At 38.4% G+C, this 52,231-nt stretch overlaps 1 protein-coding gene across 1 annotated transcript; it reads right to left on the minus strand.

Moving 5' to 3' along the window:
- Nucleotides 1-13,528: 13,528 nt before the first annotated feature.
- ERICH2 (glutamate rich 2) lies at nucleotides 13,529-39,839 on the minus strand. Its single transcript, XM_023528460.1, has 11 exons — nucleotides 39,379-39,839; nucleotides 33,045-33,080; nucleotides 32,057-32,087; nucleotides 31,802-31,850; nucleotides 31,545-31,581; nucleotides 29,379-29,474; nucleotides 27,218-27,366; nucleotides 24,183-24,367; nucleotides 21,194-21,251; nucleotides 14,375-14,446; nucleotides 13,529-13,734 (listed from the first exon to the last, which is right to left on the minus strand). The coding sequence occupies exons 1-11, from the start codon at nucleotides 39,837-39,839 to the stop codon at nucleotides 13,616-13,618; spliced, it is 1,293 nt and encodes a 430-aa protein (XP_023384228.1). The 3' UTR covers nucleotides 13,529-13,615.
- Nucleotides 39,840-52,231: the final 12,392 nt, after the last annotated feature.

A 52,231-nucleotide genomic window follows, 5' to 3' on the forward strand; every position in this document is an offset into this window, starting at 1 on the left:
GGGGGGAGGGCGCACTGGGCGGGCACGTCTGGTTCGGTGTCTGGTTCCCGTTGTTGTGTCTGGCTAATTCCTTGGAAAGAAGGAGGCTAACTGCTCTGGAGACCGAGGACTTTGGTGAGACAAGGTGAGAGGAATAAAGAATCCAGGTCTTTACAATCTCCATCGGACTTGGCTGGGGAAGAACTAGTCACCTTGCACTCCAGACAGCCATGAAGCAGCGGGTCGCAACCTCGCTTGCTCCCTCTTGTCCCACCCCGCTTTGAGCCATCTCGAAGCCTAGGACGAGGCTCGGTCCAGGTTTCTGTTTTCCCTCCACCCAACTCTCTGAGGTCCCCGGATTTCTCACCGCACAGACGCGGAAAGGGTGAGGGAGGCGAGGAAGGGGAACGTCACCGGGGAAACGAACTTGCGCCCAGCGCGCGGGAGGCGACAGACTGGAATTGGTGCGCGGCGCCTTTGATCAGCGCTCGGCGTTGGCGCGATGGCGTCCGAAGGCCCGGGGACGGAGAGAGTGCGGGCGAATCTGGGTAGATCTCAGAATCCGCAGAGTAGCGCGCGCCGTCCACCACTTCCCCACCCTCCCTTGAACCCCACACTTAGCCCGGTGCGCGCACTCGCACAGCAACGCAGACAGCGAGTAGACCGCGTCTTCTGGGGGAAGTAACAGGTTACCACTCCGAGTAGCGCTTTCGGCTGCTGCTGTCCTGGAGCCCTCAGGTGGGACGGACGCTCGCAGCTGGGAAGCACAGGGGGAAAATCCCTCTCTATCCACTTCTGCACGAGCCTCAGCCTCTGTGCATCCCTGGGGCGTGAATATCGCTGGTGGGGATAGGATGAGTGCAGAGGGCGGGGGTCTCTGCGCCGCGCACCAGCGGAGGGCCAGGACTGGCGGGCGGGAAGCACTGGGCTGCAGAGGGTAGATGGAGGACGCCCAGGGTGGGGGTTGGCGGAGAAACCGCGGGTGAAGAACCAGCTGAACAGCCGAGGCTGGGCACTGGGAAGTCCGTGAGGCCGCGCGCTTACCCACCTTGGCTGAGCGAAAGCAAGCCGAGCGCTCCTGCCGCTCCTCTGCGCAGCGCCCAGCTATCTGGGTGGGCCGGCCCTACAGGCTTAATTTGCCCGGCGTCACCTCCAGCTGTCGCCTCACTCTCACTAGCCGTCCCGTACGCGAGCGCCGGGAGGAGAAGAGACCGGGAGAGGTGGCTGCTTGGCTTTGGGGGAGGCGGAGGCGGAGTGGGGAGGCGGGCCTCGCTGGGAGGGGGAATCACGAGGCCGCTGCTCGCGGGGGCAGCTTGTCGGCAGAGCGACGGGGCTCCTTTGCAGGTGTCTGACCGCCTCTGGAGCTTTATACGGAGATTATAAATCCAGATCACGGTTTTGCACCCGGAAAAAAAAAAGAAAAAGAAAAAAAAAGAGGCCCTATGAGTAATCCAGAACGTACTCAACACGCTCTATTTTTTGAAATAGGCAGTGTCGGGTAAGACTAGGGAAAAGATAATTCCTATGAAGAATTCTGCTTCGTTGAGCACTTTTCCATCCCTTTCCTCTCCCCACCCCCATATCTTCGAGATGACGAGAACAGTGACTTTGCCTCAATTTCTTTCCCCTCTCTTCCCCCAGGTCTGCGACCCTGCCATGCTTCCTTGAGCGAAAGCTCGCTCTGTGTCCTCGCTGGCTCCCCACTGAGCCAGGATTGTTGTAAAAGCTCCGAGACAGAAATGAGGGGGGACACTCAAACCCTTGGAGGAATCTCCATCTCCTTTTCACTTCAGTTTGCTCTTCCAGCTTGAGGCCTCCCCAAGGTACCTCACTTGAGCGCAGCTACCAATTACCACAGCAGAGAAAAGGGTCTCGTTTTCCACCCACTTTGAGCTTCCTTCTAGAGTCCACCTAATGTAAGTAAATCAGGAGGCTTTGGTTAGAAATAAATAATATTCATTCAAGGGTCTTAGAGTTTACAAACTGGAAACACAACTAGGCAAAACCCAAAGTGTTCCCAAGAAGAAAGATAAGCTGAAGGTTCTTACAGTATAAAATCTTGAAGAGAATTAGTCCTTGCATTCTTAGCCTCTAGATTGGTCCCCGAAGGTAATCCTCTAGATGAAGGATGGTCTGCATAATGGATGTCCGGTGGTCTGGATACCTGAACATTCTTTCTTTAGTCCTTCGAGAGATAACCAGAGGTTATCTGCAGATTTGATGTGTATCCAGGCATTGAGGCAAGACTGAAAAGTTAAAAAGTTTAAGTTCCCAGGCTAGTTAAAACAAGAAAAGAATTGTTTCCTCATTCCTCAACCTGCTTGATTTTAGTAAATTAGCAGCTTGACTTTAGTGACTCTATTTTATTTCTTCACTCTATTCCTCACTGTCTTTGGTCCTCTTAATGATGGGGAAAGAAGTAATCCTGATTGATCACATCTGAAGGTTAATAACGTACACGAGCTCTGCTTTACACACGTGGGGAACCCAGGCACAGAAGTGGCCACGGTGGGGTGTGTGTGTGTGTGTGTGTGTGTATGGAGGGGCCCTTACTTTTTAAGGATTCTCCTTATGCAGTATTTAAGCATATTTAATGAACTGCCGCATTCAGAAAGCCCCTTACCACCAAAAGACGTTACGGAAAAATTTCCACCAGAGGGCGCCAGGCGCTCAGAGACCAGAGGCATTGTGTTAGTCGGGTCTTTCCTGGTGCGCCAGAACCTACACCTGGAGCGGCGGGGTCTGTAACTCTTCAGCCTGTTCAAGCTACCTCTCAGCCACCCCCGTGGCTAAATTTTGTTCTCCTCTTTCTTCTACCTCAGCTTCTTTTACTTTAAGGCAAAACAAAGTTGATTTTTGTGTGTGTCTGGACGACACCGTGTAACAGTGATTCCTTTACTCATTTTTCATTTTTTCCCCTGTTGGGTGCAGCAGGCAAGGGTTATTTATGGACTTGTCTGCGGCCTTGTTAGTCCACCCAAGGCCCGCCCCTTCTCTCTCAATGTCTTATCGCCTTTCACCACGACACAGTGGAAATGCTGAAAATCTTACAAATCATTGGAAATTCCATAAGGGAGATTCAAGATTCGCCCTGAGAAGATATAGTCCGACAGTTAAGCGGGATCTCGCTGTGAGGTTTGAAATAACCGCGTTGCCCTTGATACTAAAGAAAATACTGTCGCCCTCTCCCCACCTTACAATAAAAATTCGCGTACTTTTTAAGGACACAAAAGCATCCTGAACGGCGGGCCTGGGGTAATCGCAGCTCCAGGCCAGAGTTTGAGGCTGGACACGGTGGGCGAGACCACTCCGCGCGTGAACGTCCCTTGGAACCGCACACTTCGAAGCTTCTACGCCACGCTTGAAATGCGCTGTTTACTACGAGGTGAAGCTCAGAATTCTGTTCACTCCCCCTCCTCGAGCCTCCCTAGAAGAGACGATTGCACCAATCAGGGAGCCCGGTGCCAGTGCTAAATCATTCACGACGCGAGGGGCAAGGAGGCAGGCTGGAGGAAGCAACAAATCCCAGTGCCCCTCTGGGTCCGCTGTCCCGGGAAGATAACCGCTCACCCTCTGTATCCTCGACCTTCTTCCAAGACCCAAGATTTTCGAGAAAGGAAGATTCGTTTACCTTCACCTGTGGCATCAGATTGAGAAATTTACAACCACTCCCTCTTCTGACAGCAGTTTCCAAACCACTCACCCCTAACGTTTTAGCCAAGAAATTATCTCTTTGGAGAGAACTCTCCTACAAAACTACAAGATTAGGTATCACAAATGAAAACTGAGTAGGTCCAGCTGTGAGGACATTTCTCCCTTTCTCCTTTATGGAGAGGGAGGGGAGAAATGAAGGCTTGTCCTTAACTTAAACATGTGTAATATCCGTAATTAGTTAATTAAACGAATATTTATTAATCACCTACTATGTGACAGGCATTGTTCTCATGGAACTTACACTGTCCCAGCACTTATTTATCCCTGCACTCATGGAGTTGACATTTCAGTTAGGCGGGGGGAGCAACAGACTTGGGGACTTAATAACTTTGATTTATTTTGCAATTCTCTCTCGTTCCACCCAGAATCTTGGTTTCAGCGGAGATGGTAAGGAAGTGAAATAAAAGTCTGGAATTCCATCCAGGTGCAGCACATCAAGTTCAGAGGGAGGGCCCAGCTTTCAGCACCAAGGACAGCGCCCACGACAAGGATCCGCAAGCCTCCCTTTCTTCCGCTTGTCTTCAGCACTTGGTCAACCCACCCTGCTCGATCCCGCCCGCTTCTCTCCAGGCAGTAACTGCTGTGTGTTTTCCCTTGTTGGTGACAGTGGAAGTGGTGGTGAGGTATTTCACTCCACTTTGCTCTTCGCCGATTCGAGATCGCACGGAGGGTGGTTGTGGTCGTCTTTTGGCTTTTCAGAACATTTGGAATATCTATTTTTGTTTGTGTTTTCCACTCTTCTTTTTATCTTTTATTAGTATGGTGGGAAGATGTTTTGGACAATGGGGGTGGAAAAAGATATCCTCTCTAGGGACTCGAACCGGTGGTGAGGGATGGCCCGGAAGGGAGTGGTATCCGCCCAGCTGTTTCGTTTTCATTTGATCTAAGGTTTAGAGCTTTGAAGAAATGGGAACGCGACTCCCAGAGGCAGGAGTGGGCGAGTGCGACCCCTCCAGACTCTCTTATGGGTTTGCGAGCCTGCAGCCTTGGCTACGCGATCTTGTCCTCCAGAACAACCTTCGTTTAGGTCAACGTTGGCTGGAACTTGGGAACACGACCCTCCGCCCACAATGCCCTTTCCCTGGGAGGTTTAAAGAGATTTCAACCGGATTTGGAGCCCAACCTTTCTGCAAAAGAAAAAGGAAGTGGGTGGGAGGAGAGTAAGGCGTAGAAGGGGCGCCCACACGGGGTGCGGTGGAGATTTTTATGCGTAAAATATGGTCCACGTCAAGGTGAGTAAATACGAAACGTCAATCTTTTATTTATTTATTTTTTTGACGTATTTAGCACGTTTAGCTTCCAGGAAAGGCAATTTAGAGGCACAGTGTTGGTTCATTTCAGCTGGCTCTTTTAAGGTCTATTTTAAGTATCTAATTTATGACCAAAAAAGAGCGGGGGGAGAGGGAGGGCAATGGCAGTGCTACCGTTTTAAACGTCTGTCTACCGAGACCAGGACTATGGGAAGCGTTTTTATCCTTACACCGGTTTTTCCGAGGTCAGAGCTAAGGTCTATTCGGTGTGTTTATGTACTTTAAAGGTAGTTCTCTAAATTATTTTGGACTTTGAGGACCATAGCTAAATCGACACTCCTACCCTAACAGACCACACTACACTCTCCTGGGAGACAGGAAAGGGTTAAAAGGGTGGCGAGAGAGGCAGAATTCCAGCCTGAACACTGGAGAAGACTCCGGAAATTATAACCTTTTCTCCCAAAGAGCGTTGAATTGCTCAGATAATAGTTAACTGGTCCCTTCCCTCTTGATAGTCAGAAGATGAAAACATTCCAATATTAAAGAAATTAATCAAGGAGGACAGAATGATTTGTTTTTGGGCAAATCCTTGTACAAATCTTAAGACACGCAATTCTTGCTATTCCAAACGTGAAGACAAGGGGACCACCAGGTGGCGATAGATTACAATTTCTGAGGAGAAACAACGCGCCCCACAGGCAGCAGTTCTTCAAGGAAAACTGCAGACTCTTTCCAGTTCACTCTCATCCCCAGCCGTATTTTACAAAGCAGGGCCCCTTTTAATGCTTCAAGCTGCTGGGAGAAGTGGCCTGAAAATTCAGAGTCCCTGTCCCTTTGGTGAAAGAGAAGGGGATGAAGAGTATCCGTTTCCCACAGAGCTGGTCCTCAAAAGCAGCCTTAGGAAGTTAACTCTGATATTAGGCAAGGTGTTTCACTGCAAAATTGGATACTAAGGCAATAACAGATCTGGTTTGCAATTCTGACAGAGAGCTCTGAGGATATATCTGTTTTCAGGTCTTCTTCAATAAAAACCAAAATCAAAATCAGTCCTCAATAAAAACCAAATCTTCCTCAATAAAAACCAAAAGCAAAATCAGTCTTTTCTCAAAAGTGGAATGCAAAATGATTTCCCATGAGATGCTTTTAAGCGATACAGTATGAAATGGCATAACTAGGTGTAGTAATATTTTATCCATTTCTTTCAGTGTAAAAGCTCTTAACTACTTTTAAATAACAGGCATTTAGCCCTTGTTTCAGACTTAGATATCTGAGACTGTGATTTGAGGAAGTTCTCAGTTGTGGAGAATCTGATAAACTTCTATTTCATATTGGGTTCATTCTTTAATCTTGGCCAGTTACCGAAGGGAGAAACTGGAACCGTAAAGGGAGGGAATTCATCATTGCTGCTCTAGCTCAGTCTCCTTCATGTTAAGGATTTACATATAAGAGCACACTGGAATTTATTTACGCCTAGTTCTCACTTGAATCATCTGCAAATCTGTGCCATGGGTTTTCCCAGTCACCTGGAGTTCATTCTCTTTATCTTACTCCCAGCTGCAAGGCTGAGGTCCTTCTTTCTTTGTCTTTGGGTGAGTGAGGGATCCTTTCGATCTGCACAACCTGAAATCTCAAGCAACCCTTAAATGTAAGGGTTAGTCAATATCTTGAGGCTATAGGCACCTTGTCTCAACTTCATAGCCAGGGGCAAGCCACAAACAAGCATGGGAGCATGGGGAGACTTGGAAGGGTAAAACTTCTTTTCCTCTTCTCTAGGACTGTATACTCCACTTCTCCCAACCCCGACCCCTTGATGTGGGGCTTGGCCATGTGATTTGCTCTGGCTACTGGAATGGAGCTGAACTGCAAACCCACGAGTTTTGAGTTGATGTGCTTTGCATCACTTTTGTGGCAGAGAAATGTTTTGGCATAGGCTGCCCAGAATTGCCCAGTTTGGCCTAATGGTGGTGATGATGTTGGTGAGTGGGGTACATTAGAGACAGATCTTTCTCTGTCTCTCTCATTTTAGAAACATGACATGGAAATTATTTGGTTTACAGTATGAATTCTAAATTTAACTATCACCTCTATTTTGCTGATGAAGCAACTGAAGTCCAGAGAAGTTTCAGGACTTCCCAGACCACAGTGAGAAGTGAGCTGAAAACTCCTCTTCCTTCAGTCCCAGTTCCCTGTACACTGCTCTGTGAGGTCTCCTAGCTCTGCCACATAATAACCATTTGACCTTGGAAAATCACTTAATCTCTCTGGACTCCCCTAATGAGAGGGGTAGGGTATCAGATGAGACCACGTAAGGCTTCATTCATCTAAAATAATTATTTTGTAATAGTGTTTGTGACTTTTCTCACTGGGGAATTTTCTCTATTGTGAATGCCAAGGACTCCTTTCGAAGGTCTCTTGAGGTCTTCCAGCAGCTTGTTACAGGAGTAAAGGCAAAAATTTTAAAGTTACTCAGACAAATTCAAATCTCAATTCTACTTATCACCTATTATTTAACTGTTCTCAGTCTAAATTTTCACATCAGTAAAATGAGGGCTAATATCAGCTCTGTGGGCTATCTTATTTGATGCCCATAAAACTCAGCAAGTTCGACTGTGCCTGGTTTATGATGTTTAATAAATGTTAATTCTTGCTCCTGTTCCTCCTCCTTAGTCAATCATGATTTCGATCCACTTAAATGTTTTCTCCTTGGATGTATAAGCTAAGTCTAATGTGTTTTTGTTGCCCATTTGTTCCAGTAGAGCTTGATCATCCCCCGACATGGACTTGAGGCCCCTCCCTTTAGTGATTTAGAGGTTTTTTAACCCAGAGAAGTTTTGATTCTGATGGGATATTCAGACTCACCTGAGAAGTAAAAGGGAGCCAGTTTTGTGACAAAGTCTTCATTCTGCCCCAGGGACGCTGGCCTTCTTGCTGTTTCTTGAACATTCTAGGCATGCTCCCACTGTGGAGACTTTGCAATTACTGTTCCTTTGCTTGGAGAGAAAAGCTCTTCCCCCAAGTACTCATAGGATTTGTTCCTCCTTATTCTGGTCTTTGCTCAAATGTTCAATGTTATTTTCTCAGTAAGACCTTGCTTTAGACTTCTATTTAAAATTGCAGTTCTCTCCCGCCCATCCCCGCCATAGTCCTCCCTGTCCCTCCCGTTTTTTCTTCCTATAATACTTTTTATATCAGTTGACATACTGTATATTTTATTTATTGCTTCTTTCTTCTCATTAAAATGTAAGCTCCATGAGGGCAGGAATTTTTTTTTTTTAAACTGACCCGGCACAGAATGATTCCTGGAACACTATAACCAGCCAATGCATATTTTGCTGGTTTTTATTTTGTGCAGCTAAACAGATAAAATATTCCTAAACTCTTTAGCTGACCATCTAGAAGGCACCTAGCAACTGCAAGATAAGTGTAGGCAGTCATTTTGCATCAGTTTCTTTTCCACATCTGGATTCAGATGAGAAAATGTAGAGAAGGAAGAAATAAGTCCCCAAAAGTTGGAGCCCTAGGAGACCTCAATTAGCCTAAAAGAGAGTAGCCAGTTACATTATTCAAACCACTGCTTTCACAAGTTGTAAAAGTTTTAGTTTGAGACAAGTTTCTTAAAATAGTCTTTTAATTCCATTTAGTACATATGGTTTTCAATATTTTTTCTTATTTTCTTTCATTGGTGGGTTGCAAGTTAAGAGAACATAGCTTTAGGATGGTGATGTTGGTAGCTGATTTAAGTATTCTGCCCCACCTGTGGTTGAGTTCCTCTGATACCAACAGGAAGAAACTGAATTTGATGCCTGTTATGATGGGGAAGAGATTTTCCTTCTAATACACTGTCCAGTGGTAGACAGAGAACTGAAATTCGTCATCTTTACAAAGTGATCATTTTCAAATAATCCTTTCTATAGAAAGATTTTTAGAATAATTTTTATTAGAGATGAAGATACACTTAGGGAACCTGAGGGCGTAAAACACCAAAAGCTTGTTACAGAGTAGAAGAGGAAGCATGCTAAAGTATTTAAAAAGCACAAAAGGAACTCATGAAGGTTAATCAACTATGAAAAATATATAGGTAATGTCCCCATGTGCAGTTGTCCAAAAAAGGTACTAAGAATGAAGATTCGCCAAATAAGCTCTATACATTGGTTACCTATATACCTGTCACCACTTTCAAAAATTTACAGGAGGAAACTCTCCTCCCCATCATGAAATAAAGTCCTTGATCTGATTGGGCCAATGTAGGTCACATGTCCATCTGTGGAACACAATAAGTCACCAGAGAAATGCCATGTACTGGTTGGCTGAGTGTCTTTCCTGAGTCCCCCGGCTGTATGTGTGGGGAGTGAATGTCTGAACAAAATCAGGGCTCTTTTGGCAAAGAAGCTGGGAGGGGTGGATGCTGAGTAGACAGCTAGTGGTATTCACTATATTCACTTTCCTGATTTTCTTCTTGGCTGTTCTTCTCAGTCTCCTTTGTGCATTTTTCTTTCTTGGACCACCACTTAAATATTGTTCATCATTTCAGATAATTCTATTTTCAGTCCTCTTCTATCCAGACTATACTTTCTCTGTGGGCCACCACTGCCATATCTTAGATTACTATCTCTAAACAAAGAGATATCTGTTACGTGTTGAGTCTAAAACTGATGACTCCTAATTATGGTATCTATCTCTAGCCAAAGTGTCTCTTCTAAGCTCCATTCTATGAATTCCAAAAAAACTAACATCCAATACTTCCTGTGGTAGGTAGAATAATACTCCCTCCCCCAAAGATGTCTATGTCTTAACCCCCAGATGCCATAAATATGTTAGGTTACATAGCAAAGGGCAATTAAGGTTACAGATAGAATTAAAGTTGCTAATCAGCAGACTTTAAGGTAGGGAAGATTATCCTAGATTATCCAGATGGGCCCAAAGTAATTACAAATGTCTTTAAAAGTGGAAGAGGGAGTAAGTTTCTGATATGACTTGACAATGTCCTTGGTGATAAACAGTCTCTCGCGTTTCCCAACTATTTCCCTTGTGTACTTCCTCTTAGAAAAGACCCTCATGGGACTTATCAAAACTCTGATCTTTTGTATTTGAGTTGACCTATCTGGCCCTAGCCTGGGAATTCCAAAAGTTCTACTTGCGGACCTAATCAAGACATGTACCTCAGGTCCTGCCGCTCACTCTCTGCCTGCACCTGACCTCCCCAGGCATAAGGTATACCTCCTCCAGGACTTATGAGTAATAAACTTCTCCATTCACTTTTCCTTGGGGTCTCTGTTGAACCATGGCTCACCATCCAATACCCCACAGTTCTACTTAACAAATGTTAATTTAACAAAAATCAGGACACAGGGGAGAGAGAACGAGAGAGACTGCAATGTGAGAAAGTCTCAGACATTGCTGGTTTTGAAGATGGAGGAATAGGGCAGGCATGCAGGCAGGAATGCAGGCAGGCTCTATAAGTTGAAAAAGACAAGGAAACAGATTCCCCTAGAACCCTCAGAAAGAATGCAGTCTTGTTGACACCTTGATTTTGGCTGAGTGAGACCTATTTTGGATTTCTGACCTCCAGAACTGTAAGATAATAAATTCGTGTTGTTTTAAGCCACTAAATTTGTTGCAATTTGTTACAACAGTCATAGAAAACTAATATACTTCCCGTACTTGTGTAAGTTAACCGCCCACATTTTCAGCAAATCTTCATGTTCCTGTTCTTAGCAGATGGTACCACCATATACCCAGTTATCCAACTGGGAGTTATGCTTGACCTCTACCTCTTCCCCACATTTAATTCATCACCAATTCCTGTCAGTTCTTTTTACCTCTAAAATAACTCCTCCATTTCATTGCATCCCTCTGCTACTGCCTTTTTCTAGGCTATAATTTTGAACTGCTAGAATTATGTAATAGTGGAGTTCTATATTTTACTCTGTTCTCTACATTTTCAGATATATGTGTGTGTGTGTGTATATAGATAGATAGATAGATAGATAGATAGATATAAATTTTTTAAAATTGAGATCCATAGGCAGAAATACATCTCACGTTATGATCTAGGACACACACACACACTCTCTCTCTCACACACACACACACACACACAAACCAAATGTTTCACAAAACCATAAATCCCGTACTCTTTTGCAATGTGTGCTATTTTCTATTCTATGTAATTTAATTTTAAAACCCCACAAATTTGTGACTTACTATAATGATTTCATTACTGACCAGTGGATCATGACCTGTAGTTGGCGAAAACATTTTTCTACCTGGCTACTAGAATTCTATTTATAAAATACAGCCATTATTTTCCTTAAAATCCTTCAGTGGCCTCCTACTACTCTAAGGATAAAGTTCAAACTTTAACGTGGCTTATATGATCCTTCATTATACAGCCCTTTTATGACTGTAGCTTCATCTGTTTCTAACTGGTTCATTTTCATTTTGCAACCTAACCTTACTTACTTTCTGGACTCAGGATGTAGCTACTGATAGAACACTCTTCCCCACATCCTCTTCTTGTAGCTAATTTCCACTCATTCTACCTTCTCAGATTAGACTTCACTTCCTTCTGAATGCTTTCCCTGGATGCCTGGCCTGGGTTAGGTGTCCCTCTGTGTGCTCCCTTAGCACCCTGGACTTCCTCTATGGCAGTGTTTATCACCCTGTATTTCAACTACAACAGTGCTATTTAAGAGCAGGAACTGGGTTTTGTAGACCTAGTAGGCCTTCAGTAAACATTTAGTCAATAAATAAATGGAACTATTTCAATGGGTTCTCATCTTAAGTCCATTAAGTGGAATTCTCACACATTCCCATGTTGGTTCTTTCACACTACTGTAACATGTTATTGAGTTTCAAAGAAGGCAAAGGTCTGAAACTCAACTGACTACATAGATACAACTTGTTTGCTGAGTCATTAAACAGTTTCTAGAGTTTAACTCTGTGTGAAGCAGCCTGCAAAGCTGTGTTCAAGATTCACTAGATCTCTCATGCTGGGACATAAACTAGCATCTCTAATTCTTAATTTCTTTATCTGAATTCCAGTACCTCAGTTAATTTATTCTTGGATATCCTCAAGCATCCCAAATTCAATTTGTGTAACTTACAAGTATAGTAATAGCATGCTCTTAGAACTATTGTGAGAAGCCAGTGAGTTAAATAAAATAATATTTTGAAGATTATTTTTTAGCTATTATTACTACATACTGACACACATGCCTATGTCAGGTTATGCCAACACCCTGTTACACTGATTAAGGACAGCAAGTAGGATGAAGACTAGGAAGAGAGGGGTACCTGCATGAGCAAAGCTCAAAAATTCTTAGGGTTAGCTATAGCAGCCCCGAAAAGATCATGGCTTTTTATTAAAAGAGTTTCTTCCTTAGAACTTTCCTGTTCCTTTAAAAGAAAACTAAGACCTCATTAGTGTAACTAATTTGGTCTGTGATATCAGTTTAGGCTATTTTATGAACTTCTTGGTTGGAGGGAGCTCCATACTCAGGTAAGCTTCATCGGATTGCTGCACGGTGGTTTTCCTGCGGTGGGAGGAATAACGAATTCCCCACAGATGAAAAGAACAAGCCCCTCGTGAGGTCTGTGTCAGCCATCTGACTACTTCCTCCACTGCTGTCTGACTATTTATGTACCTAGAAGATTACACATACCCATTTTCATTTCTTTTAGCCACTCCTATGCAATGGTGCAGAATTTCTTCCTCTGAATGTTAGCAAGCTACAAATACCCAAATAATAAATTTTGCTGCAAACATTTTGGATATATAATGTGATACTGTGCTGATATAAGAATAAAAATTCAAAATGGCTACCCCAAAATCAGATCGGCACATTCAAAAACAAATTACTTAGAAATACTTTCCTCATTTTTACCTCAGTTACCTTACAACCTAATTTGAAGGTGGCAGAAGTTCATCGAGGAATACAGAATCAGCAAAATAATGTAGATTGATATATCAAAAGCATAATAAAGTTGGGTAAATATTTCATAAAAGAATGTAAACATTTTCATTATTTTCACTTCATTTGTTCAGTTTATATATCCCATTATTTGCCAGGCACTTGTCCAGTTCCTTGGGAAATAATGGTGAAAAAGACAAAATCCTGCTTCATGAAGGTTACATTTTCTGACAAGAAGGGAGAAGATAAAAAAGAGCAAGTAATTAAATAAGAATTTCAGGTACTGATATATGCTATAAAAAACATAAATGATATAAAAGTACCTAAATAGGTGGTCATGGGAGGGGCTAAAAGTACATATTCTGGAGCCATAACATCCATGTACAAATCCAGGCTCTATCAATCAACAAGTATATGAAGTTGGGCAAATTATCCACACTCTCTGTCTCAGTTTTCTCATCTGTCTAATGGGGACAACAATAGTACGTACCTCATGGGTTTGTTGGATTAAATAAATTACTGTGTAGAACAATACCTGACACATAGTTAGTGCTATGTGAGTGTCTTCAATTACTATTTTCCTCTCTGAGTAACTCACATTAAGCTAAGACTTAAATATTAAGGAGTTTAAACTAATATGCATAAATTAAAGAACTCTACCAAATAAAGAAGTAGACTAAAATGCAGCTCTTTCCTTTATATTTCAATGGTTTACAGTAATAAAGTTACATGAAGACAAAACCCTAGTAGCACCTTTCATCACTCGTCTTCACATTCATCCGAGCTTTCTTCACTCAGCTCCTCGCTTTCTCCTTCACTCTCACCGCTACTCTCTTCTTCACTATCTTGATCATCTTCCTCAAGATTTTGAGCTTTCTCTGCCATAGAAAGGAAGAGAATTGCTTAAAATGTTTCGTAACATTTCTACTCTATTAAAAATCATAATTCTCCTTGCTTCTGCCTCCACAAAGAAATACATATTTTTGGAACATGAGAACTGAGCCGAACTGAACTTTGCTAACTGTATATGAAGTTAAAGTAGTAACGCGAAGAATATATTCTTACTGGCATAAAGATATTTGTGGATTTAAAGTAAATTTAAAACTAGGTCGATAAAATGTTTACTATTGTCAACATAATTCTTACTTAAATAGAATAAGAGTAAGTGAGATTTAGGGTAATTTAGAGGGTGCTGGCTTTCCTTGGAATTGTGGGGTAGTCCCTTTAATACATGAAGCAATTAACATATTCTATTCTCTCTGAAGACCTTGTCAGTGTGTGATGCCTGTGCCCAGGAAACCTGCTTTATTTGGGCAGTTCCACCCCACAGAGAAAGGAGTCCTCGTGACCATCCACAGAGGACAAGCTGGTTTCATCAAACCATCCAAGACAACCATTTAGCCCCTTTTTAACTGCTTCCTTAAGATGTACTTTACCAATCTCCTGGGATAATGGGATTTTAAATAGTGACTGCTCATAGTTCTATGAGAAAGAAGGAATTTAAAATTTTAAATTTACCCATCAGCAACATTTCTTCAATAAGTGAGAAAAACTCCTTGGCCTCAGGATTTTCTGGTTCATAGATTAGGACTGAAAATGAACAACAGAACATATGTTATTAATGTTCAAACTGTTTCAGCAAACAGGCTCCTCAGAATGAGATTGAAACTGTCAGTCAGAGTAAGTGCAAAAGCACAAAGCGATAAACACCAACAATTATACCATCGGTATATTAAGTGCAAATAGAGAGAATTCTCTACTTATGCTAGGTGCTTTGTAAGACAAATAATCCTCATTTTATTGTCTACGTCCTGTCCAAAGAATGCAATGTCTATTACTGTGAGGCATCCCTCATAATCCTGAAACCAAGGTATTTTTGACTATAATCATTCTGCAAATAAGGTACAAATCCTGCAAAAAAGACTCTGCTAAAAAGAATGTGTGCCTAGAGGTCTGTTAATCCCTCACTTCATCTCACTGCCCCTCTCCCCATGTCTACATGACATCCTTTACTAAAGACCTCATCTGAACAGAAGGAACAGAGTTTCCACCCTCCCTTATTTTTCTTTAGTGCAAACTCTTCCATGGTAGAGATGCTAGTTTTAAAAACTCATCTTTCAAATAGGGAAATTGATATTTCTTATTGTTCTTCATCCTTAAAACTTTTACCCTAGTTTACAACCCAGTCAGCATCTACCTAACAGTGTTCTCCCTCTTCATCAGACCCTTTGTTTTTAGCACTATTTACTCCTTTTTGTTAATCCTTTATATGAATGTGTCATCTTTCCTTTGGACCATACCAATAGAATTTTTTTTAGGTTTATTGGTATGGTACCAAAGTCCTAGAGGCCAGAAAAATTTACACCTTTTGTTCGAGAGTTTTCTAGACTATTTATTTTTTCAGATCTTGCTCTACAGACCTCTCTCTACCTTCTTCCTACCAGCCTTGAGGAGTATTCATAATTTGGCATTGTCCATTTAATGTTGTGACACTCGCGTGATATCTTGATGGCCCCCAGAGGGCACTGAAACATCAAGTGTGCTATTGGCCTGGCTAAGATATGAGTGAACTGCATGCAGATGGTTCAACTAGGCCCCATTGGCTCATAGGACCTCACCCCATATGGCTTTCATCCCAACACATCAAACCAGTGTCTTCATTTCCTAATCCACTAACATAACAATCTACCATCAATCTGGTTTAGCATGACTGTATACTCACTCAGAAGCTGCTTTTAAGGATCCTATAGGTATTTAAATATCTTTTACGGTTTCTAATAAAAGTAATTTTTTATACATTTTTAACTTGGACCAAAATACACTTATCATTAGCAGTCTAAATCTTTCTCTGAGGCTAAGCCTCTTTCTGGAGCAGGGTTTCTCCAACTTGCTTCCTGAGATATGAGTTTAAGATTTTAATATGTATTTGGGAAACTAGGTTAAATGAAGTAGCTCAGGTAAAGCTTACACTAAGAAGCAACTGTAAGATTTTACAGAGCCATTAATATTCTCATACTATTATAAATCTTATAAGGAAAACATGGTTTCCCCAAATAATTATTTCCATGGAATCTTTTTGGTAGAACATTTATTAAGAAATCTTGAATATTCCTTAGAATACAGTTTAGAGAATTCCACATTGGAATTAGGGCTATTCCATGGGACTGGAGGATGACATCAGCTGCTCTCGTGGTTTAACAAAACCTGCTGGCAATTGTCAATTTTCAGAGTGAGAGTAAGATATCCACTTTGAAACTTAGCCTAGCAGTATCCATTCTACATGATGAATCAAAAATTCTTCTTACTCTCTGGCAGGCTAGTAGGGTTTGTAAATAAGTAAGAGAAGCCTGTAGCACGTGCAGTAGGTGTCCTGGGGGTTATTTCCCAACCTGGGCCCATAAGCAGAATCCAGCCTTGAAGACTGTCAAATGAGAATCCTGGTTCCGCCACTGTCTAGCTGGGTTACCTTGGGGAGAGTATTTACTATTTCTGTACTTCAGTTCCTTTATCAGCAATAATGCTATCAACCATATTGGGCTATTTTAATAAATCAACGAGATAATAAAAGTAAAGTACTTAGTTCAGTCCTCGGTGCACGTTAAGTTCTGAATAAACATTGATTGTTATTCGTTTTCCCAGAATGGTTCTGGGCCTAGAGAAAGGGTTAGTTCCTTCTTAGGCATTCAGTGGATGCTTTCTTCTGTTCTTCTGGCTTAAAGGCTGGGGCAGGGAGCCCGGGGTGGGGAGTGGGGTGGGGGGGTCGTTCTTCTGCTTATGGGGCTCTGAGTCCTTCAGATTGAAGTTTATTCTATGGTAGACTGAACGTTATTCTTGTTCACTGTTTACATCCCTAGTGTGCCTGGTATAGCTGGAGTCCTCAAAACATTAAAAAATAGAATAAATGATCATAAACTACTGAGTAGGAAGCAGTCCTTTTTTTGCCTAGATAAAATTAATTACTCTAGGCTAATACGAAAGGGTGATTATTTTACTCAAAAAGAAATAAACATTACAGGAACTATGTTTTCTCAAGATACATCTGAATTTGTGTTAGACTTATAATGATAAGAACCATTTTGGTTTTTAAACCATTATTCTTATGGTTTTAAACCATTATTCTTATGGTTATTTTATCAATTATTATAATTGATAAAATAGGTCTTCCAGGCCTAAATGTTTTTTGGTGTTGGACCTAGGGCTGCCTGTGAAGAGTGGTGCCTTAAGAAGACTAAGCTGCAAGTTCCCTTCTTACAGGTGAAGAGACCAAGAAATAAGAAGATTGATTGGCACAAAATCTCACAGTCATTCATGAGATGAATTAAGATAAGTAACTGGGACTCTTAACTTTCAGTCTCACTTAAAAATCACTTTTCTAGGCTGCCTCCAATGCCTGGCAGGAAATGGCACGGAGCAGAGATATCAGTTCTGCATGAGACAGCAGAAAAATGGCTGAGGAAATATTAGGACCATATAAAAACAGGGTGTGGAAGAAAGATAAAATTTAAGTCTTCACCAACAGAGAAAATATCTTGGGGGAACCTAATACAAATTTTTAAAAGGTGGGACAAAGAGAAAGGAACCCATGAGTACCTGGGACACCAGGTTGGCAGCCCTGCAGCCAAACAAAGATATAAATAATTATACTGTGATTGGACAGCAAGAAAACAAAACAGGAACCTAAAGCCTGTTAACGAAAATGAATCTGTAAAACATTTCTGAGGGACAAAGATGGATTATTTAATAGAAATAGAAGCCATTTCAAATCTGATTAATCCATAAAGTATATCTTTTCCAAGTCTCTGCCTGCTTGACCAGAAGTGTATGCTTATTAATCAAACGACGAAACAGAAATAGAAAATTAGTAGACAATCTTAGGCTTTCAAGCCAGACCTGGGATCTAATCCTAACTTTACCAATTAGTAGCTCTGTGACTTTGTGTGAACTAGTTCTCTTTGCTTCTAGCCTCAATTTCCTCATCTAGAAAGTGTGGTTAATAATATCAGCCTCACGGAATTATTTTAAGCATTCAGTGTAATACAAATGCTCCCCTAGTAAGTGCTAAATACATACATATACAAATATGCAAATGTATAACCTATGTTTACATATATAATTTATAAAGATATAAATACATACAGAGAGAAAAGAAGAGTCTGTAGAAGAGCTAGAAAACAGGAAAAACAGACAAAGGAATATCTATAGTAAGAATTTACATATAATATTTTGGGTTCCTTGCTAGATGAAAAAAATTTATTTTGTTTGTTGCTCTAAATACAGAGAGGAACTTGCAGCAGCATCAACCATCTCTGGGCCTCTTCTTCCATGATTCTTATCAGCCTCTTCTTCCTCTGCAGAGCAGTGCTCTTTCCCAAATGGCTCCCTGGATCATGGTGCCTGTATTAGGGCCCTCCATAGCTCCTTTTCCAATAGTCTAGTCCTTAGTTTTAGAGGCACCACTATTTTACACAGACAGAAAAGAGTGAACAGTGTTACTGGATGAGCCAATAGGGATGAAAACCAAACCAAACCATGACTATGTCAACCTCAAAAGGGTTTAGAGCATGTGTGCCCTGATTTCTGCTTTCTCTCCAGCTCCCAGCATATCTGGTACAGATACGATGCTCAATATATATTTGTTGGAAGGAGTGAAGGATGGGAGTGAGTTTTTAAAGGGATATAACCCAATTAAGAGAGATCAATTTGGATTTTTTTCCATCTATACCGACCTGGCACTTAATGTGTGTTCACTGGTTTGAGTCAGGTCAATAAACATTTTATTGAGCACCTGCTGTTTATGCAGCATACTACAGGGCTAACAGCCAAAACTGACTGACAGATGTGGTGATTATCAGTGCATATATTTTATAAACTTCAGCCAGAGGCTTTCTAAAAATGATTAATAAATACAGAAATATGATATATAAATTTTCCCACAATTAGGCTTCACCAGAAACTCAGAGAATTGGGCACTAGAGATACAGAGTCACTCACTTCTACACTAGCTCCACAGAGGAGAAAGGTATTGTGGGAGAAGGAGGCTTGGGTCCCAGTTCTGCCTATGTCACTAGCTCTCTGAGTGGGGCTGAGCAAGCTGCTTAACCTCCCTCTGCTTCACTTTCATTATTTGTAAAAATAAAAGGTTGGGCATGATTCCCTCTAAGGATTCCTTCTGAATGGAAATTCTATGTGGGCTACCAAAAATACTTTTAATCAAATATTTAAAGGTCAAAAGTGCAAGACAAGGCAAATTATTTTGGATAGAAAAGAGATAATGTTAAAGTATTCAAAAATTAAAAATTAAGTAAAAAATTAGCCAATGATTTAAGAAATATTGTATCCATAGTGAGGACTCTTTGTAAGGCAAGTGAGAGTAGACCCTCACGATCCCTATACTATATATTCACTTCAAGGACTTTTACTACGAGACTTAAGTCTGACACTAGTTAATATTTTGAGACTTATTATTAATAAAGTTTAATTACAGAGTTGCCATTTCACTTTAAAAATAACTATGACAAATATATTCGAGAAAAATGGGCAAAATAGTTTGAAAACAATTTGGATTTCAACAGAGATCTGGACTCTTTTAAAATCATTAAATGAATGTTTTAAGATTTAGAAACTACGATCTTCAAAATTAAGAATTCACTGGATAATAATGGAGTCAAGCAATCTAACAGATGCAGAGTTCAAAACACTGGTTATAAGGATGCTCAATGAATTTAGGGGAAGTGCAGATGAATTCAGTGAGAACTTAAAGAGATAAAAAACATAAAAATAGAAATGGAAATTATAAAAGGACACCAGTCAGAAATGAAGAACACATTATCTGAGATGACAAATATGTTAGATGGAATAAACAGAGTGGATAAAGAAGAAGATCAAACCACCAATATAGAGGATGGGGAAGCCAAGGGCACCCAATCAGATGGCAAGAAAAAAGAAGCCAAGAATACAATAATAATTTAAGGAGCCTATGGGACACAATTAAATGTAAAAATGTCCATGTCATGGGGGTACCTCAAGAAAAACAAGATGTTGAAAAGCTATTTGAAGAAATAATGATGGAAAACTTCCCTCGCCTGGTGAAAGAAATAGACATACAACCCAATGAAGCTCAGAGAGTCCCAAGAAAGAGGAATCCAAAGAGGCTCCCACCAAGACACATCATAATTAAAATGCCAATGGTTAAATACAAAGAGAGAATCTTAAAAGCAGCAAGATAAAAGCAGTTAGTTACAAGGGAGCACCTGAGACTGGCAGCTGATTTCTCAAAAGAAATTATGCAGGACAGAAGGGCTGGGCACGAAATATTCAATGCGATGAAAATCCAGGATTTACAACCAAGGATACTTTATCCAGCAAACCTATCATATCATTTAGAATCGAAAGACAGATAAAAAGCTTCCCGGACAAAAATAAGCTAAAGGAATTAATCAACGCCAAGCCAATATTACAGGAAATGTTGGAGGGGCTTCTTTAAAAAAAAAAAATGTATCAAAAACATGAATAAAGAATGGTAAAAAATGAAGGCCCTTAAATTGTGAAAAGGTTCTATGCAATCTGCACGACCCCTAACCTGTAACCTCTGTGACCTCATCTACTATCACACTTCTCCTTGCTTATTCTGCTCCATTTATACTGTCTGCCTAGCTATCCAATAGGCACACTCAGTACTTCAGCATCTCAGTACTTCTGCTATTAATCCTGTCCTGCCTGGAACTTGCTTCTTCCAGACTAGTTTCCTCAACTTCTTCAAGTCTTTGCTCAAGTCTTTCCATGAGACCTCCCAGGACCATCCTATTTAAAACTGCTTTGCCTCCTCCTAGTAATTTCCAGTCCTTCTTCCCTACTTTGTTTCTCTCCATAGTACCTATCATTTATTACACATTCTTTATGTATCCGTTTATTATCTGCCTGACACTAGATATAAATGTGGGATTGTTATCTCTCTTGTTGACTGCTGTATTTTCAGTGCCTGACACATGTAGGCACTCAAATATTTGTAGAACAATTGCATATTAAGTAAGATTTGCTGCAGTACCTGACACTTCTTTGAAACTAAAGGCATAAAGGTACTTACCATTGTCATAAAGGTAAGGATTTTGACTTATTTTCCAGTGGTGGTAATTAGTCTCTGTTAGTTGATCCCACTCAAAAGTAGCCAGAAGTCTAAATTAGTCCTTATACCAATCAACCTAATTTACTATCAAGGAATCACTGAGACACTATCAGGGAAATTCACTAGACTTATAATAATCAAACCATTTTACATATTATGGAATGTTTTTAGAAACAAAGAGAAGATTGAAAAATGGGAAAGTACTTTGTACTTACTCATCTGACATAATTTTTTTGCCAAATGGTAGTCTTGGCTCATTTCTGCTCTCAGGAACTGGAACACATTAAGAATTTTTCAGATAAGTAGTTTTGGAGAAAATTTAAATGTCAATTATAAACTCTCTAGAAAATATTCCATTAATGATTAACTATTTTGCTTTTAACATTTACATAATTTTTCCAGAAGTGAGTCTGTAATCAATCAATTAATTAAGAGTATTTAAGGACTTCTCATGGCAAGGCAATATAGAATAAGTATGATACCTCTACTTTCCTACGACCATACTATATATGTACTACTGAATAATTTGAGAATATGCAGATTGACTCAACTGGCAGAGACAGTGAAGACATTAATCATTTTAAAATTCCTTTGGTTCAGATACAGCTTTTATTTGTGAATTTAGTCCATAATTACATGACAACACTTAGTAAAAAAATATAGAATTACAATTATGTATATGCTTTCTTCTAGGAAGAAAATATAGTAAATATCTCTGTTTTCCTTATATGATTCTATGGCTAGCAGTTGGGTTAAATTATCTAAGAAGGCAAGCATATTAGCATTTTCTTTGTGCTAAAAAAATAATTGAGACTTCTAGCCATGATGGAGTTAACAGAGAGCAGATTTACTCTCCCTCCTTAAACAACCAGAAAATTGGACAAAATATATGAAACAACAGTTTTCAAATGCTGAACAACAGACATCACAGGACAGTGATTCATCTCCAAAAGAAGAGAAACAAGATGGGACCTATATTGCCTCAGTTTACTGCTTTTAGGCTGTTTCCAGGCACCAGCATTGGCAGGGAGAATCCAAACAGAAACGAGTAATCTAGCTGAGCTGAAATAATGGTATAGAGTTCAGAGAGGCCAATGTGGCCATAATTTTCAAGGGAGGAATGAACTTCACAGGCAGAGAGAGCTCCAGCAACCTGCAGAGGTGTTTCTTAGAGTCTTTGGCTGGTACCAATCTGCATATGAGCATGAAGAAACTGAGGCTGAAGAAAGAATCACTGGAATGAGCAAGTGGAGCAATCACTGGACCTCTCACAGGGCTAAAAGCTCATGTTCTCTCCAGCCAGAGTGGAAGGTCCTTCGAAAACACAGAGCATTAGGAAGAGTCCTCATAAGGTTACTGCCTTGGCAGTGTCCCCACACTATAAAGGCTGCTCTGGACCCTCCCAACAAAGCTTAAAAGCAAGACTCAAAAAGTGATACCTGCTTCCAAGTAACTCAACTGTGTCCAGATCAAAGTTCTACAATATTCAAAGAAAAACAACAAAAGTTTGTAACCAAGAACATGAAATTTATGATGTCTAGGATTCAGTAACAAATTACCAGGCATGCAAAGGTTCAGGAAAATATCTTAAGCAGGACAAAACTTAATCAGTAGAAATTAACCTAGAATTGAAAAAGATGATAGCATAGTAGATAAGCATATATGCCATATGCTCAAAAGTAGAGGAAAATATGAATATAATGAGAGAAATGATAGATAATGTGTGTTTATATTCATTTTACAGATTCTATGTTGGAAGGTGCTGGCAGCTAATAAAGCCCAGGGATGCTGATAAAAATTCTACAAAGACACTCAGAAGCACCAAAGGATTACCCAATCCCAAATGTCAGCAGTGCCAAGGTTGAGAAACCCTGCAATAGGTTGAAGAAGAAATAGAAAATCCGAGGTATCCAACTGAGATTCTATAAATTGAACCTATAACTAGCCCACCTACCCCGCCTCTCTCACTGCCCAGATAAAAGATGGCAAGGTGTTACAGATAAATCTCACCAGAAGTCCCTAACTCATTTTGTTGGGCGAGTGTAATTTTAATCTCTAAATCACACAGACATTTCCAATAGGAAAATTATAAACTGGTCTACCTAATAAATTATGATATGAAAACCTTTTACACATCAAATCCAGCAAGATACAGATGAATATAACGTGATCAAGTTGAATTTATCTCAGAAATTCAAGGATGGTTCAATATCAGAAAATCAGTTGTTAATGCACACCAATAGATTATAAGAGAAAAGCTAAAATCTAAATATATGCGAAGAAATATTTTTTAAAACTTTAATCTTCATTTTTGAAACAAAATTTTTTAAATGTTAAGAATATAAGGGGATTCTTTAAATTGGCATCTATTAAAAATTTTTATCAAAGATTGTACATATGATACTATTTAGAAGCGTTTAAATTAATGGAACAAGAATTTTGGAAAATATCATTTATGTTTAGAAGCAGACCTCTTATCTAAAGAAGAAAAAGGGAAAGGTAATATGAATAATAAAAATCAGATGTGACAGGATTGTAAACAAAGAAAATGCAGGCCAAGCTATAAACCATTAAAGCTAGTAAGTTAGTATATCTAGGTTGCTGTAAACAAGATTAGCATATGAAAATCAATGGCGTTTCTACACCTCGTAATAATTAGAGACTAATGAAACGAACCCATTCACTATAATGACAAATTACAAGATCCTCAATAACAAATGTCCCCCAAAATGTGCAATTCCTTTATAAAGAAAATTGTAACACATTATTGAGTGACATTAAAGAATGCATTACTATTTATAAAATATATGGGGTGAGGTAGGGAGAAAGGATGGGAGGATGGGATTATAACTGCAAAAAATAGATAGTGAACTTAAAAGAGATAGCGATAGAAATTTAAAATTAAATATACGGAGAAAAAGACAGAAAAAGAAAGCAACATCAATGGCCTTTGGGACAATATTGGGTGGTTTAACATATATATGTGTAATTGTAGCCTTTACCAGAATACTGTGAGTCACTTCCAGAATCTTCTCTCACCTTAAATCTGGTGAAAGTAGTAAGAGAGATGAATAGCCAGGTAAGCGTCTGTATGTGGGCAAGTATCTTTTTACTATTGTTTTAATCATCAAGGCTATATATACCATTTAGTTATTTTAATAGTTTTTTAAGTTTCTTAAATTATAATGTACAAGTAAAACTTACTTCTGCCATTAACTCTAATGGGGCATGAGTATTTTTATTCGGGTCACTGTCTTCATCATCTTCATCATTGGTGTCATCTTCACCATCATCATCTGTTGATTTGGACAATTTATCATCGATATCCTGAAGGCAATGTTCATTATTTTTCTCCTGCTTTGCAATGACTGTATCTTTGCCCATTTCACCTAAAACAGAATATACATAATTTAATGAATATTGAAAAGTTCAAAAATTAAAAATGGTTACTCCTAAATTATAATATTACAAGTGTATGTGCTTACTGCATGGCTTCCTGTTCTGGACTGTATTTTTTTTTTTTTTCATGACTAAATAGCACTGCAATAACTTATTTGATTTCCACTTTCAAAAAGGTAATAAAACTGTCAAGTGAAAGGAAAAAGTCCAAATCAATAACATTCAGCTGATGTTAATTGTTTGAATTGTTTGGTGCTTAAAATTTTAATAAATGAAAAAGTTTTGTTTATAAAGAATATAATAATTTTAAGAAAAAAGAAATTAATGCTATTCTAGCTCTAGAAATAGATGTCCTAAGTTGTTCTCATAGGGAGGTAAATACTAAATAAAAAACTTGAAGAGTAAAAGTAAGACTGGAGAGGCTGAGATGCAAATAGTTCTTAGGTCATGTCACTCCTTGGATACTTGAGAATAACGTTTCTTCTCTGTCTCTCTCTCAAAACACACACACACACACACACAGAAGAAATACATGTGGAGTAGTCTACATATAACCAAAAATTACACAACATTATTAATGATTTTTCTTAATGTCAAGTCACAGTACCTATGACCAAACATAGGTGACTGAAAAAATAAAAAAATAAGTTCTACTGACTACTCATTCAGTGGCTGGCACTATGCTGAGTTCCAGGCACACAAAATAAATGGTCATTGACCTCAGGGTACTTGCTAACACTTTAATGAGAGAGTCAGAAACATAATGGATAATTACAAAACCATAGGGAAGTACACCGATAATGATGTATACTGGGTAAATGGAAGAAAAAAGGAGGGCCTCACAGGAGTCTGGGGAGTGATCAGGAATTGTCCAGTCTGAGTGGATATTTTTCATGATCCAATGCAGAAGCAAGAATGTGTGTGGAGTTACAAACACTTTGATGCTGCTTAAGGCTCAAGATTGAGGCTGAAATGGTGACAGATGTGGTAGGGAATAGCTGGAAAATAAAGTCTTGTGGGCCAGAAGCCTTGAGATTTATCCTAAGAATGACAGAACTACTAAGGAAATATTTTATGTAGGGAAACAAGTATGATCAATTCTGCATCTCTGAGGCAAAACTTGGATAGCAGAGTGGAAAGTGTTTTTGAGGGGAGATCCTCTGCAGGAAAAGCAAGGGGAGAGATTAAAAGTCTCTTTAAAAAGTCCATTTGAGAGAGATGGTTAATGATAGGGCACAGGTATAATAGGGATGGAGAGGAGGTGATAGATTAGAGAAATATTTAAGATGTAAAATGTATGGCACAATCTATTGGGACATTTTCCAAACGTAATTCTCATACTATCTTGGTCCATTTTGCCATATATGTGTATCACCTATACTATTTACTTAATATTTTTCTTTGAATCTACTTTAACTTATAAATTTTGCCAGATTATAAATATCATCATCCATGGAACTGATGGATATATTAATAAAAATAACAATAATCATAACAAACATTATATGCCATTGCTCTTCTGAACAGTACATATATTAACTCCTTTAATATATAACAGTACATACATTAACTCCTTTCATTCTCATACTACTTTTATACCTTTCATAGATGAAATTGAGAGACAGGGAGGTTAAATAACCCAACTTTACACTGCTCATTAAGTGGTAGATCTGGGAGTAAGTATGGCTCCACAGTCAATATTCTTACCATGTCTTTTTTTCCTAACACACATTAAAATATACTACTATTAAAGTAATTTTTTAAAAAAGTTTACCATGTGTTTCCTTTGGGAAACACTATTGAGTGAGCCTGCCGACTCCTATGGCTCTACAGATCTTTCACAGTTTCAAACTGAACTTGTGCTACACCATCCCTTTCTTGTAAGATTTTGAGTGCCTGGGAAGTCTCATGAGATGCCTTCTTTGATGGGAGTATGGCTATGAGCTACTCTTAATAATACAGAAACACTTGTATTAGAAAGAAGAAAACTAGAAATCCAGGAGAGCGCAAGAGAAAACAATATCAAGAAAACACAAACACAGGAAAGAAAAAATTAGTAAACTCTTGACTGTAAGGCAAACTCCTGACTAAACAGAAAGTGCTGCTCTAAAAAGGGATACCAAGTTCTTCTAAGAATAGGATGGCTGGGATATTTGGGCCATCTACCTGCTTCTGTTTCATTTACAGTCTCCATCAGCTCACAATCATCCTGATCTTCCAGTGTGTACCCACCCCACCTTGTTCACAGACTCATCACACTGATGTCATCAGGGGAAGGTCAGAATAGGGAATTAAGGACTTTATGTGGTCACAAGAACTGTCTTAATTCACAAACACACAATGAGCATATGATAGGTGTCCTAATTCCTAGGTCTAAGGTAGTCCTCTCCCAGGTGCCATTTACTAACATTATAGCACCCATCACAACCTGTCACTATCATATTTGTTTGTTTATTGTGTTTATTATTTACTTTTAATAGTTGGCTATCTCCCACTAGAAAATGAACTTCATAAGGGCAATGACCTTGCTTATTTGCTAACTAGTGTATCCATAGCTTCTAAATCAGTGCCTGGCACTCAATAAACTGTTGTTGAATGAATGGAACTTATTACTGCTCTCATAGGTATTTTAATTCATTCTAAAATAACCTATCATTATCATTTTATGTAATTTATACCTGTGGATCCTGTACCTGTGTATCAGAAATCATCTGGTACATAAATTTGAAAAATTACTGATTTCCATGACCTGCTCCAGACCTACAAAGTTGTCAACATCTCAAAGGTCATAGAAGGAGGGCTGAAATTAGAAGCTACTCAAATAAAACAAATGTTATTACCTGTGCTTTCTTTTAAGAAGGAAGATGACCATAGCTTAGACTGTAGATTTATTTCTGTATCTTTATTTTCAATACTCTTTGAAGATACTCTATTTTCAATATTCTTTAAAGAAACTTTATTTTCAATATTTTTTGAAGAGACTTCTTTCCTAAACGTTAAAAGTAAATAGTGAAAAAATATTTTCCTAGATCACAATTCTGTTTACGCCTCAAATATGGATACACACACATATTTAATACAAACACTATAATACACCAACAATAAACTAAGTAGCTAAAATGCAGTACCTTTTTTCTGGAAAAGCATTAAAAATAAATTTTACTAATGATTAAAATTCTATTTCTACCTGGTATTTGTCTTTGTGTAATGATTCTTAGAACCTTTTCAGAGTTCTTTAACATAAAGCACAAATATAAGCGATCAGTTCTGTGAATGTGTTTGACACATCACTGTGATATATATGATGGAATAAAATTATTTAAGGAATACTAGCCTTGAGTTTTTTTAAGTTTGTAAATCAGTTCTTATCATTGCTAAACGCTACACTTATGGAGAGAGTCCAACACTAATATTAACCTTTGGTCATAACATAAAGTTGCTTGCTTTTTCATTAAGTCACTGATATAGAAATGGGTTAATTTTCTCTTTCACCTTTTAAGCCTGAAACCTCATGTCAATAAATGCGAGACACAGGATTCTTCTGTGATGCACTGTTTACTCACAGGCACCCAGGCTGGTGGGAAATAACCCCATGTCTACTTTCTGTGGTCTTAAGATTCTTTTAGATGTCTCATTTACCAAGTTTAAAAAATTCAACTTCTAGTTTACATGGAAAGATATAAAAAGATGTAAAATATTATTTTTTTTCCCCAATGCTATGGTGGCTCTGTTTTTTCCCTGTGGAAATGTGAATCCAGAACATTAGTACTGTAGTTGTTAGTAATCTCGTGCAATGACTAACAAAGAGGATGAATAGCTCGTGATATTCTTAGTACTATGAGAGGGAATGGAAGAATCTTTACTTCCTTAGTATATGCTGCTAAAGCAAAATTCCTCCCTGGTAATACAAAATGCACAGCAAAGACGATTTACATTTGTTCTGCCTCTACCCTCCTCAATTTTCTAATTGTGAAAGAGAAGATCCAAGAAGAAACTCTGCATATGAAAAGTTGAGAAGTCACTTAAGTATTCATTTTCTAGCATTGTGAGATTCTTATTGTGCCAAAGGTCCCCACAAGTGATTACTAGAATTTATTTCCTCTAATAGCTAATCTAGATAAAAGGGCTTTACTGCCTGCTTTCCCCCACTCCTACGAATTAGTTTATTTAATTGAATCTAAGATATCATCTATTTATTAGAAGATATACTGTTATTTAAGAAAAAGCATTGCCAAGTTTAAGATGCCATCGACTGTAAAAGATGTTAAACCATGAAGAAAATATATGTATAACTTCGAATATGAAATATGATACTTATATATTCACTAAGTTATATTCTCAAGGAAGGGATTTTAGCTAGTTTAGTTCTGGGTATTTGAATAATTGGAAATGCCTTTAATAATCTTGATACAACATGGAGGAAGCCAACACACGCAGTGCACATGTCATAAAAAAAATATAGGAGCATGGCCAAGTCATCATTTTAACAGCAAAACATGAGTTTCTCTTCTGTTCACTTTCAGTAGTCTCATACACAGTTTCAAATAACCAAAGGCCCCAAAGTCCAACCTCCTCTTCCACTATAATGTATTGACTTCCATTTGAGAAAGTGATATTATTAATGGAAACAATGCCTCTAACCATTTAAGAAAAATAGATAACCAGTATACTCTAAAAGATGTTTAATTTAAATAGTTACGATTAAGGAAAGATTCAAATTTTTATGTAATATCCTTTGGAAATGAAAGACAGTTAATTTAGTATCTGCTAAGGTTAGAGAGTTAGTCAAGTTAGATATCTCACTGGAACTTGCTTATGCTAGAGGGTAGATAACCTAGGTTTTAGGATTGTTCCTTAGTTAAGAGCACTGGGAGTATTTATGAAATGTCCCCAAATTTCTATTGGAATTAACAAGTTTTTCAGGAAGTTTACATTTTAAACTTCGTTTTAAAATGATTTATAATTTGCCAAATATGGGCCTAAAAATTAATTAAAACTTACTTTTCTAAGAATGTCCTAGCTACATTTAGAGAAACTTGTACTGCGGAAGTATAAAGTTTGCTGGCCAATCTTGGTCTTCGTCCAAAGAAGCATTTACTTAAAGTGTAAAAATGGGAATAAAAAATAACTTGTCATTCATTTTAGAAAAGATAAAACATATTATGGAATAACATATAGATATATTTTCAACCTCAGAGAGCTGAGTGCTATGGATCTGCTTCAGCCACTTCTATCTCACTTCTCAAAAGCTTGAACAAAAACCCCAACAGATCAAAGGTCCAAGGTCCATAAAACTTTGTCCAGCATTAAAAATATATTTTATCTTTATTACTGAAAATTGTTAATTAAGTGCAATTTGTTGGGTAGACAAAATATTTCACACATGGGATCTATAGTGTGGGAAATGATAGTGTGGGTTTTGTGTACAGAAAAGTTTAAAAGTAATAGTTTACAAATCCCTTGTGGCTCAGAGTAGAATGACAAATCAATCAGAAGATTAAGGCAAAGAACTGGTGAAGAAGAAACTTCTAGTCTTCCCTAACGCAAGCTGGACAGGGCCTTTTGGCAAATAACACTTGCTGGTCAGACTATGAAGCCTGTGCGGGGAGCAAGGGAGTGGAATGGAAAATTCATCAACTTTTCAGGTCAGTCGCACTGTTCCCTAAGCAAAGGTCCCTATGATTTTCTATTTTCTTACTTGATCATTTTCTTCCAGGACTGGCCCTGTTTGCCTTCAGCTGTGGGTAAGGCATCTGAGGTGACACAGCTGTACAACAGTGAAGCTTACTGGCTATACTAACCATCCCTCCTTCTCCCCCACTTCAAACAACAATCAATCCAAATCTAAAGTCTTCTTTGCAAGCAAATTAAAAAGGACATGATCATCTTACTCTTGCAAAAAGTAGTTTGATAAGCAGTTACTGAGATCAAGCAATTATTAATGAGATCAAGAGAACAAATCATCACTCTGATTCCCTATTTTGGCCCAGGGTGCATTTGATTTATCCCTGGGGTTTAACTACCTCTGGATATAGATTACACTTTGCTCCAGTTCCAACACTACTTATCACAGTCTAAGGACATTGGGGCTTGCAGTAAACAAAACAGTAATTTATCTTCATTAATGATCTACTAACTTTCATTATTATTATTAAAAGATATACTTCCCTCAAAGATTACTAAAATTGTCTTAGGTTTTTTAATTTAAATATGTTTTCAATCATATGATAGGATACATATATTTAAATACAGATTAATATATTTAACAGGGCATTTTTTCTCATTGCTTATAATATTTAAGCTGAAATAAACAGATTTTCATCACTGATCTGTTATACATTACTCTAATATAAAAATATGTATTTAACATGCAATTTATAATAAAGCCAAGGTGGATTCTAATTTTAATTTTTAGCTTTGACAGTGTAAAATTAAAATAAATGTTGCATCAGGTGGAATTTTTCCTAGCCAATAATATTCAGAATAAGCCAAAATAATATTAATTTGAATAGAATCCCACCAGAATGGTGCCTACTGACCTGTCAATAATTGATCTCTATGAATGTGTTTTATGATCAACTTTCAAAGTGTAATTTTTCATAGACTAAATAATAGAATATTAATTCAGGGGGCAGAAGATAATCTTATCAGGAAGGGCTTTGATGAATTATCAGAATCAGTGCCTTGAACAAAGCAGGTACTTAATATTTAGGTACCCAAACTGAACTATGATTCTATTTAACACCAATCTCTTCAACTACCCGGAGTGATTACGTATTTTCCTTATTTAGTAGTAATGATTCATCTCATAGTAAATAAAGATTCTGTTTAATTTTAAAGTAAATATTCATTTAAAGAGATATTCTGAAAGAAATGAGCAACTATCAAAGGGAATACGAATGAGCAATGAAAATTATATGTCAAATACAGAATACTTGGTGTTTAAGCATTAAAAGTAGAAGTGAATATTATCTACATCCCTACATTTTTTATCAAAATTCATTTTTCATTTTAAATGTCCTTTTGACTGAAGCAAAAGCTAAAGCACTAATTCATGCATTTCTAGCCTTTCAAATTTAATTGAGTGACAAATGATTGCAATCTCTAGTTCTAATTGCTCGAAAGGCATGTGATAGATCGGCTGCACAACCAGAGACATTTTCTTACTCTGACACTGTTTCATTTGGTTCAATCATCACTTTTTCTGAAAGAGAAGGAAAAATAAACTCAGTATTTTATCAATAGTGATGTTCCTAATAGAAACTCCTGATTGGCAAATATTTAGGCATTTTTTAAATGAAAAACAATAAAGGATTTAACTGCTAAGACTTCCAACCACACTCAACCATTCCAGTAGACTATCTTCTTAATATTTAGGATAAAATGGTGGTCAAACATATTTTTTTAAGTAATAAATCATTTACCCTTTGGATCAAACACTAGCAATCTGCCATTTTGTCTATATTTTGGTGCCTAAAATAGAAGCAGAGATAAAAACTAGCATTATCATTATTATTTTTGTTTGTGGTATTTAAAATAACTTATTCATAGGCTTTATATAAACATTCTGTTATCCAAGCTAAAATGTAATTTTATACTAAAGCAATTATTCAAAAACTATATAAATTAATGGTAAAAGAGAACTAAAGCATCCTAAAAAATAGTTTATGTACCCTTACCTTTACAGCGTCTGTCTTGCCTAGATAATTCCTGTAAAAACCAAAAAATTTACTTCATAAGTCTTTAAACACCTATGTAAATTTAGAATATAAATAAAAAGAATGTAGAACTCAGTTTGTCAGTAGAGTATTTTAAGTATATATTCTGTTTTTGTATTTGGTAGCATCATGTCCATCCTAACTGAAAAACCTCATTCTTCTGGATTATGAAATTGAGTTAAAAAAAAAATCTAGAGAAATTAACTCTTCCTCCCCATTTCACCTTAAAGTCTATGTAAAAAGAGCTACAGGAATAATTTTGCGTGTTAGAACTGATGTATTAAATAAGCCTCTAACTCTGTTACTATTTGATTTTATAGAACTTGGTCTCTATCTCTAAATACAATCAACAGCAGGTTAAGGACTCACTTTTCCTACTGAGCTGACCCTAAAAACCATAAATTCAGATTGGCTTATGCTTACACCACCTCTTTTCTCCACCAAAACAAAACAAGATGTAATCCAAACTACTGCCATATTCCAGGTCATGCATGTTAAAAGAAAAACACATAGAGTATATATAAGGCAGAACAGAAAATTTTTCTATTATATTCAAGATATAGTATTTTTAATATCATTTTGACATACATTTAAAAATTAACCTTTGATTTTTCTCCAAAGATACATTTAAAATATAATTCTTACCTTATCAGTTCCTGTATACGTTTTAATACTTACTTATATGTTAAAATGTTTTCTCTGTGAATTTTTACCTTTCCTAAGTTACCCTATGTAGGCTGATTTTCCTATAACTGAGCTCTTTATATGTTTGCATAAATTGCATTTTAATTGCAAGAAGAAAAATCAAGTCATAAGGTTTTTTTTTTTTATGTATGAGAGAGGCCTGACTTAAAATTTTCATAGGTAACAATTCACTTGTTCCGTCTCCCCTCACATTTATCACCACATCCCAAGCCAGACTTTTAAAATTATTAGCAGTAGTACATACCTAGGGATTTCTGGAATACAAAATTCAGGGCCAAAACTGTGGACAATAAAACAGAAGGTTCATTATTTTCTATTAAATTTTTCTCTTTTTAAATCCAACTGTACTGATCTGCACTCCTGAATAAAGCAGTAGTACGGAAACTCTTGCCTCAGGCTTTTTCTGGTCAGCACTAAACAAGCCAGACATTAGACATATTATTAATTTGATTATCCCTCTTAGAAGCTCACAGAGAGCTAAAATCTCTTGTACAAGCAAGGTACCTTTTTGGGAAAAATGGTTGTAGAAAATCAGACTGTAAAATAAATGAAAGATTTTACCCTGATTTTGTAGGGCAGTAGATACAGCTCAGAAGCTAAAACAATGCAATAATGAAGCAAATAAGGCCTTACAAGAAATCTAGGATGACTTTTCCCACCCACCACAGACATTCACGATCCTCTAGGCACCCATGTGTCTGGGTAGTCATCCCTTTATATTTAGAGCCCTCTCCTTTCTAGCTCTAGGATCTTCATGGATTGCTACAGTCCACCTTTTACCTGGATGAAACGTTAGTGCACACAATTCTCCTATTTTCACCTGGTAAAAAAAAAAACAAACCACAAAACAACAACAACAACAAAAAAAGGGTGGGAGGATCCTAACCCTTGTTGGAAAGCCGGGTCTGATTTTATCATTACCTAGGAAGTATTCATTTACTCTCCTTTCATAAAATTGAATTCCTAGGGGGCAGTAGAGTAATACTCAAGAGTTGGGGCTCTTGAGTGAAGAGACTAGATTCACATCCCAGTTCTGCCACATGCTAGGTAAGGCTGGGTAAGTTACTTAACTTCTTGAGATCTAAGTTTCTCCATCTGTGAAAGAGAGATCACAATGGTGCCAACTTCACTGGATCACTGTAAGGATTAAATAAGATGATCTTGATAAAGCGTTTAGCACGACTCCTGGCACATAGGAGGGACACTGTAGAAACAAGCTGATGTTTTATCTAAAAGAAAAACTGGGAAGATATTCTGAGGAGCTGATTAAGATTGCTTAGGGAAACAAAAAAGGAGGCTTTACTATGATGGAGACAAACAGACTAGCTCTGAAGAGTTTTAATCAATTAATTAAAAAATCACATAAGCCCTAAAATAGTAACACTTGCTTAGAAAGATCATTGATGCCAGAGAAAAAGCAGAGTAACTGAGAACACAGGTAAAGTTAAAGCAGTGACTCAGAAGCTGAGCAGAATGAGGTACAGCCATTGTATAGGTAATATGTACTTTTCAAATAACTACCAATATGCAAAAAATATCTCTGAAAGGAAACGCTTTCAGAAAAGAAACTAATAATATTGGTTGACTCTGCAGAGGAAAAACAAATGGCTGTAGGGCTGGGAGGGAGTTTCTGACTCTATGTTCATCTGTACCACCTGAACACAAGAGTAGTACTGTCCTAAGACAGAGCAATCAGAATAATTCATAAGCTAACACAGTAACTGGACGAAGGGATGAGCCTGTGATCCAAGCTCAGCTCATCACAACCTTTCTCTGAGACTTTTCCTAGTGGAATTGTCACAGAGGTAGAAGAATATGAGTCTAGAGCTCTCAGTAGCCATGGTTCTAGCCTCTAAGAAAAAAGTGGCCTGAGAGTGAAGCAGAATATACAATAGAATTGGGAATGACAGATGAAGAGATGAGAGACACCACTGATGTTTGAGTCACTGTTTCTAGTTCAACCTTTGCCTTTACCATGGGCCAATTTCTCTTTTCGCCGAAACTAGCTGGAGTTGTTTTGTAATTTGAAGCCCAAAGAGACCTTGACTAATATGGCCCCTACTCCTTGATATAAAAAGAGGCTAAAATACTTGACATCATGTAATAAGAGCTACAATACTAGAGATAACATAGACTGTGGGAACACTGAGTGAGAAGTGATTAATTCTACCTGCTATGGGAAGACTGAGTCAGATTTCACAATGAAGCTGGCATTTATTTAATCAAGTCAAGACAAAGTAGTCACTCAATAGAAGGGGAAGAGAAATCCAGCATTTTGTTGGAGAATGGCAAAAGATGAAATTGGAAATGTATGTGGGACCAAATTTTAAAAGTTGTTAATTACCACAATAAGGATTTGGGGCTATAACCAGAAGGCAATAGAAAGCAGACGAAGCCTTTGAAATTCTGTGGAGGGTAAATCTCAGAGAGAATGAGGGGTGGGGAGACCCGTTCAGAGGCTACTGCAATAGTCCAGAGAAGGGTGAGCAAACTAAAGTCTACAGGCTGGACATGACTCACTGTCTATTTTTGTACATGAAATTTTATTGAGACACAGACGTTCTCATTTGTTTGCACATTGTCAATGCTAGCGTTCAAACTGTAATGGCAGAGTTGAATAGTTTTGACAAATACTGTATGGCTTACAGAAGTTTGCCAAACTCTAGTCCAGGGAAAAGAGGATGATGTACAAAGCCAGGAAGGTACATGTGAACAAAAAGAGAGGTGAAAGTGAGAGTCGGGCAGAGAAGTGTGGGAGAAGAAAGAGAATTTGATGGTTCTAGCTTAGATGACTAGGATGAGGGCACCAGGAGAGGAACACAATCAAGAGGATAATGAATTTGTTTTTGGAAATTCTGAGTTGGAGATGCCTATAGGTTATCTGAAATCAAGTGTTGTTCTATATTCAAAAGGGAGTTAAAACTCAAAAGAGAAAAGATGATGTATGGAATAACTGAGGAAAAGTGGGAATACATGGTATGGCCCATGTAGAATAAGACAAGGCCAAGGATAGAATCCTGGGAAATACCAACATTTAAGAAAAGGGTGGAGGAAAGAATCAGTCAAGGAAATGCACATAAGCAATAGGCAGACAGATAATTACAGTGGTGGAATGCCTGCACCAGGATGGAAGCTTCTTGAGAACAGAAACTGATTCTTATTAGTGGGTCCCATACTACTTTAAAGGTACTCAGACATTGACTGAATTATAAAACCATTAGAATGATATAAAGGAACTTAATTGGCTTAAAAGGCTCTTATAGTTAAAAAAAAAAAAAAAAAAAAACCCATAGATTTGGGAAGGTGATTCTGAGAAAAGAGCTGATGAAAAGAGATATAGATTTGTTTGTTTTTAAAAAAAAGTATTATAAGATTTATATTAAAAGACAGGCAGTATTAATCAGAAAATGAACATATCTGGATAAATAATGTGCATGAGAAAATAATTTGTAAAGGCATAATTGCATGATTAGATACATTTGAAAATATTCTGTGTTTTATGTAAATAAAAATGTACTTTGGGGGCCAGGGTGGGGGTCATGATGGGCTCATTTCTAAAAGAAAGGGCTTGGTTCTTGTCTTAGCTATATTAGTCTGGACTCTTGTTTGAAAGTTATAGGAACCATGCTCCAGTTAGTTTAGGTGAGGGGCAGGAGGGAGAGAGACACACACACACAGAGAAAGCATTGCTCATAGAATCTAAGAGTTGAATACCCAAGCAACATAGAAGTCAGGACACAGTTGATACAGCTGTGCTCAAGCAGGAGGAGCGGGGACACTTTCCTTGTTTATCTCAGCTTCTTCCTGCATGGGGGCCTCATTCTCTCTCTCACTGCAGACGGATTTTCTACACACGGTGAAAAATAGGGCTCCCAGAAATTTTTAAGTTTTATGTGATACAGTTCCAGTCTTTAAGGGAAAACTGACTCTCAACAATCAAAAACTCCAGTCAAGCAGTCAAGGGCCCAATCAGTTCAGGTAGATTGGGGGGGGGGGGCTATAAAAGAACAGATAAAATCAAGCCACCTGAAAAGAAACTCTAGTGTCTAGTGTACTCCGCGTCACATAACCCAGTGCTCAATAAATATTTGTTGAATGAATGGAACGGGAAAGAAGGAAACAAGAAAGCAAAGGAAAAGAACATATTAAACTAGGGCTTCACTGTTCAATATGGTAGCCACTAGCCATCTATGGCTATTGAGAACTTGAAATGCATTCCATTTGAGATATGCACACTGACATATATATTTTTTTTTTAGAGACTCACAACAAAACATTCATTGGTGTTTTTAAAAGCTCTGACTATGAAGCTCCCTGAAGGTGCTGTGGGAGGTGGAGGGGTGGGTGGGACAGAGGAACTGGCAGGCAGCCGGGCCTCAGGTCTCCAGATAAGGAGGTGAGACAAAATTCAGCAAGAAGAAAAATGGGTGGTTTGGCTTATTTGTAATATTTTTCCCGCTTCCTTGCAGGTGAACAGATACTGGGAATTGGTACCTAGGGTTTGACAGGAAATGAAAGATCTCCAACAGTTTTACATGGATGGACTTCGGGCAGAGGTGGCTACCTTCTTTTCATCAGAGAGGTGGTTAATAGCTTACACTGTATCATTGAACTGTTCACACCCCCACTAAAACATTGTACTCCCACTTCTCTAAGTAAGTGTTCACTAGCCAGCAGCTATAAGTGCCAAATAGGTTTTATTTGGATTTTACAGGCTTCAGAAAAAGCTTTTATAAAACAAGCCACTGACTTTTAAAATTCAGATTTTACAAAATTCTTATTTTGGGTTTTTCTTGTAATATTGAAAGACATTTTTCTTGATCCTATTTGTGTAATTATTTTATCATTTTGTGCTATCTTGTATTCTAATGGGCAAGAGTGAATTAATAAGACAGCTACGAGTTCAGGGCCTGCAACTGTGGTGAGAAGTAGAGACAGAGCTGATTAAGCACTGTCCTCTATCCTAGAGGAGCTTAATGGGGAAATATATTAGGATGTGGCGGCAATAATTCATTGCATTGCTCAGATACATATAAAATGGTTTCAATGATCATCTATCACTTACATTCATATTTAAAAGTGACTACATATAATTTTTGTATATTTCCTTTACAACATAATATAACGCCCAGACTATGGAGTCAGATTGCCTATGTTCAAACCCAGCAAATTCCTTAACCTATGATTCAATTTCCTCAACTGTAAAATGTGGATAAAAATACTACCTACCTCACAGAGTTATTGTGAGGATTAATATAAACTGCTAATAAGAGTAGTATCTCCTAATTCAGTTATAATTATTACAACTCCTACTCCTTCTATTACTATTGTCATTATAAAGTACAGCCTAGCAAGGGCAGTGCTGAAGGTGAACTCCGACTTAAGGAAGCCAGATCTAAGTGCGCAATTGAGACGGGATGGGGTAAAGGGGGGAAAAAAATTAGTTCAAAAGTGGTGGTAGGAAGCTCTGGAATTCTGGAGTGGTGCAGTGGAATTCCTACAAAGGTGATGGAATTCAGCTCTGGTAAACTTTTTAACACTCAAAGTGCAGTGCTGTTGTTTTTCTGAGATTAAAAACAAAAACCAAAAAAACTTCAGTTAGCAAAAAGTAAATAACAAGGTGGATTTGGGGATCATTGTATTTGGGTTTTAGGAGAATTAACAAATCAAAATGTATTTTCAGTGTCTTTTTCAGATTTCTTTTTAAAAAATAACTTTCAGGGGTCTCAGGGGGTAAGAACAGGTTCATCCAATTCATCTATGCCCTCTAGGAAATCAAATGATAAATTTATAATTATGTCATGTGTTAACTTAAATGATAAAGGGGCGTGGTGTAGTTTGAGTAGTCAAAAGACCACAATATGATTTTTGAAATCTCAGGTCAATTTCCTCATCTCAAGGCTGAAGACTGAATCTTACAAGTGACCCATTGTCCAAGCCCCTCATTTTACAGAAGTTGAACACAAGGCCCGGGGAGGTTAAATGATTTGTCCAAATTCCACCGAATTTTTTTACTGCCGAGCTAACTACGTCTGGAGAGTAATGACGTCTGAATTACAGCCAGTAAGGGTTCCTACTGGCCATTAAGCGTTTTCCCCAAACAAGTAAAAGTAAAAAAGAAGAAAAGAATAAGGAAAAAAAATTTAAGAAGAAGGGCGGAGCAGGGACCAAGTGAAGTAGCGGGAAGCCCTGAGATGGAACGTGGCTGCCTTCATTTTGGGGTGGGGCGGAGAAGGGGAGTCGGCGCGTGGGAATCCGCAGGGCAGAACTTGGTGGCGTAGACACGACTGTCAGAACTGCCCCGTTACCCCTCACATCCACGAAGACTTATTGCCAGCCCTCCCTGCCCAACAACGGCCAGAGGAAGAAGCCCAGTGCGAGGCGCACCTGCAGGCGCGCGGATCCTACCTTCTCGCGCGCCGCCTCCGCAGCCGTGGGGCCCCGGAGCCCGAACCTGGAGGGTCCGGAGAAGTTTGCGGGTTCAGGCGCCGGGCCTGGGGGCGTCCGTGGTGAGGGCTGAGTCAGGCTGCACCGGGGATGGGGCGAAGGAGACCCGCAGTCGCCCCAGAGCCTCTTACCTGCTTGTGTCCCTCTCACGCCGATCATCTGAAGGACAGTCACCGAAGGCCAGTCCAGCTGGAGGTTCGCGCGGGTTTCGGAGCACAGAGCTGTAGACGCTGCGTCGCCATGGAGACGACACCGCTCGCGGCTGGAGCCCGGGAAGCCGCCGAGGGACGGGGCGGAAGGGGCGGGGCTGGGGCGGGGCGAGCTCCGGGAGCCGCGGAGGGGCGGGGAGCGCGCCAGACGAAGCGGGCGGAGCGGGCCGGGCCCGGGGCGGGGCGGGCCGGGGATCAGGCCGCAGGGCCGAGGCCGGGGGAGCCTGGGGCGCCGCTGAGGGGCAGTGGGAGGGTGGAGCGGGGGCGGAGCAAGCTCGTGGAGTCAAAGAAGGTGCCCCGCAAGAGAACCGGATCCGAGACAGCCCTGCGGTTCTGGGGGTCACGCTGCGCCGCGAACTGGGTGCATACACCTTCGGACACATATCCGCACGCACACCGGTTACTTTGAGAAAGGCAGAAGGGAGGGGGATTGAAGTATCGTTGTGCATACCTGATCCTATTCTTGGAGGGGAGAGGGAAAAGGGCGGAGTGGCTTCGTTAGTATTTTAAAGTTGTAGAGTAAAAGGAGAAGCCTTGAATTAGGAGAAAGGGTTGTCTCTAGATGTGAATGAAAAATATTCCCTGCAGGACTTTGTCCCTCGACCTGAGGTCGCCTCAAGATTATGGGTTTCCTGGAACAATCTCTGGACGCTAATTTCCCGAGAAATCAGATTCGCATGATTAGAACCAGGGACCCTCCTCTGCCACCAGCGGAGGCCAAGTCCCTGGTGAAATTGACATTGGCCAATGGGAGGTTTTACTGCTTAAATAATCGCTTTGGTCACAGAAGAGGGTGGGTGAGAATTTCTATTAGAAAATTCTAATTGTTTCTCAAACTTGGCTTCTAAGGAAGGAATTGGTTGTTTTTCTCTACTTGAGACGGGGAAGTCACTAGGATCGATTTGTTGCTAGGCAAATAGCATTTCGAGGGAAGCCGGTTTGTTGGAATCAATTCTGGATTAGAATTTCACTGAGTAGTCATGATATGAGGCATAATTGCTATTTAACTTTTGGGGTTAGGTGCCCTCTGGAAATATGTACCTTTGTAGATAGTTGTGAGCTTCAAATAACATAAAATGTATAAAGTTCTGACATGTAGAAGATGCTTAATAAATGGCAATTTTAAATTCTATTTATTTATTTATCTATCTATCTATCTATTTATTTATTTATTTATTTATTATAAAAATAGAACCAGCTGGGCCATTTCAGGAACAAAGTATACAGAGATTCAGTTATTTTTAAGTGTTCTTAATCATTTGTCCACTTTTCACTCTAAATCTCTGTGGAACAATGGATGGAAGGAAAGAGACAAAGGAAAAAAGCCAGAATGGAAGTTTTTTAAAGAACTCAATGAAGTCATTGACAATTACATCCCTAGTTTGATAATGACATGGCAAACTACGACCTCCTCTATTATAGGATTGCCCTTAAATGAAGGATGTCTGAAGTTTGCAGAACTTTCATTCAAACAAGGCAAAGGGAAATTCATTATATTTCTTGACCGGTAAAGTCATTATATTTTTGAAAACATTAATTTTGATGAATTTGCTTTGTACTGATAAGTGGGTAATGTCTGACTGGCTATTCTTATTGCCTTATTCCTAGGAAAGAAAGAAAACCTCAACTATAACTGATTAAGCTTCCTTTTCCTACACCTCTTTCCCCCAACAGAAGATCAAATCCATTTGTAGAATGCAGTGTTTTCAAGGGGGAAAATGGTTAATTACTTGGGTTAGATCTGGCTTCCACCTTGGGCCTCAGGGTCTTCAAGTGCAAAGGAAGTATAATATGCACTACTTGCCCCAATAGCTCAAAACGTGAAATGAGAGAAAATAAGCCCCTGACACAAAGCCTGGCACGTGACAATTGATCAATAACTCAGCTATTATTACTATTTCTACTATAATATTATGTATTCGAAGAAAGGGTAGCTGTAAGGATTAAAGATTATTTATATAAAGTGCCTGGCCCAGTGCTTATTTGAATACATGATGATTTTCTTTCTCTCTGATGAAAAAACAGTACAATTAATCTTTGTATAACTTTAGAAATAATTCACCTATCTCTATAACTTTTGTACAGAAGTTACTGGCGTAATACTCAAAAGTAGAGCACATTTTAGCTCTGGTTCGTGTATTCAGACCACTGAATAAATTACCAAAAGTATCTATCTAGTGAGGGTTTGTTTTAAAAAAGTGATAGGGAAAAGCCAAACACTCTTATACAAATATTGGATCACCCTACAACAATTACATTTTATTAAACTACATGGTTTTTAATGGATAAATTTTTATTATGGATTTGGATGTTAGCAGAGCATTATAAAAAATGTTTAAATAACATTTAATGTTTTTCTGATTATAAAAGTAATACATACTCATGATAGACAATTTGCAACATACAGAGAAACAAAGAAAAAATAACTACCCCAATCAGTAATTTTAGCCTTTTTGTGTTCATATATATATATTTATAAGATTTGTATTAGATAGTATACACATTATCATCCTTTTTCTGCTTAACATTCTTTCCAGTATTTTAACATTTTCCCAGTATCTTTATTTAAAAAGTCTTCAAAACATTTTAATGGTCATATACTATAATATGTATAAACCACAATCTACCCATAATTATTCAACCAGTCATCAATTTGGGAATTTCCAACTTTTGTAATTCATTCTTCAAGAATATTTATTGAGTGCTTACTACATACTAGGTGCTATGCTAGGCATGAGACAAGTGGTGAAGAGTAACTGTAAATATAAGGTTTTGATGAACATCTTTGTAAATATATTTTTGATGGCATCTTCATTCTTAGACTGAATTCCTAAGACTATGGAAACATAACTTCAAAAAGCATTTTTTTCTGCTTCAAAGGAAAACAAAATTCTGAACTGTAAAATATTAACTTTTTGGAAAATTACCAACAACAGACTTAATATTTTGTGCAAAGTGTGAACTTACCCAGAAGATGCTTTCTCATTAGTGACTGTGAAACATCAAGGGCATTTGAAGTGTATTGACTTTGGCTTTTACCTCTAATTCTTTCCAGGATTTGCAGGTTTTCTCAATACTGTGAGATCCTTTGAAGTCTATGCAAATTACCCTACTTCCTCCTTTCACCATTAAAATGTTAACTATCTTATTTCTAGTTTTCCTCTTGTAAACATATGGCTTTTCTACATGTTTCATTTACTTTCCTGTGTGAAACATTTTGGGTCTTCACACTTTTTAACCTGAAGGCAGATTTCTTTCTTCTAAACCAAAGTTATACACATTCCTATATGGTACTGAACTTAACATATCTACCTGTGGTTAATTTTGGTCAAGAAACATCATGTAAATTAACCAATGTATTTAGGGACTTTCATAATAAAGATTATTTATTAAAAGTAATAAACCCCCCCAACAAACACATGTGCACACACACACACTCTACTATTTTTTTTGACAATTATGTGGTTATATATAAGGTTGAAACATATGAAATATCCATTTGTGGATTTAAATTAGGCAAATGAAAACTTCATGTGATTTTATCTATATAAATATTTCATTAACTAGTTTATAATTTTTTCAGCTTTCTCCAAATATTGAACTTCCTGATTATCATACTAACGATTTCCTTTATTTTTGCTCAAGACTATGTTTGTGATGACTTTCATAAATTCTGGAATCTAATTAGTCGAGTGCCATAAAATGTTTGTTTATTATTGCAGAGACAGTAGAGGGAGCCTGGAGCCAAAACATTGTTATTTTAGGCCTCATTGATGATGACTGTCTTCCAATTCTTGATGTGTGGATGAATTTAAATATGAGGATGTATGTGAAATAGCAATCTTTTAAAAAAATGTTGGTTGTACCTAAACAATCACTTTACTTTAATAAGATAGGAAAGGGAAGGTTGGCTGCCAATTCAGACTACACCACTTCAGGGTTCATACTGGGACCAACCTGACATCCACTGTCCTCTGACTAATGCTGGAGACAGCATACTGCCACACTGACATATTTGTGTTCCACAATTTTCCCTTTTTCAATCCATAATGTCGATTGTCCATTTCCATGGGCGTCGTATCATGATTCTTTATTTCATCAGAATTTCAAAAATATCTTGTGTGTCTTAGTAAAGTGACTGTAGTTTGGTTGCATGTCTTATTAAAGTGGTTGTAGTTTAGTTGATTGCTGCCTCCAGACAAGTAAAGAGGCGCTTTGATCCTGTCTTCAACTCATATCCTTCTAGAAAGTTTTCTAACAAATTACCAATCCTTTCATAGAGTGGGCATTTTCATTAGCCTTAACTAAAGGTGTTGTCTCTTGCTGACCTCTCCTCAACTATCTTTATCCTCAGTCAAATCTTTTGTTAATTTCCCCTGCCCTGGTGTTATAAAAGGGTCCCCAAGGTAATTAATTGGTGGTGTCATCACTATTCTTCACTGTAGATAGTCTAGGGAGGGCTCCAAGTTCCAAAGGTAACAGGAATCCCTAAATCTAGAGATAAGATGGAGAACTTCTTGATTTAAAACCTAACAATCCACAGAACATAGGTAGATCAATTTGCTACATCAGGGCTTTCCTAAACTGGTGTCAAGGGGAAATTCTTCTGGTATGTTAATAACTTGCAGAGAAAAAATCATTCCCTGGGGAAAATGAGTTTGTAAACTTTTAAACAGGGTTTTGTTATTGTTGTTGTTGTTTAATGTAGGAAGTCTCAGATGGCTTTAATATGCTAATGTACTTTGTCAGTCTCTCAGAGGGATATTTTTTAAATGTATAACCTTTCTCAAATTTATTTGACCAGGGAATTTCACTTATTTTCTTTGCATCATTTAGGAACTCTTGGAATACTAGATAACTCTTCTGTGATCTGAAGATAACTCCAAGTGAGAAAAATACCCTGTTTCTCCCCACCTTAATTAGGAATCAACTAACCTAAAATTGTAATGAACAAAGCAAACAAATCTGGGAATTTTAAGCAACTTTATATTGAGAAGAAGGGTGACACTGTGAAAACTAAGTACAAATAGAAGAATTTTTCATGAAAGCTGGAGGAGAAAAAGTTGGGAAGAAATACCTCTTTAGTGTGTAACCCTCTTTTTTGGCTTTCTTTTACTACTTCTACCTCAATTAATAAACAAGCTTTAGTCACATAGCCTTAAAACAAAATAAAATTAATCAAAAAATAAAAAACACTTAGCACTCGAAAGTACCCTCCTTCTGTCTTCTCTTTGCATGGATTTTCATTACATGTCGGCATCCATATTCTAATTTTCAGTCATTGCTCAGCCTACTTTTGCTGGTTCTGCCTGCACAGTGCTGCTAAAACATTTGCCCTGGCAAATGGTGTCAAATTCAATGGGAGGACATTCTGGTTCTCACCTTACTAGAGCTCTCTGCTACATTTGACATACTTCTCACACCTTTTTTGAAACACTATTCCTTTAGCTTTTGTACATCTCTTTCTCCCAATTCTAATTCATGGGCTTCTTTGTGGTGTTTTCTGCTTGTGCTCACCCTCTAAAACCTTGGTGTGTCCCCAAGATCCTCTCCCCTTCCCACTTTCCAGTCTCCCTGAGGATCACGTCCACACTAATGGTTTTATCACTGACATGCCCATTGGTGCTAAACTTTCCACTGAGATTCAAGCTCATATAATCTAACTACATGCTGAACAGATGTACTTAGATATCCCATTGGCATCTCAAACTACCTGTCTAAAACTGAGCTTATCAATTTTCCTTCTGTCCCAAATGTCACTGATTACACTTTCATGTCATTATCATACAACAGGAACTTTTCATCGTACCTTGTTTGACCTTTCAATCATATTTGACATTGTCAGCATTCCCTCATTCTTGAAACTCCCTGGTTTCTTTGGGTCAATTCCTGTTACGGTGACACTAAAACTTTCTGCTTTTCTTCCTAGCTCTCTGGCAACCACTTTTTTTTTTTTTTCTAACTTTTATTTTTCTACCCAATATTTAAATATTGGAGTTTCTAAACACTCCTTCCTGGGCTCCTTCCACCAGTTGTCTATTGACGTATAACAAACCATCTTAAAACCTAGTGGCTTAAAAAAAGTAAACATTTCATTTGTTTGTGATTCTGTGGGTCAACAAGTTGGGTCTGGCCTGGCTGAGGGGTTCTGCTGCTCTTGCCCATGGTCACTCATGCAACAGTTATCTGATGGCAAACTGAGGCCTAGATAATCTCAAATGACCTTACCCACACGTATGGTGGTTAGTGATGGCTGTCCATTTCATTGTCACTTATCCTCAATAAGGCTAATTTCGGCTTCTTAACATGAAAGTCTCAAGGGCAAGAGCAGAAGCTGCAAGGCCTCTTGATATCTAAAGTCAGATTCCCACAACATTACTTTTGCCATATTCTACTGGTCAAACCAAGTCACAAGGCTGGTCCAAACTTAAGAGGTGAGAGAAATAAAGTCCACTTCTTAATGAGCAACAAACTCACATAGTAAAGGAGCGACAAAATCACATTGTAAAGAGTTATGCAAACTAGGATGAGAGGAATATGTGGCTATTTTTTTTTACAATACATTACTTACTCCTTACTCTGTATTCATTTCCTAAGAGATTTCATCTATTCATCTGGCTCATCGTCTATCGATATACCATCAATTCCCTAATATATGTCTCCTTCTCTGACCTCACCTCTAAACATATATAGCATGTGCCTCCTTGACCTCTTACTTGGATATGTCAATGATACTTTAAGCTCAATAGCTAAAACTATACTAATGATCTTCCACCAGAATTGTGGTCTTCTTTCAGTATTCTCTATCTTAGCAAATATAATCATTAGCAAAAAGCCTGGACAAATCTCTCTTTTTTATTCCCCATTTTCATTCCATAACCTGGTCATGTGAATTTTAAGTTCTGAATAACTCTCTATACCATGTGCTTTGATCTATTTCCATTTCTACCAGCACCCTTTGCTTCGATTACTGCGACTGTCTCCTAATGTCACTATATCAACTTTTTCCTCCTCATCAAAGCCATTCTCTAAGAGCCAGAGTGATCTTTTAAACTGCAATTTGAGAACTTTTTTGCTCAAGATGACAAACTAGGCACATATGTTTATCACCTCTTTCTCCCAATACCCTTATTAATATAAGAATTAAAAAGGTCTAAATTCACAACAAAGAGAACAGGGATAGAGAGGTGACAATCAGACAGAATGGTCTTAGAGAATATGATGAGCCAGGAACTAAAATCTACGTAAAAAATGTATTACTACAGAATGTAGTAGTGCACTATGATTATATTTCTTTTCTTTCACATCTTTAAATTCTCTCAACTTGCTTGGTTAAATCTACAACCCTGGTTAAATCCAGTTCTCTACCTTCTTCATGCCTGTATCAGCCCAGCAGACTGTGACTAATGGAAAACACATGACTAGTTTCATTTTAAATTCATTATGGTTAACCTCAAGGGGGTCATCAGTGCTGCCCTATCCTTGCACCACATGTCCTTAGTCCATCTGCGCGCTCTCTCCTGCACCAGGGGTCTTCAAACTGTGGTTACTTTGCAAGAAGAAAATAGTTTAAGGGAATTAGCTACCAGATCCTCAACATCTGCATGGACTCTTTCCTAAAGTTTTTCTGCTTCTCCTCTAACTTTGCAAAAGAAAAGCATACCTCTTATCCATCTCAAATCTCAGAAGTGACCCCCATGATGTAAGTACCTCATTGGCCAACCCAAAGGGCAGTTTCTTTTCCTGGTGGATCAAAACATCATAAACATTTTGGAGTTCCTATATTTCTTTGCTCTAAGTATATTTCAGTTAAAGTAAAACCAGCGTTAGAAATAGAACATTTTGATTCACATTAAAATGTTTTCAGCTTTGATACAACATAGAGTGGGGTAGTGAAAGTGACAACAGTTTTTTTTGAAGACCTAGCCTCCTCTATCTCCAGACTATTGTCAAGAACATAGAGCATTCTTAGGGAGAATCCAGGATAATATAGAAGATTGTGAAAAATATTGAATGCTAAAAAGGCTTTTGAAGTGCATTTAAACATTAGTATTTTTTTAAAAAATCTATTCTCAGTATTCATCCTTAGGGCCATATCATTAGCTAGACAGAAAAAGAAATGTAAACAGCATTTGGTTCCTAATTATTCAAGGTGGCCACAATAATCTTAATACAAAGCACAACAGTCAATCCATAGGCCAAGTCAAACATGGACCTTTAGGCCGTGATCACACCTGAAGTGATACAATAGTGGGTGACCCATTAATGTGAACACATCAGTGGTCAGAGGAAAAGTCAGTGTCAGTGACTTCTGGGGCAGAGAGTCTATGCTGTAACCATTTGACACTAAAACACAGCACTGCTTTCAGTCCCTGTTTTTTGTTTGTTTGTTTGTTGTTTGTTTGTTTTTGCCATGGTATGGGTTGTGTACCCCCCCTTCCCCCAAATTCTGCACCCATCACCGAAACCCAGAACTTTTCTAATCTTTGAATAGTTTTCCTAGGACATAGGACTTTCAGTGCTAAAACCAGGAAGTTTCAATGAGGGATCTTAAAGAAGAACTGTTTAGCCAAACGCTATCTAATTCCTGACCAGCAGAAACCATGATAATTAGTTATTGCTGTTTTAAGCCACTACTTTTTGTAGTGTTTTGTTACATGATAATAGATAACTAAAACAGCAATTCACACGGCTAAAGTTGAGTCCCTGATCTTTTCCCTCAAAACCTGCTCTTCCCACAGGCTCCTCATCTCTTTATGTTGCTCCATTCTTCCAGTTGCACAGGTCAAAACCTTATAGGCATTCTTGATCCTATATTTTTTCTCCCATATCCAACAATTTACCAATCACATTGGTTCTACCTTCAAAATACATCCAGATTCTGACCACTTCTCATACCCTTAACTGCTATCACCCTACTTTATTGTCATCTGTTGCTTAGATTACTTCAATAATCTCCACACTAGTTTTCTTGCATCTTCCCTTGCCCCCATTTCAGTTTCTTCTCAACACAATATCCAAGTGATCCTGTTAAAATGTATATTAAATCCGGTCTTCCATGGCTCAAAACCCTCCGAATTTTCCCATCTTTCCTACAGTAAAAGCCAAAATCCTTACTAGGACTTATATAGCCCTATGTGACTTACCTCCCCATTACTTCTCTTTCTGTAGTCCCATCTAAATCTCCCTCTTAGTCAATCCACTCCAGCCACATGAGCTTCCTTGCTCTTATTCAAACACAATAAACACAGTCTTGTCTTAGGGCTTTTACTTGCTGTTCCCTTTGCCCAGATGACTGTCTTGCTCCCTCACTTCCTTATGGTTACATTCTTGGTGACGCCTTCTCCGCCCAGCCTACCTAAAATTTCAACCCCTCAGCCTGACTCTATTTTCCTTTCTTGTTTTATTTTCTTCTTAGTACTTTTTATTATCCATTCTACTATACATTTCACATATTTATCTTGTTTATCATTTGTCTCCCCACTGAAATGAAAGCTCTGTGACAGGAAGGATTCTTTCTGTTTTGTTCTTTGTTTTATCTCAAGAGCCTAGAGAACAGTGCCTGAAACACAGCAAACTCTTAATTACATTTATTGTTCAGTGGATAATCATCAGAGTACATGTACTGCATATTGATTTTCAAGGTTAGAATCAGCACTTGGGAGAATAACGGAAAGTAATCACAATTAAAGAGCAGAATGCAATGCTATTAACCCTAAGGATGTGCAAGTATGATGCAGAAATTTGGAAGTGAAAAGGGAGGAGAAATGAAAAAAGAGGAAGGAATATCAGTATTTCCATCTTGCAAAAAATCAGAGCCAAGAGACGCTCTGTCTGGTGGTTGGGAAATTTTGTAAAGTTATAAGCACAAAATTGAAAGTTTAAGCATAATAGAACTAAGGACAATGAGTTAATCGTAGGAATACAGGAGAAAGATGTGAGTGATGATGTTATGTCACAGCTGTATGTCAATAGATAGTGTTGACAATATTTGTCTTAGCCTGAAAACAAAGCCTGAGGCAAAGCTTAAGGGCTAATGCTTTATTAGAAGGTATAATCTCAGCTCTGTGAGTTAGGAAAAAGGGAAGACAGGCAGGGAAGAACTAGTAGCAAATACAAGGTGATAAATTACTGCACTGGCATTGCTTCATAAAAGTGCCATGAATAAACAGAACTTGTTTCGCAGCAGGTGGCCACCATGTCACAAAGGACATCTTTGAACAGGCTGTATGGAAATATTGTGCCTGGAACAATCCATCAGGTGGAGAGAGGAAGAGAAAATGTATCCTCAATCTCTCTTTAATTTCTGTCTTTCATTGGTTAAAATTTGCTGCCTGGAGAATGAACTCTCCCACGCATCCAGGTTGTGTCACCTAACCCCTTTGGTAGCCTAAGGAAGGCAGATCTGGGTATGTGGCTTGATGGCCTCCTGCAATGGAACCAGAAGCTCAGACTTAAGTCACTATTGTGATGGCCTGGGCAGGGCAAGCTGAGGGACTGGGAGAAAGGTGAGTATGAGGAAATCTAAGTAAGCACATATGATATATCCAGTATAATGTCCAAACTTGATAAATCAAGAAATGGAGATTTAAGCATATGTTTTGGAGATTAGAAGGAAGCTATCAGAAAAACAGAAAAACATTAAAGTGGTTGCCTCTGGGACTGGGAGAGAAGTTGAAGTGCAGAATGTTGCTTATTATTATTATTATTATTATTATTATTATTATTATTATTTTTATTAGCCCTTCTTTACAATATTGTAGTGCATGAATTATACTGATAAAAATAATTTTTAAAACCTCACAAAGTAGGTTTTATCATTTTGTTTTCCCAAATTCTTCAATGATATCTCAATTAAAATATGTCAAACAACACTGTCTCCAATGGAAATGTTGGCTCTCAGACACAGCAAGTTAATATTGTTGCGATCTATGTAGTCTAAATTTGTTCTATTATAAATGTACTATTCAAATACCATTTAAATATTTTTATACTAACCTGCCACAGGTACAGTATTTAAGGGGAAAAGTACAATTACCCATTTTGATTTTTGGAGGTTTCAGTTCTGAACTAGGGTTCCTGAATATCAAGATCCTGCTGGCCTCTCCTGGCTCATTTCAAACTAATCCCTCTCACTTTTTTCTCAAGCCATACTGGCCATCTTTCTGTTTCTTGGACCCCTAATCTTCCACCTCAGAGCTATTGCATCAGGATGCTCCTTTTACTGCCCACAATGCTCCTCCCCATCCCCAACACACCAAGTCCAGTGTTTACTAATCTTTAGGTATCCACATATCACCTACATGTTTACTTTTTTGTGTGTAATGTCTATTTATTATTTTATTTTGATACCTTTGCTAAACTTAAGAACATTTATTTAACAAGGAAACTTGGCTAACAAAAATGGAAAACCACTATCACCATATTTTGCCATAAATTGGACAAAATAAATACATAATAAGGACAATAATAACACATCTGTACCACCAGTGGTTCATGTAACATGCTTTACAATACTCTGCTTTAGTTACCTGACTTTTTCTCATCTTTGCACTAATAGCTTAAAAGTCAATTTTTTTTTTCCCCAAGGAAATCTCTAATTCCCTTGATAGGACCAAGCTCCTGTGTTGCTTCTAGACCATTGCTGTATGGCACTTATGAGATTAGCTCACTTGTAGTTATATAATTATGAACTTGTTTTAAAATGTCTGGCTCCCAAACTGGGTGTAAGCTTTATGAGAACAGGACTTGTGTTAATTTTGCTCCCTTAATATCTCCTGAGCTGATCATAGTACATGACCCATTGTCAATGCTTAGAAAACACTTATGGAATGAATAAATGAATACCTGTATGAGATTATTACCTGAGATTAACCAACTTACTTTGTTTTGTTTCCATGCCCACCAATCCATTTTCTAACTACAACTGAGTATCCTCAAATTCTTTTTGAAAGGAAGCAGAGGAAAAATAACTAATATAAGAATAAATGAGTAGATGGATGTCAGGAAGGGCGTGGCCTGGAGTGGCAAATCAGTTATCAAAAATGGCTGCAATGGTATCTCCTATATTGTGTATACTTGTGCAAAGGGACTTTGCCACTTCCATTAAGAGGTGAGTCTAATTCCTTCCCCTTGAATCTAGGTTAGCCTTAGTGACTCTCTTGAACCAGTAAATGTGACTTCTCAGGCTAAGTTAGAAAAAGCTGTGCAGCTCACCTTTCTCTCATAGAACACTGATTGTCTGGCTGCACCTCTCAGGACACTCTCTCACAGAGCCCTGCCACCATGTTGTGAAGAGCCCAAGCCAATTGGTGTCAACCCCAGTTGAGCCCAGTATTCAAGTCACCCCAATCCAAGCATCAATACACATGAGCGAGGCAGCCTTCAGGTGAGTCCCTCCCACAGCCATTTCAGTTTTCCCAGCTGAGGTCCCAGATATTATGGATCAGAGACAAGGCATCCTTGTTTGCCCTGTCTGAATTCCTGACCCACAGAATCTGTGAGCATAATAAGATGACTACTGTTTTATGCCACTAAGTTTTGGGGTAGTTTTTATGCAGCAACAGATAACCAGAACAGAATTTGGTACCTGGAAGTGGGATTCTTCCATAACAAAAACCAAAAACATAAGCCATTGGCTTTTACCTGGGTATCAGGAAGAAGCTTGTAGAAATAAAGGAAGAACAACCAAATGAGAACAACCAAAGGCTATTTAGAACTTGCTATAGCAAGGGATCAGCCACTATCACTTGTATTTGGGCAGAAAGTCAAAGTC

Source organism: Pteropus vampyrus, unplaced genomic scaffold (genome assembly GCF_000151845.1).
Source record: "Pteropus vampyrus isolate Shadow unplaced genomic scaffold, Pvam_2.0 Scaffold2, whole genome shotgun sequence".
NCBI classification, from domain to species: Eukaryota; Metazoa; Chordata; class Mammalia; order Chiroptera; family Pteropodidae; genus Pteropus; species Pteropus vampyrus.

Excerpts from the sequence above, each read along its gene's own strand:
- ERICH2 (XM_023528460.1), bottom strand. The coding sequence starts at position 39,839 with ATGTGTCCGAAGGTGTATGCACCCAGTTCGCGGCGCAGCGTGACCCCC. Across the intron at positions 24,368-27,217 it reads CTTCTTAAAAGAAAGCACAG|GTGAAATGGGCAAAGATACA; the intron begins GTAATAACATTT and ends ATTCTGTTTTAG. Across the intron at positions 14,447-21,193 it reads AAAAAAATTATGTCAGATGA|TCCTAATCTATGAACCAGAA; the intron begins GTAAGTACAAAG and ends GTTCATTTTCAG.